Source organism: Mus caroli, unplaced genomic scaffold (genome assembly GCF_978045245.1).
Source record: "Mus caroli unplaced genomic scaffold, Mus_caroli_1 scaffold_6, whole genome shotgun sequence".
Classification (NCBI taxonomy): Eukaryota; Metazoa; Chordata; class Mammalia; order Rodentia; family Muridae; genus Mus; species Mus caroli.
The window spans coordinates 37,698,576-37,770,664 of NW_028227261.1; the positions used below are offsets into that span (position 1 = coordinate 37,698,576).

Consider the following 72,089-nt stretch of genomic DNA (forward strand, 5'->3'; position numbering starts at 1 on the left):
GACCTGGTGAAGAAACACATGTGAATGTAGGTATGATGTTCAGTGTGATGTCCCAAGGGACCATGTTAATGCTCTCAGTGTTGAGTAACAGCGCAGACTCCTGCTATTCTCTTTTGCTTTTTTCTCTAGACAGTAACCTAGAAAAGTTTTTGAAGTACTCATCTTCTGAAATGAGCCAATTCTCATAAGGTCCATTAACGAGGCATTGTCATTTGGGGGCTAATTAGAGAGTCCCTGTGTGCAAGAACTGTGGATCTGCTGGCTTCTCCTTTCTCAAAGCTTATCATTTTCCCCTTCAGGCCTGTGGGTCCCCCTGGTGCAGAACGAAACCTCTAGAGTTTGACTTCTCCTTCATGCTGACCTTAGGGTGTTTCCATGACCCTGGTGGGTTGGATCCAGCTTTGAGTCACAGGAGAATTTTGGTTAGAGCCCAGGTCTAGCCAGTAGCTTGAACCCACTCACACAATTAAGTATGTGATAGCCATGGCAGAGTCTGTCTCACTCAAGAGGCAAGTGGCCAGGTCCTGGCGTTGGTTCTACCACTCACTAGCTGGGTGACCTTTGCCAAATTGCACATTTTTTGGATCATTGTTCATTATCTGGGCAATGGGTATGTAGGGCCATGCTTGACACTCTCTTGGTGGTACAGTCATTTAAGAAAAACCAGGGTGTGCAGTCCCTGGGAGCAGCCATGAGGCTCTGTCATGTTGCCTATCTTTTCGAGTCCTCACTGGGAAAGGTGTGGCATCTCCTACTTCCCAGTTTTTTTTTTTTCTCTTTTTGCCAGATCACTTTTCTAAGTCCTATCTCCATTATGTGACTGCTTTCTTGCCATGTTTCTGATGTCCATGTCTTACTCAAATTCTGTCTTCTCTTCCTCTTGATCCTCTCCCTATGAATCTATAATAAAATCTTCATGACGAAAACCAACAGAGCCAGGGTGGCTGTTTCATTCTACATGTGACACTTAATCAGTTCTGTCTGCTTCTCTCTGAACCTCTGTCTCCTTATTGTTCCTGGGGAGAAGAGTCTGCCTGGACTTGACTGCCTCTCTAGAGCTAGTGGGGAGCTAATTGGAAGAGTTGGCATCAGAGCTGTGGGACAATGCTTAGCAACAGCATTGTAGGGGCCAAGGTGTGCCATGATGCTTCTGATTCGTGGTGATTGCTAAGTACTGAGGGGTAATACGCCCATCATGGTCAATGTCAGAGTTGCCTACATACCACTGAAGAGCAGTTGAGATCACTTATCATTACACAGTATTTAAACCAGCTAACGCACCACACCAGACAACTTCTAGAACACAGACCACAGGAAAATGTAGTTGATCATCATCAGGATGTGAAGAGTTTTGGAGCTCTTGTTGCCTTTTAAAAAAATTTTATAAATCAAAATCCAGACTCAAGCATTCTACTGACTCAGGTGCTATATAGATGAAGTGCATTCTCAGACATCCTGTCTCTGTTTCTGATACAATTTATTTGTCATTTTATAATTAATTTTTAATATCATCTGGTTTAAGGATCAGCTCACAGGAATTCTAAACTTTATCAATTACCCTAAGCAAGAATGACTTAGAATCCAATCTTCTCCTTCTGGATACTTAGGAACCTAAGACTCAGACAGGAGGCAGGGATGGAGATTCAAGGTCATGGACCATAGGCCAGTGGGCGCATCACATCATCACATTTTAGTCTAGCAAGCCTGGAAGGGAAGAGGTTAGTACTGGAATTCTATAGAAAAGGAAACTGGGGTACAATAGCAGTTCTGGAGCTTGATATCTTTGGTCCCCAATTCTTACTTGCATCCAAGAGAATGAACCCCTGGGAGAGTTTCCTCAGTCTACTGGCATCAAGATATCTCTGTTGATTTCTATTGTTGGTATGATATTATTGACTCTTCGTTTGTTTGATTATGGGTATGAACATTTTGCCTGCATGTATGCATGCATTCCTCATTCCTGAGGAGTCAGAAGTGGGTACATGATCCTCTAGAACTGAAGATAGATAGTTGTAAGCTGCCTTGTGTGTACTGGGATCCAAGCTAAGTCTTCTGCAGGAACAGCAAATCATTTTTTTTTTAACTCATGGCCACCTTTCCAGTTCCCATTAGCACCAGGGTAGCTGGGTAACTTGCTCAGATATTACACAGCAGGGAGTGAGGACTTTGGTTTGTCCCAAGGGAGCTGAGGAAGGAAGAGGAATGTGACTCAAACATGGTCTCATCACTGCTTGTCTGGGCTCAGGATTTGGACAGCAGAAGGAATCCAAATGAAAACTTGTGTTCTTGACCTGTGTATAGGTGACCAGGTTCCATCTCATGTTCTCTGAGCTGTTCTTATTCCCTAGTTAGTCTAGAATAGGGAACAGGTCACCACTCCTCACCCATGGGCTGTTTCCTCCACCTCTGCCCCCAAAGGTCTCACTTGTAGTGCTCTTGTTGACAGCATCCTGTAATCATCTTAGCACCCCTACTGGGAACAGAAATGAGCCTTTCCCAGCTCTCCTGGGGAAGCTAAGAGAGGAGGCAGGGCCATAAAACCTCAGCTTCTGTTCCCACTGGGAAGAGGTGAAGATGTCTGAGCTTGCCTTTGTTAATCAGGATTTTATAGACACCATCTTCAGGAGCCAGGGCTGCCCGCTCCTTGTAGAGGAATCAAAAGACTTAGCCCTCAAACTCCATGGCATTTGGCATTTTCCTGGACACTAGGCTGCCTAGAATCTTGACCCTTTTTTTTCTCCATGACTGTAGGGGACTTCCGCTTTAGTTTTTTTCCATAAGAGGAAGAAACAGCCACTCAGCAACACATTCCTTGGATCTACGAGTGGTGAGATGATAACTGGTGTTTGGTTTGTGGGTGGGTTTCAAGCATCTGTGGGACTGGAGATGAGAAGTAGTGAGGCCACCATCTTAAGGTCCATGGTACATATATCTCAAGATTCTCAGACCTCTTTCATCATTGCTTGTGCCGTGGAAAACACACCTCAATACCTCTATCATTGGATCTTTCTACTTTCACTACACCCTGAGTCCTCCCACATTAGACATGAGGAAAGTCTCATTAGGAGAGCTGGTCTGTGGGTAGCCATCCAACTCTGTCCTAGGAGCTCTGTTCTGTGCAGAATCTCCATAAGCTCAACTAGAGGACACATTCTTCACCTCCCACTTGAGAGCCTGTGGGTCAGAGCAGAGCAGGCAGTGACTGAGAGCCAGGCTCTGAGGCCAGATCATCCACTTCCACTTCTAGCTGTAATCTGGAACAAACCTCTCTCCAGTCCTTATGTTTTTACCTATAACACATAGGTAATAACATTTCCTTCAGTGAATTGCTGTGATGTTAAGCTAAAGTTGTAGGAACAATGACTGGAATATACAAATTACTCAATAAATATTAGTCACTATTATTATTGCAAAGGTTAGGAAATCACCCATACAGACATATTCTATTATTGATAATTTTTTTCTTAGCCATTTGGTGATTCAGTTAACAGGACAAGAGAAGGGGTTTGTCCAAGGTATTTGATGTCAAAATTGTTATCAAATCCCTCTAGAAGTTTTCAAATTGTAACTGGCTAATGATCGATAAATGCAGGATGTATCCTCTCTGGGTTAGGTCTAGGAGGTGGTAGCACAGCAGGGAATGTTTCCTGGTTTAGCTGTGTCCTGCTGTGACCACAGTGTGGGTAGCAGTACAGATGATGGTCCCCTCCTCAGGTTGAGAAGCTAGGCAAGTGCTCTAAGGTGGGAGAGAGGTAGAGGTGTACAGGACACACAGTGTGCTTGCATGGAGATTTGTGCCTGGAGACAGGGGAGGAAGAGGAGACAGCTGCATCCTGAGGCTTAGTCTTCACAGAGCAGGCAGGTTAGGAACAAGCAGTATGTCTGCATCAAATGATAGGGCTTCCGAGCTCTTAACAGGGGCCAGATAGGACAGTGTGAAAGTTTTGAGTAATCCTTGGAATAGTCACATGAAGAACCTGTTGACATAAACAAATGCCCAGCACTGAGAAGGGAAAGTGGACACAGAGTCCTGCCCCTAAACAGGAACCGATTTGTGACTGATATGTACTCAGAAAGGGGAGATCAGGTTTCTCCACTGGAGTGTCCCTGAGCACATGTGTTCACACTCCAGGGCAGGGCAGGCCACGTGCCTAGGAGGACTTACCCAAAAGAAAACAGACTTCATTGGGTTTTTGGTTTTGTAGTTTTTTTCATTTATATTTTATTTCTTTTAGTTTGTCTTTTCCATTTTTATTTTCATTTTGTATTAAAAGTGAGAGTGGGAGAAGAAAAAACTTGAAGCTAGGGGAGGAGAAAAGAAAAAGATCAAAGCAAAGCCGGGCGTGGTGGTGCACACCTTTAATCCCAGCACTCGGGAGGCAGAGGCAGGCGGATTTCTGAGTTCAAGGCCAGCCTGGTCTACAAAGTGAGTTCCAGGACAGCCAGGGCTACACAGAGAAACCCTGTCTCGAAAAACCAAAAAAAAAAAAAAAAAAAAAAAAAAAAAAGAAAAAGATCAAAGCATATTTGCAAACATAATGTTAAAAATTAAAAAAACAAAAGCTAGGAGGTAGTGGTGCACACTTTTAATCCTAGCATTCTGGAGGCAGAGGTAGGCAGATCTCTGAAGTCCAGGCCAGCCTAGTCAATAGAGTAAGTTCCAGGACATCCAGGGCTACACAGAAAAGCCCCATCTCAAAACAAACAAACAAACAAACAAACGAACAAACAAACAATTGAAGGAGGACTATTTAAAGGTAAGAGGTTCATGGAGACTATGATAAAGCAATGTCAGGAGAGACTGTGGTCTCCTGATATTGTTTGAAAGAAAGGAAAGCTGTGAGGGTGATGAGAAGGGACTGGTCAGGAGACAGGGGGCGGGGACAGGGAAGGTGAAGACTGGGGATGGCTTCAAGTCTCTTTCATGTTTCTACTTCCATCAAAAGCATCTCCTGCCCTAAGCACTGTCTTGCTCATCAGCATATGATAGTGGAGCCCTACTTCAGACTATTTAGAGTAGTGTTTGAAAATTTCCTTATCATGTCATTCCTTGGTCATACATTTGTATATGTCTATGTGCTTACATATTGTTTCAGAATTATACTTACTATTTGTATTGCTGTGCAGTGCACTGAATGTGTTCAACCTTAGGGAGCACAGCCAAGCACACACTAAAGGGATCATTTTCATTTTCTCCCAAATTGGATCTACTCACACTTGTTAATACTAGACATGTGTCACTGCAGCCATGCTGGTAGGTGTGTGGGGATGTGAGGCTGAGAAGCAGAGGTGGGCGTGGCTCTGTGGTGTCCTCTGCAATGTCCAGATGAGTGATGGTGCTGAGAACCTCTTACCCTCATCAGTGCCCAATAGACAGCTGCCTCCGGGAAATGCCTTCAGTAGTGTTCTCTGTTCTCCTGGAGTGTCTGATGTTATGTTTGTGCTTTTATAAGTCTTTGGATACATATTTTGAGTACTTTTCTTTTGGCTTTCTAGCTTACCATTATTTTTTCCTCCATGAAAATTATGTTTTTGCTTACCCAAGAAAGATATCTATCAGAATTGAGTCTAAAAATTTTGATTGCTTTAGATTTACCTCTTAAGTCCACAGTGTACCTGCAATTGATGTTTTGTGTGTGGAGGGAGGTGGGAATTTTCCTGACAGAGACACAGTGTCCCCAGTACATTGCACACATGGGCTTCACAGTGTCCCCACTGCACACATGTGTTTCTATCCTTATTCATTTGACCGTATGTGCATGGGCCTGGGTTTCATTTGTTCTGTCTTTTCATCGAGTTGCTTACTAGTTTTTTGCATGTCAATGGTGTTTATGCCTCTGTCTGTCTGTCTGTCTGTCTGCCTCTCTGTCTTTCTCTTAGTGTGTGTGTGTGTTTGTGTGTATGTGTATGATATGTGTGAGACCAGATACTGATATGTAAGCCTTCCTCAGTTGCTATGCTATTCGTATTATTCACTGAGGCAGGGTCTCTCAGTTGACTCTAGTTCTCATCATTTCAGCGAGGGTAGCTTATCCCTCCTGCTGAGGGGACTTCCTGTCTCTGCCTTCCCAGAGATGGATTGAAAGTGTGAGACAGCATATGCCATGTCATGTGTCATGTGATGTTTCCAGGAGTAATGTGAGAAGCTTTAGATATTCATCACAATCCCAAGCCATGACTATCAATAGTCTTTGAGCCATCTTCTTAGCCTGTATCTTCTCTTTCTGCCTCTATTGCTGGCATGTGTGAGATAACACATAGAATAATGGATTCTCTTACAGCCTCCACCATGTGGATGATTCTGGAGCAGAACCAAAGTTGGGTTTCAGAGTTCATCCTGATTGGCTTCTCCAGTGACCCCACGACCAACAGCATCCTCTTCATTGTCTTCCTTCTCATCTACCTGAGTTCAGTCCTGGGCAATGGGCTCATCATCATGCTGGTCTGCCTGGACACACAGCTACACACTCCCATGTACTTCTTCCTCTGTACCCTCTCCCTGTTGGATATGAGCTATGTCACCACTACCATGCCCCAGATGTTGGTGCATCTTCTTGCTCACTCTCAGACCATCTCCTTTGCTGGCTGCTGGCTGCAGATGTATGTGTTTGGTGCCCTGGGTATAACTGAGTGCACCTTCTTTGTTGTCATGGCTTATGACCGGTATGTGGCCATTTGCTATCCACTGCGCTATACTGTCATCCTCAACTGGGGCCTGTGCATACGGTTGGCAGCAGGGTCTTGGATCTGTGGTTTCTTTTCCTCTTTATTGCACACTTTCTTCACCATGAGCCTGCCATATTGTGGGCCCAACAGGGTCAACCACTACTTCTGTGAAGGTCCTTCAGTGCGTAGCCTGGCTTGCATGGATACCCACACCATTGAGATGGTGGACTTTGTGTTGAGTGTTTTTGTGGTTGTTATTCCAATTTCCCTCATTGTGGCCTCCTACATTCGTATTGCCATGGCAATTCTCAAAATCAAGTCCACCCAGGGGCGCTGCAAGGCTTTCTCTACCTGTGCCTCCCACCTGACTGTGGTCACATTCTTCTATGCTCCAGCCACTTACATCTACCTTAGGCCCAACTCCAGCTACTCCCCTGAGCGAGACAAGCAGGTCTCACTCTTTTACAATGCCTTCACAGCCTTGCTCAACCCTGTGGTCTACAGTCTGAGGAACAAGGACATCAAGAGGGCATTTCTCAAGGTGATGGGACATAGTAGGCTGGACCAGTGAGTCCAGATCCTGGGAAGCTGGAGTTAGTATATTCACTCTTTAAGAAAAGTTCAGTGTCTGTCTTTTTTGAACTTGATCTGTGCATTTGAACCAATGTAGTACTTAGTAATTGGGACAAAACACGTGAAACCAATGTTGCTGACTTGATTAACAGGTGTCACTAAGGTATAATTCCAAACACCTCAGTAGTGTTACTGGATCATAATGGCAATGGCTCACTTGTTGCTCATGTTTCTAGCTCTTGGGCATGGCCTTCTTTGCTCTCATATCCATCCTGAAGGAGGAACCTTATATCCAACATGTTATCTGTCTTAGGGTTTTACTACTGTGAACAGACACCATGACCAAGGTAATCTTATAAGAACAGCATATAATTGGGACAGGCTTACAGGTTCAAAGGGTCAGTCCATTATCACCAATTTGGGGGAGCATGGCAGTGTCCTGGCAGGCATGGTGCAGGAGGATCTGAGAGTTCAACATCTTCTTCTGAAGACTGCTAGGTGAAGACTGGCTTTCAGGAACTTAGCATGGGGGTCTTAAAGCCCAGGCCCACAGTAATACAGCTACTCCAACAAGGCCAGACCTTCAAATAGTGGTACTCTCTGGGCAAAGCATATTCAAACCACCACATCACTCTATAACAGAAGGTAAGAAAGAGTGGAATAACTCATAATGACCCAGCTTTTCAACAGTGGTCTGCTTCTATTTCTACTCATTCTTGTGGCCAAAGCAAGTAGCATTGTCCAGGCTGACAGCAGTTAGTGAGAAGCTTTTTGTCTGTTGAGAAGTAGTCCAAAAGAAGTTCTTTTTTTGTCTTTCTCCTCCCCTGACTGACATAACCTTCCTCCCTAGTCTGTCTTCTGTTCAGCAATTGTGTGATCAGCATTCATTGATAAGGCACAGAATAAGTGGTAAGAATTGCTTACACAAACATGAGCCAGGAGATTTTCTGGATTTAAACAAAGTAGGAGAACAGAAAAATCAGCATTTGAATTATATAATGGTAAATTTTCACAATGTACAAAACATTGCATAATACAAGACACAAATAGAGAAAACCTTTTGAAGTACGCATCTCCTGAAATTAGTCAATTCTCACAAGGTCCATTAACAAGGCATTGTCATCTGGGGGCCAATTAGGGAGTCCCTGGATGCAAGAGCTGTGGATCTGCTGGCTTCTTCTTTCTCAAAGCTGGACATTTTCTCCTTCAGGCCTGTGGGTCCCCTGGTGCAGAGAATGAAACCTCTCAAGTTTGACTGTTCCTTCAAGTTGACCTCAGGATAATCTCATGACTCCTGTGAGTGGAACCTAGCTCTGAGCTGCAAGAGAGATTTTTAATTAGAGCCCAGGTCCAGCCAGTAGTTTGAACTCACACAATCAAACATGTGATAGGCATGGCAGAATCTGTCTCACCCAAGAGGCAAGTGACCAGGCCCTGGAGTTTGTTCCACCATTCACTAACTGGGGGATCTTTGTCAAGTTGTTCATGTCTTCTGGGTCATTGTTAATTATCTGGGCATGGGCAGGTAGGGCCATGTTTGATACTCTCTTGTTGGTGCTGTCATTAAAATAATCAGGGTGTGCAGTTTCTGAAAGCAGCCACGAGGTTGTACCATGTCTGCCTACCTTTTTGAGTCCTCACTCTGTAGAGGAATTTTTATTTTCACATCCAAAGATCTTCAAGGACTGTGTGACCCACATTTAATCCCTCTGTCTGGAATACTTACAAGCCCTTAGTGCACACTTTCAATCCTTAACACTGAAGGTAATGCTAGTTTATAAAAGGATGTTCAAAAGTGATATCTAATTGAGTGGTGGACAAATGATGAATCAGAGACAGATTTGAAAGAATGAGTCAGAGATAGAATATGTCCAACTTACAACATAGGAAAGAAAGGGGACTTAATAGAACAGTTCAGAGAGAGAGATAGACAGAGAAATAAATAAAGATATTGATAGGTATATATATATATATATATATATATATATATATAGAGAGAGAGAGAGAGAGAGAGACTGATATATATAGAAAAGACAGAGAGAAAGAGGAGGCAGTTTTCCTGGGATAATTTTACAGATAGGTTATAGTTGAAGATAGAACTAGCCAGAGAATGAGAATGAGCCAGAAGATTAGAACAGATTGCCAGACTTAATTTGAGACCAAGCAGAGCAATTCAGCATGAAGTTGAGACAATCAAGTTTGAACCAATCACCTTGGTGAGGCATTTGGGGCAGAACAGCTGAATTGAACTAGCCAGCCAGAGTTCAAAAATGCCAGAAAAGTGAGTATATTTAGCAGCAAGCCCCTGACATGACAATTTCATCTGAGGAAATAAAACTGAAATGCACATTTTTATCACTCTGAAAGGTATAGCATCTCCCCTCTTCCAAATTTTTCTCCTTTGTCTCTTTCTTTTGCAGGATGCCAAATGCACTTTCTGTGAGAGTTGGGCTTTTTTTTTAATTTTTTTTTTTAACTTTTATCAAGTACCATTCCTATCATGCGACAGCTTTTCTGCCATGTTGTAGACATCAATGTCTAAATCAAATGTTCTATCTCTCTGTCTGTGTGTGTGTGTCTTTGTCTTTCTCTGTCTCTCTTTCCTTTCCTCATGAATCTATAATAAAATCTTCACGAATAAAACCAACAGAGCCAGGGTGGCTGTATCATCCTACTTATGACACTTAATCAGTTCTGTCTGCTTCTCTCTGAATTTCTGTCTCCTTATTGATCCTGGGAGAGAAGAGTCTGTCTGGACTCCACTGCCTGTGCAGAGCTAATGGAGATCACCAACACCAGTGAGAAGAGTTGGGGTCAGAGCTGTGGGACAATGCTTAGCAACAGCACTGCAGGGGCCAGGGCTGAGGCCAAGACAATTCTTAGTGGAAATTGCCAATTACTGAGATGGAAATGCACCCATCATGGTCAATGTCATGGTTGCCAGCATGCCACTGAACCGCAGTTGAGATCACATATCACTACACAGTATTTAAACCAGCAAATCCATCACACCAGACAACTTCTAGAACACAGATGACAGGAAAGTGTAGTTGATCATCAGGATGTGAAGTTTTGGAACCTTTGTTGCTTTTGTTTTAATGCTATCAATCAAAATGTAGCCTCAAGCTATCTATTTACACGGGTGTTACAGAGCTGAACACCATTCTCAGATATCTGACTTTATTGCAATACAACTTACTTAATTGTCCTTTATATAATTAACTTTTAATATTTAATATTAACTGTGTTTATTGAGCAGAAATTCTTTTTTGTTTGTTTTGCTTGGTTCTTTTTTCCAAACAGGTTTTCTCTTTGTATTCTTGGCTCTCCTGAAACTTGCTTGGTAGACCAGGCTGGCTTTGAACTTATAGAAACCCAAATGCCTCTGCCTCCCAAGACTTGGGATTAAATCCGTGCACTCACACTGTCCTTTGCTCACATGAATTTTAAAGCCTTATCAATGTAACCAGGAAGGACTATGTAATTCATAGTTCTCCTTCTGGATACTTAGGAATCCGAGACTCAGACAGGAGGCAGGGATGGAGATTCAAGTCATGGACCATAGGCCAGTACTTTCGGCGGGTGCAGCACATCATCACGTTTTAGTCTAGCAAGCCTGGAAAGGAAGCGGTTACTTCTGGAATTCTACAGAAGAGGAAACCAAGGCAGAATAACAGCAAGTTAAAGAAAGCATGCTCCAGAGTTCCATATATTTGGACCCCGATTTTTATTTACATCTAAGAGACATGAGCCCCTGGAAGAGTTTCTCTGTGCACTGTCATGGGATTCGTGTTTGAGTTCCATGATGATGGTTCATGGATGACTCTTTTTCTTCTTTCTCTCTTCTTATGTGTATGAGCATGTTGTCTCCAACTCCACACACATGCTTGATCCCTGGGGAAGTCAGAAGAGGCTACTACATCATTTAGAACTCGAGATATTTATGGTTGTGAGCTGCCATTTGGATGCTGGGAACCACACTAGGTCCTCTTCAAGAGCAGAAAATTGTCATTTTTATGATAGATAACCTCCAGCCCCCATTGTTTTTGTCTCTTCATTAGCACCAGAGTGGCTCATAACTTCCTCAGATATTACACAGCAGGGAAGGAAGGACTTTGGTTTACCCCAGGTAGTTGAGGAAGGAAGAGGAGTGTGGCCCAAACATGGTCTCATCTTTGCTTGTCTGGGCTTAGGGTTTTGACAACAAAAGGAATCACGATGAAAACTTAATTCCTTAACCTGTGTATCAGCTGACCAAGTTCCATATCCTGTTCTCTGAGGGCTTCTAATTCCCCAGTTAGTCTAGAATAGGGAACCTCTCACCCATGGGCTGTTTCCTCCTGCTCTGCCCCTAAGGGTCTCACTTGTAGTGCTCTTGCTGACATCATCCCAGGCATCATCTTAGCATCCCTACTGGGAACAGAAATGAGCCTTTCTGAGCTCTCAGGGGGAGGTTCAGAGAGGAGGTGGGGTCATAAAACCTCAGCTACTGGCCCCATTGGGAAGAGGTGAAGATGTCTGAGCGTGCCTCTGTTAATCAAGATTTTACAGGCACTGCCTTTAGGAGCCAGGCTTGCCTGATCCTTGCAGAGGAATTGGGAGATTCAGCCCCTCAAAGTCCATAGCACCTTGGCATTGTTCTGGAGACTGGGCTGCCTAGCATCCTATGCTTCTCAGCTCTGTACCTTTAGGAGGAATTTCCCTTTAGCCTTGTTCTTGTAAGAGCAAGAAACAGCCACTGAGTGACACATCCCTGGATTTACAAGTGGTAAGGTGGTCACTGGTGTTTGGCTTGTGGGTGCTGTCAGATATACGATTGACTGCAGGTGAGTGGCAGGCAAGTCATCCATCTCTTTGTCCTCTGTGCATACATGTCAAACTCCCAGACTTCTTCCCTTTGCCTGTTCTTCTTTCTTCTCTGTCTCAACCTTGATTCCTTCTGCCCTCCTTCCTCCTTTTATTAACTTAATGGATATTTACAGAGAATTTGTCTATTTCAAATAATGTTGATAAATAAAGAATGGGAGGCCTGAGCACAAAGATCTCAAGTGAAGCAGAAAGCCCTATGTATGAGGGAGCAGTGAAGGTCAGTAACTCTGAACATGTCTCCCACATCACAGAGACACAGCTTAAAGCTATTTGTGGCTGTGGCCATCATGATTTTCATTTTTGGGCGTGAGGCATGTAAGTCAGATGTAGCTTAGCCTGACCTCAAACTCATTATACAGTACCAGATTTCTTTAGACTACTGATCCTAATCCTCTCAGAAGCTGGCTTTGTAGGTTAGGGCTACCATATGTAGCATCATCTAGGCCGGAACTCAGTCCTGATATGTGCATTTATGTTACTGGGCTCATAGATTTGGCCCAGCAGGCCTGGAGGAACACTGCAAGCTAGATCAGAGGCCACTGAGCTGGAAAAACATAAGAGACTGTGAATGACTGAATGATTTTCCCATGCTGCAGAAAGCCCACCTCAGATACTCTTCCCTTGGATTCTTCTACATTCAGTACACTCCAGGGCCTCCCACAGTCAGACAAGAGGGAAATATGTCCAGAAGAGCTGGGCTGTGGGTAGATAATAAGCTCTGTCCTAGGAGCTCTGGTGGTACAGAATCTCAGTGAGCTCAACTAGAGGACACTGAAGACTGCATTCTTCACCTCCCATTTGATAGCCTGTGTGCCAGAGCAGAGGAGGCAGTGACTGGAGGCCAGGCTCTGAGGCCGGACCACCTCAACTCCCACTTATTTCTTTTCTTTCTTTTTTTTTTTTTTTTTTAAGATTTATTTATTATATGTGAGTACACTGTAGCTGTCTTCAGACACTCCAGAAGAGGGAGTCAGATCTCATTACGGATGGTTGTGAGCCACCATGTGGTTGCTGGGATTTGAACTCCAGACCTTTGGGAGAGCAGTCGGGTGCTCTTACCCACTGAGCCATCTCACCAGCCCCTCACTTATTTCTCTTATGTCCTTAGTCCAGTCTGTGGCTGTAGCATAGGAAGGTCTTCTGGTGGGAGGTTAGACGTGGCTCTTTAGGAGAAAGCCTATCCCATCGTTCAAGCATGGAGGGCCTTCATGATCAGAGACAGTCTATGGTTTTAGAGCTTTATTGTAGAAAGGCAGGGTAAAAGAGAGATGGTAGAAAGAGAGAGGGAGAGGCTGGCCATGGCTGCATGGAGAGATGGGGGAAGAGAGAGAGAGAAGAAAGGCTAGAGAATAAGAGAGGTAAAAGCTTAGAGAGAGAGAGAGAGAGAGGTGGGAAGGGAGAGAGAGAGAGAGAAGGAGGGCTAGAGAGTAAGAAAGCTTCAAGAGAGTGAGGAGGGGCCAAGCAGCCCCTCTTATAGTAGGCTGGGCTATCTTGCTGTTGCTAGGTAACTGTGGGGAGGAGTCTAGCCAGAATGCCAGAAGTTTGGGACATTGTCTACATGACTGATGGCCACATGCCTCTCCTGTGAGGACTATGGGGGCAGGAACTTTGACAGAAACCAGGGGTCTAGGAGACATGATTGAACACCTTTCATCCCACGTAGGTGGAAATTACCACCCACCGGGTCCCACCCAGGGTTCAAGGCCTAAGCTCGACTGGAGACCAGGCTGTCTGTGCATAGCCCATTGCCCCACAATTTTGACTACCTCTTTTTTGGTTTTCTGGTTTACCATGGATTTTCCCTTTGAAGAAAGTGTTTTGTTTTGTTTTGTTTTTTTGTTTTTTTGTTTTTTTTTTGGCTTTTCGAGACAGGGTTTCTCTGTGTAGCCTTGGCTGTCCTGGAACTCACTCGGAACTCACTCTGTAGACCAGGCTGGCCTCAAACTCAGAAATCCGCTTGCCTCTGCCTCTTGAGTGCTGGAATTAAAGGTGTGCGCCACCACGCCTGGCTGAAAGTGGTCTTTAAAAGCAATTTTACCTTGGCTTAATCTAAAGTGCTAAGTATATTTATCACATTTGATTCTAAAAATTTAATAGTTTTCAGATTTACCACTCAAGTATACAGTGCACACAGAATTGATTTTTGTTTTCAGTGGCAGAGGAACATGAATGTAAATGTGTAAAAACGATTTTTCTGCTTGAATACCAGCAGATCCATCAGCAGTCCCTGGGAAGGCTACATTTTCTCTAGTGTATTGCACAAAAGAACATCTGTCATTACTCACATGACTGTAACTGTGTGAGCCTGTGTCTGACTGACATTGGTTCTGTCTGCTTCATTTGTTTATTTACTTTCTCTGCAAGGTCTAGTGTTTGTCTTCCTGCCTGTGTGGGTATCTTTGTGTGTAGATGTGTGTGTGTCCATGCATGTGTGTTTGTTGTGTGGGAGTGCATGCCTGTCTGAGTGTGTGTGTGTGTGTGTGTGTGTGTTTGGAGTCTGACATAGGATTCTTCCTCAATTGCTCTCACCTTATTCATTGAGGCAGGGTTTCTCAGTTGAACCCATCATTTCAGTGTCCCTACCACTCTTGCTATGGAATCCTCTGTCTCTGCCTTCCCACAGATGGATCCAGAGTGTGAGAGAGCATGGGACCTGTCATGTATTGTGTGGTGTTTCCAGGAGTTATGAGAGATGCATTAGATATTCAGCATGATCCAGAGCTATGAAGGCCCTCAGCCCCATTTCATAGGTGAAGAGACTGAGGGACAGGGAAGTTCAGTAACTTGAGGATCCAAGTTACTGACCAACTGAGCTCTGAACCCACATCCAAGCCTTTATTTACATTAAAAGTGTTAACACACACACACACACACACACACACACACACACACACACACACACACACAGAGACACGTGGGTTTTGCCTACATACATGTTTGTGTACCATGTGTGTGTGTCTGGCCTGTGGAAGTGAGGAGGAGTCATATCCCCTGGACCTAGAGTTAGACATAGCTTTGAGCTGTCTGGTGGCCTGGAACAACATCAGTGCTTCACCTTTGAGCCTCTTCTCAGCCTGTATCTTCCCTTTCTGTCTCTATTGCTGGCAAGTGTCAGGTAACACATAGAATAATGGGTTCTCTTACAGCCTCCACCATGTGGATGATTCCAGGGCAGAACCAAAGTTGGGTTTCTGAGTTCATCCTGCTTGGCTTCTCCAGTGTCCCCTCGACCAACAGCATCCTCTTCATTGTCTTCCTTCTCATCTACCTGAGCTCAGTCCTGGGCAACGGGCTCATCATCATGCTGGTCTGCCTGGACACACAGCTGCACACTCCCATGTACTTCTTCCTCTCTACCCTCTCCCTGTTGGATATGAGCTTTGTCACTACCACTGTGCCCCAGATGTTGGTTCATCTTCTTGCTCACTCTCAGACCATCTCCTTTGCTGGCTGCTGGCTGCAGATGTTTGTGTTCGGTGCCCTGGGTATGACTGAATGCACCTTCTTTGTTGTCATGGCTTATGACCGGTATGTGGCCATTTGCTATCCACTGCGCTATACTGTCATCCTCAACTGGGGCCTGTGTATACGATTGGCAGGAGGGACTTGGATCTCTGGTTTCTTTTCCTCTTTATTGCATACTTTCTTTACCATGAGTTTGCCATATTGTGGGCCCAACAGGGTCAACCACTACTTCTGTGAAGGTCCTTCAGTGCGTAGCCTGGCTTGCATGGATACCCACACCATTGAGATGGTGGACTCTGTCTTGATTGTCATTTTGGTTATTGTTCCAATTTCCCTCATTGTGGCCTCCTACATTCGTATTGTCATGGCAATTCTCAAGATCAAGTCCACCCAGGGGCGTTGCAAGGCTTTCTCTACCTGTGCCTCCCACCTGACTGTGGTTACACTCTTCTACGTCCCAGCCAGCTACATCTACCTTAGGCCCAACTCCAGCTACTCCCCTGAGCGAGACAAGCAGGTCTCACTCTTTTACAATGTCTTCACAGCCTTGCTCAACCCTGTGGTCTACAGTCTGAGGAACAAGGACATCAAGAGGGCATTTCTCAAGGTGATGGGACATAGTAGGGTAGACTCATGAACCAGGATATTGTAGCCTCAGATGAACATTGCATAAAATGTTCTGTGTTTAAGACATAGACAGTGTCCTTGTTGAATGTGAGCAATGTTGTGTATTTGATCCAACATTCGTCTTGACCCGGGGATGTTCATGAGACTGAGAGTGCTACCTTGATGAACTACAGCTCTATAGAACACACCACAATAATCTTCGAGACTATAAGTGCAAAGACTTACTTGTTGCTCACATTTACTAGCAAGTTATTGCGAGTTTACTCATCTAGTCAGTCTCAGATCTATCCTGAAAGAAGTGTCCTGTATACAGTACATTTGATCATGGAAGGAAAGGAGTAGTGGAGCAATCCTATAACTACTTGGCTTCTCAAAAGTGATCAGCCTCTCTTTGCACGTATTCTTTTGTCAGTGAAAAAGCATCATGGTACAGCCTGACAGCAAGAGTTTGGGACATATTTTACTTCCACAGAGAAGCAATGTACGTCACGTGAAAGTGTTCTGGTGTGTACAGTTCCAGAGTAGAGAAATGAGTAGTAACTACGAGTTATGTATTCTGTTGTATTTTCCCAGAAGCCAACTGCATACATGTAAACCAACAGGAAACATGCTTTCAGTGATATTGTACTAGAAACAGTAGAGGCTGAGGTACTGTATGCGAAGTAGTACAGCACAGGTTCTCATTATTAAAATCATAGCAATAGAGTGTGGAACAGAAGGGATACAGGCCATAGACTAAACCTCTTGCCTAAATTCAAAGTAGTCTGTGGCTCAACATGACAAAGTCTGCCTTTTGTGTACAAATGGAAGTTAAGGGAGCTGGATTTTATTGCAGAAGTCTCAGCTTATGCTGCAAGTGACATGCAGCATCCAAGCACACGTCTCCCCTGTGACTGCTGAGGCTGATCCTTTTCTCCACGGAGGTGGTGGGTATCCTTTGCCTAATAGCTGCAGAGTAGCTCTTGTCTGGCCAACCAGCAAATTCCTTTTTGATTCAGGGCCTGAACTATTCTTTCCCTAATGACGTCTCCTGATTTTTTTCTTTAGCCATTTTTTTGGGGGGGGGCAGGGGCACTGAATTCAATCCATTTATAGTTAGGATTTATTATTTATTTGTGGGTTTATGTTAAGAGAAGGTCTTATATATCCCATGCTGACTTGGAATTTCAATGTACCTAAAAATAGTCTTGAATTTCAGATCTTCCTGTCTCTATCTCCCAGGTAATGTGATTATGTGCTTATGACACAAGATATTTCGGTTTCTGGATAATGTCTTTTGTATCATAAAGGTCTCATTTTTGTAACATCCAACTCAGCCACTTTGATCTCTTTGTCTTTCAATATATGCAAGATATTATTTCCTGATGCAAGGTCCTGAAAATTTTTCTTATATTTTAAAAGTTTTGAAAGTGATTCATTTTGTTGTAATTTTGTGTACAATGTGTGGCCAGGATCCAATTTCATCATTTTGTGTGTGGATATCCATTGTCTCATCATTGTCTGTTGAAAACAGTATTTGTCTCATTGCATGATATTTCCATCCTTGACTGTTATTGGTTGACAATACATTTAGAGCTTATGTTGACATAATGCTATCCTGCTGTGACTCCATTTTGTGTTTGTTTACCCAGTTATCTACCCTCTACCTCCTTTTCTACATCCATCACATCTGCCTTGTCCATGCATCTGAGATTTTCATGTCCTTGACTATAGTCCAGATGTATTGACCAAAATAATTGTCAAGATATATCTAAAATGCCTGCAATTTTCTTCAGGGACAAGCAATTCAAGGTTCCTCTGACCATCGTCTACCGTCTAACTCTGATCTACCTCAGTGTTTTTTGCTTTCAAAATCTGTATCCCTGAAATTAGGCACCAAGAGGTTCTTCAGAGGTTTAAGTCCACTCTTGGTCTGACCATCAATAAAAAGGCTTTACAACTCTTAATTGCTTAATCAACATGGTTGTCAACAACTCTCTTGTGTTTTCATTACAAAGTCTGGAGTGTCAGATACCATCTATTAAATTCCATGTGAACCTTTTGCTGATGTCATTCTTTTTTGGTTGCCATGGCTTTAAGATCCAAATCAGGAACACCCCAATCTTCTTTTGTCACGACTCCTTTGCCTCTTGTGAGGTGCTTGCAATTTCCATCAAATCCATTTGGAAATCTAAAAACAAGTGGGAGCTAGGACAATGGTAGAGGTACATAGAATTGTAGGGAAATTTACAATGTGTTGGCATCTTAACCATAGGAATTGTAGTATTGAAGGTACCAGAAGGCATTTCATGACCACATGTCATCATTGCCCATGATGAGCTAGGTGTTATTTATCATACAAGGTCCCAGAGCTGGCACACAGAGGTGTGCATCACAGAATGACAGTGTGTACACACAGTTAACTCTAATAGTCCATGTAAACACAGAAGATTGCTTGAGAAAGTGGCTCAAGTTGTTTACTGCTGCTACATCCCCTCCATAGTCTGAACCTACATTCTTTAAGGGGAGTTCACTATAGTGGATTGAAGGGAGGGACATCCTCTTGTTGTGGATGGGCATGGTGCTGTTTGTATTTTGATGCTAATTTAGCTCTCCTGGGAAGGGTTGCAGACAAGGAGTGAGCGACATTCAGATGACTTCTTGGGAACCAATCCTCTAATGAATAAAGGAGCCAATCAATGGGCAAGTAGGTGGGACTTGTGGGTTGGGCAGAGGAAGAGAGAAAGCAGGAGAAAGTTAGGTCTTTTTGGATGGGGATAGCATGAGGACAAGATGTAATTGTGAGTGTCTCCCAGTTTCAGTGGAGTATCTGTCATGATTTGCCAATGGAGGATTTAGATTTAATAAGGCTTATAAGTTAGGTCTTTAATTGTTGTGCCCAGCAATTGAGTTACCATTGTTTCTGAATTACATTTGTATTGCCATTTCTTCATGCAGTGGCTAGTCTAGGTTCAAGAGAGAAAGGTACAGCAGCAAAGTGTGGGTTTGCCAGATGTGCACCACAAAGGCCGGGGGTGGGGGTACCGAAACATAGGGCTGGCGTTGTAATGATCCACCAGTGGGAACTTAGCAAGCTGGGTGGAGATTTTCGGGAGCTCTGGGCCAGTGGATCTCTACAAGATAAAACAGGTAGACCGTTGCCCACTGGTGCATGGCCAGCCAGGTCGCCATGGCTGACAGTGGCAGGGTGAAGCACAGAAATGTACTGGTTTCTCTTTAATATTTCCCACAACATACTCATGCTGCTTACAGACCTTTCTGTATGAGGTATCTAATGCACCTGAAACTTGATAGCCTGAACACTGTGTTGTGTGCCTTGGATTTGCCTGAAGACAGTTTTGAAGAGAAAGCCTTTCAGGGGACAGAACACTGTGCAGGCCGTTCTGGTGTTCCTTTGTTTTGGAGGAATAAAGGGCTAACAGGTGAGGGTTAATATTGTCTAGTGCACTCTGGTCTGTGTGTTGGTTATATGGTCATGGATGTCTTCAGAATGCAGTTGGAAAAATGGAGCGAATAAGTATGGGAAGTGAGATATAGACAGTCTTCTTAGAAGTTGTTGGATGAGAGCTCATAGGCTCAGTGGTTAACCTACTATGGTTATTGTGCTAACCTAACATGTGTGAAACTGCCCTCTTAGCTCTCTATGCCTATAGCTAAGTGCAGCTCCCAGACCTCCTCAGAGGAGTTTCTTTGTGCAGTGGTTGCTGGTTAACACAGAAAATCTACTTGTCAGAGTGTAGAGAAATGTCTCTGGAGTGTTCAGTCACAAGTAATAGATTTTTGTCACCCTTCTGACAAAAGCTGAAGGACAATTTTAAAGGGGACAGAAAGGTTGTATTAGCCACAGGTTGGGGGGGGGGTCTAAGGCAAAGCAATGTATTTTGAACATTATAGGACTCTGCACTCATATCTCACAGCATCTGTGGTTGCCTGCTAGTTGGCCAACAATTCACTGTGGTCTCTTGATTTCCCCACCCTTAACAATTGATATGTTATATGGGAGAAAGAGTCAGAGTTCCTCAGTCGAGTGACCCCTGGCATGTTGTCAAACTCCAAAGTATGGCCTTACAACTATGCTAGATGACCAGGACAAATTAGATCACATGGAGTTTTAAAAAGGACACAAAGCAGGGAGGCAGATGGGGTGCATACTGATGGACTTAGGGAAGAGTTGGCATGAAAAAGATCCCACTACATTGTCACTTGTATGAGTTACTCATAAAGGATGGCAGGCAATACCAAAAGAAGTGTGTGTGGGGGGGAGATAATGTGAACATATTCTGTCATATATAGTGTTCTTCATCAGGTGTCCTCAACAAAACAGGGTTTGAACAGTCACTGGATGGGAGGACATTCTCTGTAGATACCTGTCAGCTCCCATTCCTGTCTCTCCTCTCACAGTTTGCCATGGTCATCTGTACTGTTACCCTTACAAGATTTAGAATCACTGTAGAAAAGATTCTCTGAGGTATTTTATGAGACTTCCTGAAATGTTTAACTGATGAGGGGTGACCCATCCTGATTGTGGGTGTCACCATTTGTTCCAGAGAGATAAAAGGTAACAACGGGTGTACACTAAGAATGGTGATGGACTTGAAAGCTTCAATGACTGCCCCTAGTGATACAATTCTTCCATCAAAGCAACACCTCCTAAAACTATCCAAACAGTGTTACTAACTGGGGGCAAAGTATTCCAGTTCTTGAGGCCATGGGAGCATCTCATTTAAACCACCACAGCATCCCAGGCCTAGGGTTCTAGACAGTCTGAAAAGGAGAATGTGGCCTGAGCATTGGGATTGGTCTGTCTGCTTCTAGGCTGGGGACACAATGTGACCAGGTGACTCACCCCCCTGTTGCATGACTCTTCTGTCATCCTAACTATGCCCCTGTCTTAGACACCTTTTGTGCTATAAAGACACACCATGACCAAGACAACTTACAGAAGAACACATTTAACTGGGGGCTTGCAAGTTCAGAGTGTGGGCCCATGACCATCATAGCAAGAGCCCTGAAAGCAGGCAGGCAAGCATGGTGCCTAAGCAGTAGCTGAGATCTTACATCTGATCCACAAGTATAAGTGTGAAAGAAAGCGAGAAAACTGGGGATGATTCAGGCTTTTGAAATGTCACCTGACTGCCCTGCCTTTCTAGGCACACACACTTCCTTCAACAACCCCACACCTAATCATTTCCAAAGAGTTTGCCCAATGGTGGACCAAATATTCAAATATGTTTCAGGGAGACATTCCTGTTCAAGCCCCTCAACCCTCAACTATGACTCTCAATAAATGTTTTATTTCCTTAAGTGGTTTATGTCAGCTATTCTATCACAGGAATGAGCAATGCAACTAGCAACCTTCTCAGTGACTTTATGCACACCAGGCTTAGCTCTAAGGGTTGGAGGCGATGCATGGGCTTAGCAGCATGATTGTTGAACAGGCTTGTAAGATAGACTTGCCTTTACTCTCTCTTGCTTCTATTCTTCTGGAGAGTTGGTTGTTAAATGTTCACTATCATCACATCATCCTGTTCTGTCTAGAATGTAAATTAGTGTCTGTAGACATGGTATATTACTAATTCCTCAAGTCAGCTTCCTCCATAGAAAAGGAGGAATACACTGCCCCACACAGACTGCTGCAGATCTGAATGAGTTACTTTCAGAGAGAAGAGTAAGAAGAACTTGGCAAGATGTTATAATTGGCAGTGCCACTGTTGGCCTTTTACAAGGTGTGGTCTCTCTCTTTTTTTTTCTTTCATGATTATCATCATGATTACATTCCTATTAGCCTGTTAATTCTGTGTACCCTCTCCTCTCATAAAAGACTCATGGTTTAGAGCACCCACACGTTAACTCTGACTGTTTATCCCCCAATTGGGTTACTCTTGGCAGACAGAGACTGATCTTCCAGTCCCAGATAATGTGGTGTAAGAGGGAGCCTGGGGCAATGCATAGGCCTACAGCTTTCAGGTAATACACAGAGGCACCAGTTTTCCACCCTACCCACCATGCTGAGAAGTCCTTTTCTTCTGAAGTGTTTCGTTTTCATGGTTGTAAAGAATAGGAAGCTGGAGGTGCTGACTTTGAAATCTTTTTTGTGACCTGTAGGGGACCTAAACGATCAAACCCAGCATCAGCAATTCTTCATCCTTGTCTCAGGACTAGTGTTCAGTGTTGTTGTCATTCTTCTCATAATGGCATGAAACAGAGGCCCTAAGGTCTGTGCTAGGCCTGCTATGGGACCTGGTGAGAAAACACTTGTGAGCATGCTTAAGAAACTGTGGATCGATGTGATGGTTCCAGGAGCCATTTCAGGGCTTGAGTTTAGCATCTCTATAACCTACTCCTATTCCCCCACCCTCCTCCTGTGACAGCTGCATGTCATCCAATTGCCCTGCTGTGGCACCTACCTTCAGCCTTCCCATCACCTGCTCTAAGATCACAGCCAAACTCCCAAGTCTTTCACCCCCAAGGAACACCTGACCCAGCATCAGTCCTTCCTTTAAGGAAAGTTTCTGGGGTAGATGGCGTTGCCAGAGTTCATGTCCCTTTCTCACTGAGTGAACTTTCTCAAATAGAAAGCAGACTGGTTTCCTATACCTCTAACACCCCTGATTTTATTAAAGACTTTCAGTACATTACTTAACCTTATAGCTTCACTTTCCAAGATGTACATATGATCTTCACTAATAATTCACTTCCTGATGAATGCAGGTGAGTTTGGGAGCAGGCAAGAACACACACAGATGAAATTCATCAAACAGGTAGAACATATCCAAAAGGATCTGAGGCAGTACCTGACAAAGATCCTCAATGGAATTATAATTCTCTACCCAGGGATAGTTTCATAACTGTTGTGTCCAGCCAGCAGATCACAGCCTGGGTTCTAGCCTGGAAAGGCATTTTGGAAACCTGGAAGAGAAGAGGGGCTAGGCGGCGAGAGAAAGAAATGCAGCTAAGACAGGCATTCTGATCAAAGCTCAATTTTACTGTTCTGCACGCAGTTATGAAGCAGGGGAAGGGGCCCAATTCCCACCAAATAATCCTGGGGACCAGTAGCAGGGTGACCACATGTATGGCTCCAAACAGCAAAGTGGCAGGTTCCAGCAGTGGGCGTGGCAGAACGATTGAGTGGGAAGCTCCACCCCTGAGCAAGCAGGTTTCAGGCTGGGGGAGGGGAGACTACATCTCCTCCCTGTTGTTAATAAAAATAAAAAAAAAGAAAAGGCTGGCCTGATGCAAAAAAATTATCTACGCTCAATAGTTCTGCCTGAATTATTAGGGCTAAAGAAAAAGCCTGTCTCTGTGGGATTCCCTAACTTTTCTTATGGTAAACCTTATCTGGATAAGACTGTCCTTTCTATCCTAGTAAACAACTAACAGAAAAGCCCTGAGCTGTAGGCTCTGACTTATAATGCTAATTAGTGCTGAGTAGGTAACTTCCTAGTTGAATTTTAAGTAGGGCGTTGGAACCCTGACTGAACAAATTTGAAATGCACTCTATTAAGAATAACACTGAGTTGATTTTCCTCTGCATTTTTGGATGACAGTCAGGAAACAGGGAGAGGGGGTGATGACTGGCTCCGTAGTACAAGGCCAATTGGCTTTTTTAGGGTGGGAGGATGAGAAAAATGACTTTACAATAATGTTTTTTCTGGCCAAAGAATTGTCTTGGGCACAACTAATTTTTAATTACCAATTAATAACAATTATAAAATCTTTATTTTTTGTAAAACCTTTTGTAGTAAACTAAAACTCTAAGTAATAAAAGGATATTGTCTCTGAATCTTTTGGGTGAGAGCAAGGATTTAAGGTAAACTTCCTTTGAGAAGCATTAGTTAATAAAATACTTTCCACTTAGGAAACAATATACACTGAAAGATTAAAACTCTTGGCTTCCTGTATAGAAGCAGAAACAATAAAAATTTTTCTTACATAATGTAAAGTTACATTAGCCATACCTAGAGGCAAAATTTTCTAGTGATTACAGTTCACTAGAAGCAAAACTCTTTGAATTTAAGCATTATTAAACATCTGAATAGATCTGTAACACTGTTAAAAAGAATTTTTCTTGAACACAGGGAAAAACTTGCTCAGGCACTGTTTGCAAAACAAAAGAAAGGCCACAAGCCGCTCTGGGGCTGCCCAGAGCCCTGCATTGACTCAAACGTAAAATATTTTTTAATCTGAGCATCTTGGCCATCCTGTAACAAGGAGCGATTCTAGAGGAACAATTTAACTGTCTACGCCTCTAATATTTGATACTCTATCTTAAGATGACTTACAGTTAAAACGTTCTTTACAACTTTAGTGTTGTGAAAAAATTGCCCATACTGCAGTTTCCTGCCAGGCAGCAACTATAGCCAAACTGTTTGAGGGTCTAATCTATTCACAAAGACAAACATAAATAGATAACTTTGACACAGTTTTGTATGAAGTGAGCTGTATTAGCGCTTTCAAAAGATGATTATTCTTATAATTATCTTAATTAACAATATATGGGGGAGTAGAAAAATCTTAAATTTGCAATCAAACTGCAAGCTGCAGTCAATGGAACACTGGCAGTTTTAACCATATTTTTAAAGTTTCTTGTGCAAGGTTAGGATAATACCTATAACCTTGGGAAAGCAAAACCCAAGTTTAAAACAATTTATCATCTTTAAAATCAATATTAGAAGCATTACTATCATATTACGAAGTTTGGCTGTCAATTAATACCTATGAATACCTATTAAAGCAAGCTTTAACGCTTTAATAAAGAGGCATTGCTTTAAATCTTATCTTAAATTTTACTATTTAGGATAGGAACCACATTAATTATTATCTCAACTAGAAATATCTTTAGAGACCCAGCCTCTTGGCCTGCCTTATGCCACGTGTCGGAAGGACTCTAAACTTGAGTTATCAAATTTAACACTAACCATCTGTAGCAATGTAACTATTAATCTTAACCAACAACTTATGAGCTGATTGTGAAAACACTCAGAGCACATTACCAATAAAAAAGAACCAAATGAAGCAGTTAATTTTAGACCAATCAGACAATATTAATTTTTATAGCTACAATCATAGAATAAAAAGCACTTTACCATTTGTCAAACACATTAGTCACGAGCCATTTATCAGCTTTTTTTTACTCCGAAACTAAGAGGCTGTGCACTCACCCTTTTTTCCTAAAACGAACAGTTTTTCCAGCAGGGGCCCTCCTGCCATGTGTCTGATTCCTGGCTGAAACATATGGCAGCTCTCGGCTTTGCAGATAAAGTTTTTTATACCATCTTTATTATCCAACATAAAACATAGAACATTCATTCATACAGACTGGACACGAACATACATGAATTGAACACGAGAACAGATTGGTGCACCAGACATTAGATAAGACACAAAAAGGGAACAGAGTACTCCTGCTATAAGGCCCAGAGAGAACAACGCATGGCACTCCTGAAATCTCTCTCTACTTTTTTGGGACAATTTCCTCCCTCATGATGCAGTTTTTTTAACTGCAGCAATCCACCTGGTTATTAATTTCCTTTTAATAAACCCTTTCTTTTCTCACGCCTAAAAATGTAGCTTCTGTGAGCCACGGCCTACCGCCTGTTACAGTACCCAGCTCCTCTTAAGCTTCACTGCTGAACATAAGTGAACCAGCGCTCGGGTTTAATGCTGTCTCAGCTTAGCCCATACCTTTTCCGGTATGAATTTCCTTTATCCTTTAATTATTCCATGGAGCTCCAAACCAGCAGTGCCTCTTCCAAAAATCCTTTGCCGTTTCTCAGCCCCAAGTTGGGCGCCCATTGTTGTGTCCGGCCAGCAGATCACAGCCTGGGTTCTAGCCTGGAAAGGCATTTTGGAAACCTGGAAGAGAAGAGGGGCTAGGCGGCGAGAGAAAGAAATGCAGCTAAGACAGGCATTCTGATCAAAGCTCAATTTTACTGTTCTGCACGCAGTTATGAAGCAGGGGAAGGGGGCCTGATTCTCGCCAAATAATCTTGGGGAACAGTAGCAGGATAACCACGTGTATGGCTCCAAACAGCAAAGTGGCAGGTTCCAGCAGTGGGCGTGGCAGAACGATTGAGTGGGAAGCTCCACCCCTGAACAAGCAGGTTTCAGGCTGGGGCCCGGGAGACTACACATAATCTGTCTCTTGGCTGGTCTCTGCAGGGCAGTCTTAAAACCAGTAATTTTTGAAACCTCATCTGGGACAAACAGGAAAACCCATCTCAATTTTTAGAACCCCCCACAAAACCTTTATTACAATACACTAATCTGGACCCTGAAAACTCAGAATGTAAGAAACTTCTGGTGACCTACTTCTTTTCCCAGAGCTACCCTGACATAAAAAGCCAAACTTAGAAAGCTGGAGAGGGGACCCCTAACTCCACAGGGAGAAGTTTTAGTGCTGGCCTTCAAGGTGTACCATGAGAGAGATGAAAAAGCTAACAGACAAAAATACTATATGCTGGCAAAGGCTGTCCAACCAGCCCCTGTATCTATTATCCCATCTAAATATTATGATCTCTTTGCTTTCTTTCTCTTTGACCAGACAAAAGATGATTGCAAAAAAAAAATGGCCAAACAAATATGGGAGCTGCCCATCTTTGTCTTGTCATATACATATGCTAGGATAACGAACCGATCACTTTTATCAACAATGCAATATACTCTTTTTCTACATACAAGACCCAGGGAATTCCAGTTCCTATTACAGGATTACCAGCCAATGTTTGCTGAGGAGCCTGATGCAAATGTTTACCAAGTGGACCCTGAGGGTGGAAGTTAACCACACCCCAAAATTGATAATGCCCCTAGACAACAGGAAGCAGTTTCAGAGACTTGACTCCCCATTCCCCTTTCACCACCAGTTTCACCCTCCCTGCCTTTTTCTTCTCTTTATGATAAGAAAAAGGGAGTTGTGTTGGTATCAGGAACTGGCTTTACTGTTACAGGTCAGCTCCGAATCCAGTGATAATGGTGACTTCACCTGTAGGCAACAGGGATCCACTCACCTGTTGCTATGGCAGTCGCCATATATTCCCAGCATGCACCTGGATTACCTCCCACCTTTACCTGCTAGTGGTTTTGTCATGGCCTAAGTAAAAGGCAGACCCTCTTGACCTTATCTCTCTTTTCTCTCGCTTTTCCCCCTTCATCTCTGTCGTCCCCTTTCCCCACAATAAAACTCTCTCATGTGGACCTGTACTGACCTGGTCAGACATGAGCCACATTTGTAATACAACATTGGTGCTGAAACCCAGGAACCACTAGACCCAGCTGTGCATGCTGTGTCTGTTATGGATACCTATTTAACTGGGAACAAATAATCATCAAGATTTTGGTGCCCAGAAAGGAACACAAGAATCAAGGCCCCTGTGATGGCTTACAATAGTTAATCGTTAATAGTTCTTCTATCTAGGAGAAAACTGCAAATGAGAATGGGGGCCAATCATTTATTTCAACTTAGGTCTCCCTTTTGTGATTTTTAAAATATGGCCATATTATAATCCTGAGTGTTTTGTATATAAACAATAATTATCTTTTAGAGGCATAAAACACCTTTTTATTCTGCATAGAGCAGGCCAACCCTGAGATTCCACCTCACACCAGTCAGAATGGCTAAGATCAAAAATTAGGTGACAGCAGATGCTGACGAGAATGTGGAGAAAGAGGAACACTCCTCCATTGCTGGTGGGATTGCAAGCTGATACAACCACTCTGGAAATCAGTTTTGTGGTTCCTCAGAAAATTGGACATAGTACTGTAGGACCCCCGAAGGGAGACCCTCACTCAAGTCTCAGGGATCGCGAGCCCAGTAAGCCAGAATAGTCAAACTTGCTGCAAACACACGAGGTTTTAATGGCACACAAACCAGCATGCTGAGGTCGAGACCCATACACCACGCAGGGGTAGAGGAGTCTGACCCCAACCCTATTTTCCAGCAGGCTTATAAAGGCAAAAACCAGAACCTAGGGGGAGGATCGGAGAGGAAATAAGGGAAGTCTAGGGACGGATATTTACTTCAAGGCACCTGGGACATTGAAACATTTTGTGGTTGTTTTTCCCAAAAGTTCCGGGGAATTAGGCCATCTGGCCTGGGGCCGGGGCCCATGTTCTCAGGGCAGTCATTATTTTATATTTTACTCTTCAGTACTACTGGAAGATCCAACAATATATCAGTTTCTTGTGTGATTCAGTTTGCCAAAATAGCTACAGCTTAGCAGTGTTAGCCAAAAGAAGGCTATTAGACATACATTCATAAGTCATTATCTGTTATCCTGACTTATAGGAGGAGAGACCCTTTGCCATACCTCTTAAATTGGTCATTGTCATAAGATAAGAATATCCCAATCTCTGATATTTAGCATTTGGTGCTCACAGCTGTGGCCCAAATTCTTTAGCCTTTTATCTGTCTATTTCTCAAGATTATATATCTATATAGAAATTATAAGAAAAATATATTGAAATATAAAATATTCCTTTGCCTTCTATATTTGAATATCTTAAGAGGTCTTACTTTTAAAATATTCAGTTTTTTATTTATTTTTTTTATATAATTCCACTGTCTCCTCTTTAAAAGTTTAAAGTATCTTATTTGTGTACTTGGCAATATCAAAATAAAGAATCTTTTTTATTTCAAGTGTGAACATACAAGGTATAACCATAATGCACATGAGATAACATCAAGCTCTAACAATGCCAACAATCTAATTCCCAATATTTGTGATTCATTCACTGTACTTTTGGGCTTGTCGAAGAGACCTGAGAAAAGAGATGTTGAAGAAGCCCAACTCACATCTCAGGATTTGGGCCTGGGCCTGCCAGCTCTCCTGGACCTATTCCACCAGGGCCAGATCTACTCTGCTTCCCAGGTGAGGTGTAGGGATCACTCTCCTGCTCTCATGATCTTGGGAACAGCTCTCCTTGTCCCACAGGCTGGGAAAGGAGAGAGGGGCAAGGGAGGGCATCTTTCCTGTGTTTATGGCACAGTAGGGCAGGATAAGGCTGGGTCCATATCTCCCCTGTTAGGGCCCTTTGTGGAGGCTCACCCACGTCCCTGTCACCATGGCAAGCTCTACTGTGCTGCCCATTAGGGGACAGGGCTGCATTCTCCCACTCCCATAATCAGGGCACCTCTCATGAACCCACCCACCCAGGCCCAGCTCTCCCAGGATGCCCAAGTCAAAGGGGCAGGAACAGCTCTCCCAAGTTTGATGACCAGCAATGGGCAGGGCTAGCTCAGAGCAGTGCTTGGACATCCCCATGGGCCTTTGTGGTAATATGGGTCTGTGATAATATCTACCTGTGATAAGACCATTGACCTGGATATGGTCCCCAGACATGTGAGTCTAGATGTCATCATAGCCTTGGCTGGTTGCACAGGCTTCATCTATCTCCTGTTCTTCACTGCTGTAGATCACTTTCTGTTTTGTTTCCACAATGTACAAACCCCTGGGCTTCACATTCTCTCCTGCCTCACCTCTACAGCTCCATATTCCCTATCTTTCCACCATTTTTACTCATATTACGGGTGCCTGCCACTGGTACCTGGTGGCTTTTTTCCAGCCACACCCAACAGATTTTTTTTTCCCAACAGATTTTTTTAAGCCTAGAAAGTTCATATAATACGTTTAGGCAGCTAAGTGAAACAAGCAATCCCTTTAGCTATTCTGCTTTGCTTTTTCTTCCTATCACAACACTTGACCCCAGATACAGAGACTTCAGCTGGTTACATTGCACCCTCAGCCAGGAAACAGACAGACATATTCCAATGCTCAGGCCACATTCTCCTTTTCAGATTGTCTAGGACCCTATACCTGGGTTGCTATGGTGGTTTAGATGTCCACATGGTCTAAAGAATGGGAATACTTTGCCCCCAGTTATTAACACTGTTTGGATAATTTCAGGAGTTGTTGCTTTGATGGAAGAACAGTACCACTAGGGACAGAAGTTTACAAGTCCATCATCATTCTTAGTGTACACTCATTGTTGGGATACAAGATGTCAGCCCTTAGCATCCTGGTCTAGTTGCCATGGGTCCACTCTGCCATCAGAGCCTTTTATCTCTCTGGAACAGATGATGACACCCACAATAAGGATGGGTCACTCCTCATCAGTTAACCATTTCAGGAATAGTCTCATAAACTGCTCCAGAGGCATTTTTCTACAGTGATTCTGAATGCAGTCATGTCAAGAGTGAAGATGGCCATGGCCAGCCATGAAAGGATGACCGGGGAAGGAGGATGGCAGGTGTCTACAGAAAATGTCATCCCATCCCCTGGAATGTTCAAACCCTGTCCTGTTGAAGAACATTTCTGCGTGAGAGAATATGTTCACATTATTTTCTTTTTTTGGTACTGACTGTCAGCTTTCATGAGTATTTCATGCATATTACAAGGTAACTGGATCTATTTAATGACAATTCTTCCCTAAGTTCACCAGTACCCACTCACAACTACCTCCTGCCTTGTGGACTTTTTAAAACTCCACTTGGTCTAATTTGTGCTGGCCAACTAGCATGATTGTAGGGCCATACATTGGAACTTGATAATATGACAGGGGACATTTCTCTGAAAAAATCTGACTCTTAATCCCCTAAAACTTATCAATTGTCTAGAGCAGATCAGTTAAGACTAGTGAATCAAGGGACCACAGTGAATTGTTGAGTAAGTCTTGTGCAAGCAACCACAGCTGCTGTGAGATATGAGTATAGAGTCCTGTAGTGTCCAAAATACATTGCTTTGCCTTAGTCTTCTACAACCTCCGGCTCTTACAGTCTTTCTTTACAATAGTCTGTTAGCTTTTGGTGGAAGGTGAAAAAAATCTATCACTGTGACAGAACACTCCACAGCACTTCTCTACACTTTGACTACTAGATTTTCTGTGTTAACCAGCAACTATTGCACACACACACAAAAAAAAAAAAACAAAAAAACAAAAAAACAAAAAAAAAACAAAAAACAACTTCCTCTGAGGAGGTCTGGGAGCTGCACTTAGCTATGGGCATAGAGATTCAGGAAGGCAGTTTTACACATTTCAAGATAGCAGAATAACCATAGTAAATCACTACTGAGCCTATGCTCCCCCATCCATCGACTTCTAAGAAGACTGTCTATATCTCACTCCCCATACTCATTTACACCATTTTCCAGTTGTGCTCTGTAGACATCCATGACCATATATCCAACCCATAGACCAGAGTGAACTAGTCAATATTAACCCTCACCTGTTAGCCCTTTATCCCTCCAAAATAAAGAACACCAAAATGTCCTGCACAGTGTTCTGTCCCCTGAAAGGCTTTCTCTTCAAGAATGTCCTCAGGCAAATCCAAGACACATAACTCAAAGCTCAAGATATCCACTTTCAGGAGGAGTGGGCACATCATACAGAATGTTCTGTAACCAGCATGAGTTCGTGCCTCTCCTCAATCCACTGTAGGGAACTGACCATAGAGAGCATCAGTTCAGACTGTGGAAGAGATGTAGCATCAGTAAGCCACTTGGGCATCTTTCTGTAGCAGCCTCCCTGGGTTTACATTGACTGTTAGAGTTAACTGTGTTTGCACACTGGCATTCTGTGGTACACACCTCTATGTACCAGCTTTGGGACCTTATATGGTAAATTACACCTAACTCATCATGGGCAATGATAACATGTGATCATGTAATGCCTTCTGGTTTCTTCAATACTAGAATTCCTATCATTAGGATGCAAACACATCCTGAAGTTCCCTAAAAATTCTATGTAACTCTATCGTACTCCTAGTTCCCACTTTTTTGAAATTGCCAAATCCAAATGTCAATGGAAATTGCAAGCACCTCAAAAGAGGCAAACAATCTTGAGAGAAGAAGATTGAAGTGCTCCTTCCTGATTTCCAGTTTCAAAGGCATGGCAACCACGCAGGAACAGCATCAGCAAAATGTTCACATGGCATTTAGTAAACTGAATATAACACTACAGATCTTGTAATGACACACACCAGAGTATTATTGACAACAACGTTGGTTAAGCAATTAAAAGTTGTAAGGCCTTTTTATTGATGGTCAGACCAAGAGTGGGCTTGAGCCTCTGAAGAACCTCTTGATGCTCAAATTCAGAGGTACAGTTTTTACAAGCAAAACCCATTGACATAGATCATGGTTAGACAATGGTCAGAGGAACCTTGAATTGGTTTTTCCTGAAGAGACTTGCAGGCATTTTAGACATATCTTGACAATATTTTGGTCAATACATCTGTCCTATAGTCAAGGACATGAAAATCTTATATATGTGGGCAAGGCAGATGTGATGGATATAGGGGGGGGATAGAAGATGGATAACTGTAAGAAAACATGAAATATAGTTACAACAGGATAGCATTATGTTAGTCATATCAACATAGGCTCTGAAGTGTATTGTCAACCAGTAAGAATCAAGGGTATAAATATCACTCAATGAGACAAGTATTGTTGTCAAGAGGCAATGATAAGAAAATGTACATCCCTACACAAAATGATGAAATTGAACCCTGGCCACATACTGTACACAAAATGAATCAAAATGTGAGTGAAACATCTAAAATATAGTAGAATATTTTATGAGCATGCATCAGGTAATGACATGTGGACTATATTCCAAGAGACAGAGGTAAAAGTGGTCAAGATGGATTTTTACCAAACTGAGACCTCCGTGATACAAAGGACATTGTTCAGAAGCTGAAATATCAGCAGGTCTTGTGTCATAAGCACATAATCATAGTAACTTGGAGGTGGAGACTGGAAGATCTGAAATTCAAGGCTACTTTTAGGTACATTGAAAATTCCAAGCCAGCATGGGATGTGTAAAACCTTCTCTTGATATAAACATATGAATAAATATTAAATATTATCTATGAATGGTTTTTATTCAGTGCCCCCCCCCCCCACCAAAGAAAACATGGCTAAAGAAGACAATCAGAAGGGACACATCATTATGGAAAGAAGAGCTCAAGCCCTTGAAGAATTTGCTAATTAGCCAGTCAAGAGCTACTCTGGAGCTGATACTCACCACCTCAGTGTAGAAAAGCCCCAGCATCAGCCATTACAGAGGATACTTGTCCTCAGATGCAGCATGTCACTTGCAGCAAAAGCTGGGACATCCTTGATGAAATGCAGACCCCTTAAATTCCATTTAACCACACAATGAAGACTTCAGCATAGACTAAATTGAATATAGGCATAAAGTTTGGTGTCTGGCTTGCACCCCTTCTGTTCCACACACCATTGCTTTAATTTTAATAATGACATCCTGTGCTGCATTACTTAGGCTACAGCACCTCGGCCTCCACTGTGTCTATTACAACATCACTAAAGACATGTTTCCTGCTGGCTTACATGTATGAGGTTGGCTTCTGGGAAAGTGCAGCAGGCTGCAAAACTCTTACTCTCCCACTTCTCTTTACCAGGAGTGTACACACCACACCACTGCCACATGACATTCATTGCTTCTCTGGGGAAGTAAACCAAATCCCAACATCTTGGTGTCAGGCTGGACCACGATGTTTTCATTGGAAAAGTATGTGTGCAAAGAGAGGCTGATCACTATCGAGAAGATTACGTGTGGTAGGTTTTATCCACTATTCCTTCCCTTCAGTTATAGATGGATGGATCTGAGCCTGACTACACAAGGTGACCTGCAATCTACCACTGATAAAAGTGAGCCCCAAGGATGCCTTTGGATGTAGAACCACTAATACAACAGCTTCTGTTGAACTGTGGTAGTCATTTTATCAATGTTACATGCTCTCTTTTAAGTATGGTGTCTCTAGTTATTAAGTTGTATGTTGGATCAAATGCACAATGTTGCTCACATAAAACAAAGGCACTGATCTGTTTCAGTTGGGGCCAGCCCTGCCATCTTTCAACTGAACCCAGTGGAGGCTGCCAAGAACCCCAGAGGACTTTCCATGCCGCAGGACCTCAGGATCAACTCGGGATCACAGGTGAGTGGAATGCAACATCAGCTCCAAAGAATTTCGGAGGGTCTTGTGCCAGCAGGAACAGGGACAAAGGAACCCCACCCAACCAGAGGCTGGGATCCTTTCTGGTAGGGGCCAGCCCCGCCATCTTCTGTGTGATCCCAGCCAAGGGCATCGAGGGCACCAGAGGATTCTCCACTACACAGGACCCCTAGCACACCCAGGACCTTGTGATCACTGGAGTGTGGGTGAAAGAAGGAACAGAGCTTCATCAAAAGAGTCCCTTCGGGCCTTCATCATAAGTCAGAAGGCAGAGCTGAGATTCGGACCCCTGTGCACCTTCCTTTTCAGAGGAGAGTCTGCCTACAAGGAGGGGTCTGACTCCAGGACTCAAGAGGTGGATCAGAGCTCCAGACTTCCAGACACCTGCCCTGCAAGAGGAGAACTTGCCTGCAGAGAGTGCTCTGACCACCGCAGCTCAAGTGAGAGTTGGACTACCAGGAGTGCTGACAGAGCCTAAAAGAATCACAGGAGCATTAAGCTCCAGCCAGAGACAGCAGAACATTAACATCAGAGATCACCAGATGGTGAAAGGCAAATGTAGGAGTCTTACTAACAGAAACCAAGAACACTGGGCATCATCAAAACCCAGTACAACTACCACAGCGAGTCCTGGATACACCAACACACCCGAAAAGCAAGACTAAGATTTAAAATCATATATCATGATGGTGGAAGAAGATTTTAAGAGGGGCATTAATAACTCACTTAAAGAAATACAGGAGACCACTGCTAAACAGGTAGAAAACCTTAAAGACGAAACACAAAAATCCCTCAAAGAACTATAGAAAAACACAACTAAACATGTGATGTAATTGAACAAAACCATCCAAGATCTAAAAATGGAAGTAGAAACAATGAAGAAAACCCAAAGGGAGACAACTCTAGAGATAGAAAGCCTAGGAAAGAAATCGGGAACCATAGATGTAAGCATCAGAAACAGAATACAAGAGATGGAAGAGAGAATCTCGGGTGCAGAAAATTCGATAGAGAACATGGACACAGAAATCAAAGAAGATAAAAAATGCAAAAAGGTCCTAACTCAAAACATCCAGGAAATCCACGATACAATGAGAAAAGCAAACCTACGGATAATAGGAGTAGATGAGAATGAAGATTGTCAACTTAAAGGGCGAGCAAATATTTTCAACAAAATTATAAAGGAAAACTTCCCAAACTTAAAGAAAGAGATGCTCAGGAACATACAAGAAGCCTAGAGAACTCCAAATACACTGGACCAGAAAAGAAATTCCTCCCGACACATAATAATCAGAACAACAAATGCACTAAATAATGACAGAATATTTAAAGCAGTAAGGGAAATGATCAAAATTAGGGCGGAAATCAACCAAGTGGAAACAAAAAGAACTATTTTCAAAGAATCAACCAAACCAGGAGCTGGTTCTTTGAGAAAATCAACAAATTAGATAAGCCATTAGCCAGACTAACTAGAGGGCACAGGGACAGTATCCTAATTAACAAAATCAGAAATTAAAAAGGAGACATAAAAACAGAATCTGAGGAAATCCCAAAACATCATTAGATCCTACTACAAAAGGCTATACTCAACAAAACTGCAAAACTTGGATGAATTGGAAAACTTCCTAGACAGATAGCAGGTACCAAAGTTAAATCAGGATCAGATTAATGATCTTAACAGTCCCTTTTCCCCTAAAGAAATAGAAGCAGTCATTAATAGTCTCCCAACCAAAAAAAAAAAAAAAAAAAAAAAAGCCAAGGACCAGATGGGTTTAGTGTAGAGTTCTATCAGACCTTCAAAGAAGATCTAATTCCAACTCTCCTCAAACTATTCCACAAAGTAGAAACAGAAGGTACTCTACCCAATTCATTCTATGAAGCCACAATTACTCTGATACCTAAACCACACAAAGATCCAACAAAGAAAGAGAAATTCAGACCAATTTCCCTTATGAATATTGATGCAAAAATACTCAATAAAATCCTTGCAAACTGAATCCAAGAAGACATCAAAATGATCATCCATCATGACCAAGTAGGCTTCATCCCAGGGATGCAGGGATGGTTTAATATATGGAAATCCATCAACGTAATCCACCATACAAACAAACTCAAAGACAAAAATCACATGATCATCTCATTAGATGCTGAGAAAGCATTTGACAATATCCAATACCCATTCATGATAAATGTCTTCGAAAGATTAGGAATTCAAGGCCCATACATAAACATAATAAAATCAATATATAGCAAACCAGTAGCCAACAAAATATTAAATGAAGAGAAACTCTAAGCAATCCCACTAAAATCAGGGATTAGACAAGGCTGCCCACTCTCTCCCTACCTATTCAATATAGTACTTGAATTCCTAGCCAGAGCAATTCAACAACAAAAGGAGATCAAGGGGATACAAATAGGAAAGGGAGAAGTCAAAATATCATTATTTGGCAGATGATATGATAGTATATATAAGTGACCCAAAAATTCCACCAGAGAACTCCTAAACCTGATAAACAGCTTCAGTGCAGTAGCTGGATATAAAATTAACTCAAACAAATCAGTGGCCTTTCTCTACACAGAGGATAAACAGGATGAGAAAGAAATTAGGGAAACACCCTTCACAATAGTCACAAAAAATATAAAATACCTTAGTGTGACTCTAACTAAAGAAGTGAATGAGCTGTATGACAAGAACTTCAAGTCTCTGAAGAAAGAAATTGAAGAAGATCTCATAAGATGAAAGATCTCCCATGCTCATGGATTGGCAGGAATAATATAGTGAAAAATGGCTATCCTGCCCAAAGCAATCTACAGATTCAATGCAATCCCCATCAAAATTCCAACTCAATCTTCACTGAGTTAGAAAGGGCTATTTGCAAATTTATCTGGAAGAACAACAAAACCTAGGAGAGCAAAAACTATTCTCAACAATAAAAGAACCTCTGGTAGAATCACCATGCCTGACCTCAAGCAATTGTGATAAAAACTGCATGGTACTGGTACATCTTGCTGGTACTAGCACACCATGCCCGACTACAGAACAATTGTGATAAAACTGCATGTTCTGGTACAGCGACAGACAGGTAGATCAATGGAATAGAATTGAAGACCCAGAAATGAACCCACACAGCTATGGTCACTTGATCTGTGAACAAGGGAGCTAAAACCATCCAGTGGAAAAAAAGACAGCATTTTCAACAAATGGTGCTGGCATAACTGGCAGTTATTATGTAGAAGAATGCGAATTGATCACTTCCTATCTCCTAGTACAAAGCTCAAGTCTAAGTGGATCAAAGACCTCCACATAAAACCAGAAATTTCTATAGGAGAAATTGGGGAAAAGCCTTGAAGATATGGGCACAGGGGGAAAATTCCTGAAAAAAAGAACAATGGCTTGTGCTGTAAGATCGAAAATCGACAAATGAGATCTCATAAAATTGCAAAGCTTCTGTAAGGCAAAAGACACTGTCAATAAGACACTAAGGCCAACAGCAGATTGGGAAAGGATCTTTACCAATGCTAAATCTAATAGTGGACTAATATCCAATATATACAAAGAAACCAAGAAGCTGGACTTCAGAAATTCAAATAACCCCATTAAAATGGGGTCCAGAGCTAAATGAAGAATACTCAACTGAGGAATACCGAAGGGCTGAGAAGCACCTGAAAAATGTTCAACATCTTTAATCATCAGGGAAATGCCAATCAAAACGAACCTGAGATTCTACCTCACACCAGTCAGAATGGCTAAGATCAAAAACTCAGGTTACAGCAGATGTTGGCGAGAATGAGGAGAAAGAGGAACAATCCTCCATTGCTTGTGGGATTGCAAGCTTGTGCAACCACTCTGGAAATCAGTCTGGTGGTTCCTCAGAAAATTGGACATAGTACTACCAGAAGATCCAGCAATACCTCTACTGGGCATATACCCAGAAGATGCTCCAACTTGTAATAAGGACACATGTTCCACTATGTTCATAGCTGCCTTATTTATAATAGCCAGGAGCTGGAAAGAACCCAGATGTCCCTCAACAGAGGAATGGATACAGAAAATGTGGTACATTTACACAATGGAGTACTACTCAGTTATTAAAAACAATGAATTTATGAAATTCTTGGGCAAATGGATGTTTCTGGAGGATATCATCCTGAGTGAGGTAACCCAATCACAAAAGAAGTCACTTGATATGCACTCAGGTTTAAGTGGATATTGGCCAAGAAACTTAGAATACACAAGACACAATTTTCCAAACACAAGAAAATCAGGAAAAAGGAAGACCACCGTGTGGTTACTTCATTCCTCCTTAGAATAGGGAACAAAATACCCATGTAAGGAATTACAGAAACAACGTTTTGAGCTAAGATGAAAGGATGGACCATCCAGAGACTTCCCCACCTGGGGATCCATCCCATAATCAGTCACCAAATGCAAACACTATTGCATACACCAGCAAGATTTTGCTGAAAGGACCCTGATATAGCTGTCTCCTGTGAGGCTATGCCAGTGCCTGGAAAATACAAAAGTAGATGCTCACAGTCATCTATTGGATGGAACACAGGGCCCTCAAGGTAGGAGCTAGAGAAAGTACCCAAGGAGCTGAAGGGGTCTGCAACCCTATAGGTGGAAGAACAATATAAACTAACCAGTATCCCCAGAGCTCATGTCTCTAGCAACATATCTAGCAGAAGATGGCCTAATCGGCCATCTTTGGGAAGAGAGACCCCTTGGTCTTGCAAACTTTATATGCCTCAGTACTGGGGAATGAATGCCAGGGCTAAGAATTGGGAGTGGATGGGTAGGGGAGCAGGGCTGGGGGAGGTTATAGGGGACTTTCAGGATAGAATGAAACATAAATGAAGAAAATATCTAATAAGAAAGTTGAAGGAAAACAAAAAAAGCAAAGGCACTGTTTCTTTTTAAACAAAGACCATTTTATCCAAAGTTTATCTAAGAATTCACCATTGTGGTCCACCGCTGCACCTGCCATAAAACACCTTGAGAAATGCCCTCTTGATGTCCTTGTTTCTCAGACTGTAGACCACAGGGTTGAGCAATGGTGTAAAAGCAGTATAAAAGAGTGAGATCTGCTTGTCTCTTTCAGAAGAGCTGTTGGAGTTGGGTCTCATGTAGATGTAAGTAGCAGGAAGATAGAAGAGTGTAACCACAGTCATGTGGGAGGCACAGGTAGAGAAAGCCTTGCAGCGCCCCTGGGTGGACTTAATCTTGAAAATGGCCTTGGCAATATGAATGTAGGAAGCCACAATGAGGGAAATTGGAGTAACAACCACAAAAATACTCAAGACTAAGTCCACCATCTCTACAAAGTGAGTATCCATGCAAGCCAAACTACGCACTGAAGGACCTTCACACAGTAGTGGTTGACCCTGTTGGGCCCACAATATGGCAGGCTCATGGTGAAGAAAGTATGCAATAAAGAGGAAAAGAAACCAGAGATCCAAGTCCCTCCTGCCAACTGAATGTACAGGCCCCAGTTGAGGATGACAGTATAGCGCAGTGGATAACAAATGGCCACATACCGGTCATAAGCCATCACAACAAAAGTCATGCTCTCAGTTATACTCAGGGCACCAAACACAAACATCTGCAGCCAGCAGCCAGCAAAGGAGATGGTCTGAGAGTGAGCAAGAAGATGCACCAACATCTGGGCCATGGTGGTGGTGACATAGCCCATATCCAACAGGGAGAGGGTACAGAGGAAAAAGTACATGGGAATGTGCAGCTGTGTGTCCAGGCCGACCAGCATGATGATGATCCCGTTGCCCAGGACTGAGCTCAGGTAGATGAGAAAGAAGACAATGAAGAGGATGCTGTTGGTTGTGGGATCATTGGAGAAGCCAAGCAGGATGAACTCAGAGACCCAACTTTGGTTTTGTCCTAACATCCTCCACATGGTAGAGACTGTAAGAGAATCCATTATTCTATCTGTTGTCTGACACATGCCAGCAGTAGAGGCAGAAAGGGGAGATACAGGCTGAGGAGATGGTTCAAACATGAAGCACTGATGCTGCTCCAACGTACCAGACATCTCAAAGCTATCTAGGCCCACTTCTCAGGAGCCTGATGCCCAGCTCTTACCTCCGCATTCCAGACACACACTTGGTGCATAAGCATGCATATAAGCAAAATCCATATACATAAAATGAAACACAATAGTTTTTATTAAAAAATAAATAAAGATTGGAATGTGGCTTTTAAGCTCTGTGGTCAGTTCCAGTACACTCTTCTCACATTACTGAAGCTCCCAGTGGCTCAGTCTCTTCAGCTCTCTAATGAAGCTGATTACAGTCATGGCTTGGGATTATGGTGAATATCTGAAGCATCTCACGTAACTCCTGGAAACACCACACAACACATGACAGGTCACATGTTGTCTCTCACACTCGATCTGTCTCTGGGAAGGCAAAGAAAGGGGATCCTTGAGTGAGTGGCCTAGTGACACTGAAATGATGTGCACTGGGTTCATCTGAGAGACCCTACCTCAATGAATAAGGTGAGAGCAATTGAGGAAGAATCCCTCGTCAGACTCCAAACACACTTACACAGACACACAAATGCACACTTTTACATACACTTATACACACACACAGCCAACCACACACACATACACACCAAACATATGCAAAAAAGAGCAAACAAACAGATGAAGCAAAAAGTACCTGTGTGAATTAGACACAGGCCCTCACACATACAGACATAATAGTAAGGATAGATATGTTTGCATGTAATATGCTGCAGACATTGTAGTCTTCTCAGGGAATGCTGGTGGATCCTGACAGTATTCACGCAGGAGAATTCTTTTTCTTTTTTCTTTTTTTTTTTTTTGGTTTTTCGAGACAGGGTTTCTCTGTGTAGCCTTGGCTGTCCTGGAACTCACTTTGTAGACCAGGCTGGCCTCGAACTCAGAAATCCGCCTGCCTCTGCCTCCCGAGTGCTGGGATTAAAGGCGTGCGCCACCACTCCCGGCTGGAGAATTCTTTCTTCCTTTTTTACTTCCATATTCCTCTACCCACAAAAAAGTCAATTCTGGACATACTGTAGATTTGAGTGGTAATTCTACAAAAATTAAATGTTTAGAATCAAACCTGATAAATATACATATCATTTTAGGGTATGACAAGGTAAAATGTCTTTAAGAGAACTTTCCATGGAGGAAAAAAATAATGGTAAGCAGTAAAACCAAAAACAACGTACTCAAAATATTCGTAAAAAGACTTAAAGAAACAGAACATCAGACCCTCCAGGAGAACACTACTGAAGGCATTCCACGGAGGCAGCTCTCTATTGGGCACTGATGAGGGTAAGAGGTTCTCAGCACCATCACTCATCTGGACATTGTAGAGGACACCACAGAGCCACGCTCACCTCTGCTTCTCAGCCTCACACCCCCACACACCTACCAGCATGGCTGCAGTAACCCATGTCTAGTAATAACAGGGGTAACTAGATCCAATGGGGGAGAAAATGAAAGTGATCCCTTTAGTGGTGCTTGGCTGTGCTCCCTAATGTTAAACACATTCAATGCATTGTCCAACAATACAAATAGTAAGTATAATTCTGAAACAATATGTAAGCACATAGACATATACAAATGTATGACCAAGGAATGACATGATAAGGAAATTTTCAAACACTACTCTAAATAGTCTGAAGTAGGGCTCTGCTAATCTGCTGATGAGAAAGACAGTGATTAAGGCAGGAGTTGCTTTTGATGGGTATAGAAACATGAAAGAGTCATGAAACCATTCCCAGGCTTCACTTTCTGTGTCCTGGTCCTTTCTCCTGATCAGTCAGTGCTCATCACCATCACAGCTGTCCTTTTTTGCACCCATGTCAGGAGACTATCTTCTCTAGTATTTTTGTATCTGTTTCCATGTGACCCTTACCTCTAAATTTTCCTTCTTTGATATAGTTTTTCTTTTTTTTTAATTTTTAATATTTTTTATTACGTATTTTCCTCAATTACATTTCCAATGCTATCCCAAAAGTCAGTGGAAACCTAAGGACTGGAAAGGAGAGTTTGCTCCAGATTACAACATTGGCCTGAGAGAAGTGGGAGGTTAAGTGGTCCGGCCTTAGATCCTGGCTCTCAGTCACTACCTTCTCTGCTCTGGCACACAAGCTCCAATTGAGACGTGAAAATTGCAGCCCTCAGTGTCCTCTAGTTGTGCTCATTTGATTCAACACAGATCAGAGCTCCTAGGACAGAGATTGTTGGCTACCTACAGACCAGCTCTACTGGAGAGATTTCCCTCTTGTTTGAGTGTGGGAGACCCTGGAGTGTACTGAAAGGAGAAGAATCCAAGGGTAGAGTATCTGAGGTAGGGTCGCTGCAACATGGGAAAATCATTTAGTCATCAACAATACTTTATATATTATACTTTATATTTTCCCAGCTGAGTAGCCTCAGATTTAGCTAACAGTGTTCCACCAGGGCTGCTGGGACAAATCTATTAGCACAATACTGCTACACATGGTACTGGTACACATACTGGTACACATGGTACCCCAGCCTACAAAGCCAGCATCTGGTAGGCTTAGAATCAGTAGTCTAAAGAAATTCTATACTGTGTCATGAGTTTGAGGTCAGGTTATGCTACAGCAGACTTACATTGCCTCACCCCCAAAATGAAATAATCATGGCCATAGTTGTGGCCACAAAGAGCATCAGGTCGTGTCTCTGTGCTTTGGGGAAATATCTTCAGAGTCACTGACCTTCACTGCTCTCTTGTGTATAGGGGTTTTGCTTGGCTTGAGATCTTTGAGCTCAGACCTGAGCATTTTTTATTTATCAGAATGATTTGAAACAGACAAACTCTCTGTAAATATTCATTAAGATAGTAATGGGAGGAAGGAGGAGAGAAGGGTGAGAAACAGAAGAAAGAAGAAAATGGGGGAAGACACCTGAGAGTTAGAGAATTACACATAGAGGAAAAGGATATGTATGGCTTGCCTGCTACTCACCTGCAGTCCATCGTATGTCTGAACTCCACCCACAAAACAAACACCAATGACCATCTTACCACTTGTAAATCCAGGGATGTGTCACTCAGTGGCTGTTTCTTGCTCTTAAAAGAATAAGGCTAAGTGTGAATTTCCCCCAAAGGAACAGAGCTGAGAAGGGCAGCATGATAGGCAGCCCAGACTCCAGAACAATGCCAAGTTGCTATGGAGTTTGAGGGACTGAGTTTCTCAAATCCTTTACAAAGACCAGGCAACCCAGGCATCTGAAGATGGTGTCTATAAAGTCCTGATTAACAAAGGCAAGCTCAGACATCTTCACTTCCTCACAGTGGGACCAGCAGCTGAAGTTTTATGATCCAACCTCTCCCTTAGCTTCCCCAGGAGAGCACAGGAAGGCTCATTTCTGTTCCCAACAGGGATTCTAAGATGATTCTCGGGATGCTGGCAATGAGAGTGCTAAGGGTGGGACCCTTGGGAGGCAGAACAGAAGAAAACAACCCATGGGTGAGGGGGTGGTGACCTGTTCACTTTTCTAGGCTAACTAGGGAATACACAGCGCTCAGAGCACAGGAGATGGAACATGATCCCTTGATACACAGGTCAAGAACACAAGGCTTGATTGTGCTTCCTTTTGCTGTCCAAACTTGGAGCCCAAACTCTGATGAGACCATGTTTGAATCACACTCCTCTACCTTCCTTAACAACTTTGGGCAAAAAAAACTCCTTCCTCCCTGCTGTATATGTGAGCAAGTTACCCAGCCACTCTGGTGCCTATGAAGAGGTCACAATTACTAGAGAGTAGCTTTCAGAAAAAGACAATTTCTTTCTCAGGCAGAGGTCCCAGTGTGGTTTCCAGCATGCAAATGGAAACTCACAACCATCTATGTCATGAGTCATAGAGGATCTGGTAGCTTCTTGTGACTTCCCCTGGGCTCAGGCATGTGTGTGAAGTTGGAGACAACATGCTCATACACATAAGCAGAAGAAAAAGAGTCAACCATGAACCATCAACATGGAAGTCGATATGACATTCTCATGACACTGTACAGAGAAAACTCTCCAAAGAGCTCATGTCTCTTGGATGCAAATAATAATTGGAGACCAAAAAAAAAAAAAAAAAATCAAACTCTGTACAAACTGTGGAGCATGCTCTCTTTAACTTGCTGTTATTCTGAAGCCTTAATTTCCTCTTCTGTTGAATTCCAGAAGTAGCCTCTTCCCTTCAAGGCTTGCTAGACTAAAACGTGATGATGTGCTGCACCTGCCCAAAGTACTGGCCTATGTACTATGACCTTGAATCTCTGTCCCTGCCTCCTGTCTGAGTCTTGGATTCCCAAGTATCCAGAAGGAGAACACAGGACTATAAAGTTCTTCCTGGTTATATTGATAAAGTTCTAGAATTCCCTTGAGCACAGGACAGTTTTGGTGAATGAAATTAATTCCGAGACTTGGAAGGCAGAGGCAGTTGAGTTTCTATGAGTTCAAGGCCAGCCTGGTCTACGGAACAAGTTCCAACTCAGCCAAGGATACACAGAAATTCCATGTTTAGAAAACAAACAAAGAAAAAAAAAAGAGTTTTTGTGAGGTGCTCCGTAAACACAGAGAATATTAAAAGTTTATTCTATAAATGATAATTAAGTAAATTGTATTGGAATGAAGACAGAACATCAGAGAATGTGTTCTGCTCTATAACACCCCAGTGAATAAAATGATTGAAGCTACATTTTGACTTATAGCATTAAAAAAAACCTCCAAAAACTCTTCACATCCTGATGGTCAACTACATTTTCCTGGCTTAAATACTGTGTAATGATATGTGATCTCAACTGCTGCTCAGTGGCATGCTGGAAACCATGACATTCATTATGATCTGTGTATTTACACCTCAGTAACGGCAATCAGCATGAATCAGAAGCATCATGGTACAGCACTGGCCCATGTAGGGCTGTTGCTAAGATTTGTCCCACAGCTCTGACCCCAACTCTTCTCAGTGGGTTGGTGATACCCATTAGCTCTGAACAGACAGTTGAGTCCAGGCAGACTCTTCTTGCCCAGGATCAATTAAGAGACAGAAGTTCAGAGAGAAGCAGACAGAACTAAATGAGTGTCATTTGTAGCATGATACAGCCACCCTGTCTCTGTTGATTTTATTCATAAAGATTTCATTATAGCTACATAAGAAGAGGAGAGGATAAATGCAGAGACACAGGGAAAGAGAGAGAGAGAGAGAGAGAGAGAGAGAGAGAGAGAGAGAGAGAGAGAGAGAGAGAGAGAGAGAGAGAGAGATTTCACTTAGACATGGACAGTTAGCCTTCTGGGCTGGGCTGGAGCCCTGAGCAGACCTTGGGCCTCGAACTCTGCAACCAGTCCCACAACACTCAGAGGAAACTCCACTCCCAAGCTCTCTAACATGCTCAGAATCATAGTATTAGAAGTGAAGAGGCCATAACATCTGTTCCAAAACCACGGGAGTATCAGGGACCAGTGGGATCCAGGGACACAGGAACCCAGCCCAACCAGTAGCATGTTTTCCCTCTAGTCTGGGTCCCTGCCCCAAGCAGACCTTGGGCACAACCTCTGCAGTCAATCCAATAACACCCAGAGAAAGCTCAACACCCAGGTGCTCTAACACTCCCGGGATCCCAGGGGCTGGTCACAGCAGAATCTCAGGGCCCAGAGGCAGCTTTACTTCCAGGAACTCTGAATCACCCAGGACATCAGGATCACAGAATCACAGAATCACAGGATCAGAGACACAGCTGGACTCTGAGAAGCTCTGACACAGCCAGGATTACAGGAAGGACAGGCTTTAGTCAGATATAGCAAAGACAGGTAGCACTAGTGAGAACCAGATGGCTGGAGGCAAGCATAAGAACATAAGCAACAGAAACCAAGGTTACTTGGCATCATCAGAACCCAATTCTCCCAACATAGCAAGTCCTGGACACCCCAATACACCAGAAAAGCAAGATTCAGATGTAAAATCACTTCTCACAATGATGCTAGAGGACTTTAAGAAGGACATAAATAACTCCCTTACAGGAGAACACAGATAAACAGCTAGAAGCCCTCAAAGAAGAAACACAAAAATCTATTAAAGAATTACAAGAAAATACAATCAAACAGGCAAAGGAAATGAATAAAACCATCCAAGATCTAAAAATGTAAATAGAAACAATAAAGAAATCACAAAGGGAGACAGCCTTGGAGTTAGAAAACCTAGGAAAGATATCAGAAGTCATAGATGCAAGCATCACCAACAGAATACAAGAGTTAGAAGAGAGACTCTCAGGTGCAGAAGATACCATAGAAAACATTGACACAAAAGTCAAAGAAATGCAAAATGCAAAAGATCCTAACACAAAACATCCAGGAAATCCAGGACACAATGAGAAGACCAAACCTAAGGATAATAATTATAGAAGAGAGCAGATTCCCAACTTAAAGGGCCAGTAAATATCTTCAACAAAATTATAGAAGAAAACTTCCCCAACCTAAAGAAAGAGATGCCCATGAACATATAAGAAGCCTGCAGAACTCCAAATACACTGGACCAGAAAAGAAATTCTTCCCGATATATAATATTCAGAACAACAAATGCACTAAAGAAAGAATATTAAAAGCAGTAAGGGAAAAAGGTCAAGTAATATATAAAGATAGACCTATCAGAATTACACAAGACTTCTCACAAGAGACTATGAAAGCTAGAAGATCCTGGGCAGATGTCATACAGACCCTTAGAGAACACAAATGCCAACCTAGGCTACTATACCCAGCAAAACTCTCAATTACCATAGATAGAGACCAAGATATTCCATGACAAAACCAAATTTACACAAATCCAGCCCTACAAAAAAATAATAGATGGAAAACACCAACACAAGGAGGGAAACTACAACCTAGAAAAAGGAAGAAAGTAATCTTTCAACAAACCCAAAAGAAGATAGCCACACAAAAATAATTCCACCTCTAAGAACAAAAATAACATGAAGTAGCAATCTCTTTTACTTAATAATCTTGTTGGTTTTTTTTTTTTTTTTTTTTTTGTTGTTGTTGTTTTGTTTGTTTGTTTTTTTGAGACAGGGTTTCTCTGTGTAGCCCTGGCTGTCCTGGAACTCACTTTGTAGATCAGGCTGGCCTCGAACTCAGAAATCTTCCTGCCTTTGCCTCCCAAGTGCTGGGATTAAAGGTGTGTGCCACCACCGCCCAGCTTTACTTAATAATCTTAAAATCAATGGACTCTACTCCCCAATAAAAAGACACAAACAGACTAGATACGGAGTTAGGACCCAGCATTTTTCTGCAAGCAGGAAACGCACCTCACTGACAAAGACAGCCACTACCTCAGAGTCAAAGGTTGGAAAACAATTTTCCAAGAAAATGGTCCCAAGAAATAAGCTGAAGCAGTCATTCTAATATTGAACAAAATCAACTCAATAGCAACAGATGTATGAAAGTTGGAGTCATAGACAGATGCACTTAGCACTTAAAATGAGCAGAATGCATAGAAACAAACACTTATCCAGGACTAATAGGCTCATCTGGGTCTTTTGTTGTTCCATATCAAATTGAAGATTTTCTATTTATGTGAAGAATGAGATGAGGATGTTGACTGTGATTTCATTGAATCAGTAAATTGTTTTGGTAGGAAGGTCTTTTTTCACAATGTTAATTCTACCAAGCTATATGCTTGGGAGGCCTTCAAATTCTTGTATGTTTCATAATCTCTTTCTTTACACATTTGAAGTTTTCATTATGGAAAATTTTTACCTCTTTTGTTATGTATATTCTAAATATTTTATTTGATTTGAAAACTGGGAAGAGGAGCGTGTCCATGATGTCTTTCTCAGCGTGCTTGTTACTCACATGTATTAAGACTGGTAAATTTTGTAAGTCAATTATGTATCATAACACTTTGCTAAAATTATTGATAATTTCTACAATTTTTCTAGTCAAATTTTGGGAATATTGGGTATAAGATAATATAATCTTCCATTGAAAATAAAAAATTAAAAGCAGGGGAAAAGAAAACAAATGATTGATAGAAGGCAGAAATAATTCTATTGTGCTTTTTGGCTCATTTTAAAACGCAAATGATGGCTAAACATGTTACTGAGGCATGAGTTATTTTAGTTTGTTACCTAGTTTCAACCTGCTGGACTAATGCTCAAGTATGCAAACCAGCCTACTAATATGCTGAATCAGTTGTTGGCTCTCAGCTCACTGGCAGCTTCTTGCCCACTCAGCAACCTGGCAGTTATATATCCTTTCTTCACCATCTTGCCAGAGCTTGTCTTGAAACAGCTTTTGCTATTCTTCAACAGTTAAAACAGAAACCACAGCTTGTCAGAGTGCACAGAACCAGGAAGTCCATCACTTACTTCAGGATCCATGCTGGGGAAGTCCAGTTTGTATTCAGAGCTTTGATCCCTGTGTCCTTTTACTGGTATATATTTTAGGGAAGCAATGAAGTATGAGCGTACCATTCTCAGCATGTTAGAGCTCACTGAGCCCCTACAGATGGGGGAGGCAGCTGTGGATGAAACTCCCATCTTGAAAAGAATCCAGCCAGGAGCTAATAGCTATTACATAGTTTGGTCGATGTTTTTTTTTTTAATTTTTAATATTTTTATTACATATTTTCCTCAATTACATTTCCAATGCTATCCCAAAAGTCCCCCATAGCGCCCCCTACTTCCCTACCCACCCATTCCCATTCTTTTGGCCCTGGTGTTCCCCTATATTGGGGCATATAAAGTTTGCAAGTCCAATGGGCCTCTCTTTCCATTGATGGCCGACTAGGTCATCTTTCGATACATATGCAGCTAGAGACAGGAGCTCCGGGGTTCTGGTTAGTACATCATGTTGTTCCAACAATAGGGTTGCAGATCCCTTTAGCTCCTTGGGTACTTTCTCTAGCTTCTCCATTGGGAGCCCTGTGATACATCCAATAGCTGACTGTGAACATCCACTCCTGTGTTTGCTAGGCCCCGGCATCATCTCACAAGAGACAGCTATATTTGGGTCCTTTCAGCAAAATCTTGCTAGTGTATGCAATGGTGTCAGCGTTTAGAAGCTGATTATGGGATGGATCTCTGGATACGGCAGTCTCTAAATGGTCCATCCTTTCATCACAGCTACGAACTTTGTCTCTGTAACTCCTTCCCTGGGTGTTTTGTTCCCAATTCTAAGAAGGTGCACAGTGTCCACACTTTGGTCTTCATTCTTCTTGAGTTTCATGCGTTTAGCAAATTGTATCTTATATCTTGGGTATCCTAAGTTTTGGGCTAATATCCACTTATCAGGGAATACATATTGTGTGAGTTCTTTTGTGATTGTGTTACTTCACTCAAGATGATGCCCTCCAGGTCCATCCATTTGGATAGGGATTTCATAAATTCATTCTTTTTAATAGCTAAGTAGTACTCCATTGTGTATATGTACCATAATTTCTGTATCCATTCCTCTGTTGAGGGACATCTGGGTTCTTTCCAGCTTCTGGCTATTATAAATAAGGCTGCTATGAACATAGTGGAGCATGTGTCCTTCTTACCGGTTGTGACATCTTCTGGATATATGCCCAGGAGAGGTATTGCTGGATCCTCTGGTAGTACTATGTCCAATTTTCTGAGGAACCGCCAGACTGATTTCCGAGTGGTTGTACAAGCTTGCAATCCCACCAACAATGGAGGAGTGTTCCTCTTTCTCCACATCCTCGCCAGCATCTGCTATAACCTGAATTTTTGATCTTAGCCATTCTGACTGGTGTGAGGTGGAATCTCAGTGTTGTTTTGATTTGCATTTCCCTGATGATTAAGGATGTTGAACATTTTTTCAGGTGCTTCTCTGCCATTCGGTATTCCTCAGGTGAGAATTCTTTGTTCAGTTCTGAGCCCCATTTTTTAATGGGGTTATTTGACTTTCTGGAGTCCACCTTCTTGAGTTCTTTATATATATTGGATATTAGTCCCTTATCTGATTTAGGATAGGTGAAGATCCTTTCCCAATCTGTTGGTGGTTTTTTTTGTCTTATTGATGGTGTCTTTAGCCTTGCAGAAGCTTTGTAGTTTCATGATGTCCCACTTGTCAATTCTCGATCTTACAGCACAAGCCATTACTGTTCTATTCAGGAATTTTTCCCCTGTGCCCCTATCTTCAAGGCTTTTCCCCACTTTCTCCTCTATAAGTTTCAGTGTCTCTGGTTTTATGTGAAGTTCCTTGATCCACTTAGACTTGACCTTAGTACAAGGAGATAGGAATGGATCGATTCGCATTCTTCTACATGTTAACAACCAGTTGTGCCAGCACCATTTGTTGAAAATGCTGTCTTTCTTCCACTGGATGTTTTTAGCTCCCTTGTCGAAGATCAAGTGACCGTAGGTGTGTGGGTTCATTTCTGGGTCTTCAATTCTATTCCATTGGTCTATTTGTCTGTCACTATACCAGTACCATGCAGTTTTTATCACAATTGCTCTGTAGTAGAGCTTTAGGTCCGGCATGGTGATTCCACCAGAGGTTCTTTTATCCTTGAGAAGAGTTTTTTGCTATCCTAGGTTTTTTGTTATTCCAGATGAATTTGCAGATTGCACTTTCTAATTCGTTGAAGAATTGATTTGGAATTTGATGGGGATTGCATTGAATCTGTAGATTGCTTTTGGCAAGATAGCCATTTTTACAATGTTGATCCTGCCAATCCATGAGCATGGGAGATCTTTCCATCTTCTGAGATCTTCTATAATTTCTTTCTTCAGAGACTTGAAGTTTTTATTATACAGATCTTTCACTTCCTTAGTTAGAGTCACGCCAAGATATTTAATATTATTTGTGACTATTGAGAAGGGTGTTGTTTCCCTAATTTCTTTCTCAGCCTGTTTATTCTTTGTGTAGAGAAAGGCCATTGATTTGTTTGAGTTAATTTTATATCCAGCTACTTCACCGAAGCTGTTTATCAGGCTTAGGAGTTCTTTGGTGGAATTTTTAGGGTAACTTATATATACTATTATATCATCTGCAAAGAGTGATATTTTGACTTCATCTTTTCCAATTTGTATCCCTTTGATCTCCTTTTGTTGTCGAATTGCTCTGGCTAGGACTTCAAGTACAATGTTGAATAGGTATGGAGAAAGTGGACAGCCTTGTCTAGTCCCTGATTTTAGAGGGATTGCTTCAAGCTTCTCACCATTTACTTTGATGTTGGCTACTGGTTTGCTGTAGATTGCTTTTATCATGTTTAGGTATGGGCCTTGAATTCCTGATCTTTCCAAGACTTTTATCATGAATGGGTGTTGGATCTTGTCAAATGCTTTTTCCGCATCTAATGAGATGACCATGTGGTTTTTGTCTTTGAGTTTGTTTATATACTGGATTACGTTGATGGATTTCCGTATATTGAACCATCCCTGCATCCCTGGGATGAAACCTACTTGGTCAGGATGGATGATTGTTTTGATGTGTTCTTGGATTCGGTTAGCAAGAACTTTATTGAGGATTTTTGCATCAATATTCATAAGGGATATTGGTCTGAAGTTTTCTATCTGTGTTGGGTCTTTTTGTGGTTTAGGTATCAGAGTAATTGTGGCTTCATAGAATGAGTTGGGTAGAGTACCTTCTGTTTCTATTTTGTGGAATAGTTTGTGAAGAACTGGGATTAGATCTTCTTTGAAGGTCTGATAGAACTCTGCACTAAACCCATCTGGTCCTGGGCTTTTTTTAGTTGGGAGACTATTAATGACTGCTTCTATTTCTTTGGGGGATATAGGGCTGTTTAGATCATTAACCTGATATTTATTCAACTTTGGTACCTGGTATCTGTCTAGGAACTTCTCCATTTCATCCAGGTTCTCCAGTTTTGTTGAGTATAGCCTTTGGTAGAAGGATTTGACGGTGTTTTGGATGTCTTCAGGATCTGTTGTTATGTCTCCTTTTTCATTTCTGATTTTGTTAATTAGGATGCTTTCCCTGTGCCCTCTAGTGAGTCTGGTTAAGGGTTTATCTATCTTGTTGATTTTCTCAAAGAACCAGCTCCTTGATTGGTTGATTCTTTGAATAGTTTTTCTTGTTTCCACTTGGTTGATTTCGCCCCTGAGTTTGATTATTTCCTGCCGTCTACTCCTCTTGGGTGAATTTGCTTCCTTTTGTTCTAGTGCTTTTAGGTATGTTGTCAAGCTGCTAATGTGTGCTCTCTCTAGTTTCCTTTTGGAGGCACTCAGAGCTATGAGTTTTCCTCTTAGAAATGCTTTCATTGCGTCCCATAAGTTTGGGTATGTTGTGACTTCATTTTCATTGAACTCTAAAAAGTCCTTAATTTCTTTCTTTATTCCTTCCTTGACCAAGGTATCATTGAGAAGAGTGTTGTTCAGTTTCCACGTGAAGGTTGGCTTTCTATTATTTATTTTGTTATTGAAGATCAGCCTTAGTCCATGGTGATCTGATAGGATGCATGGGACAATTTCAATATTTTTGTATCTGTTGAGGCCTGTTTTGTGACCAATTATGTGGTCAATTTTGGAGAAGGTACCATGAGGTGCTGAGAAGAAGGTATATCCTTTTGTTTTAGGATAGAATGTTCTGTAGATATCTGCCAGATCCATTTGATTCATAATTTCTCTTAGTTTCTCTGTGTCCCTGTTTAGTTTCTGTTTCCATGATCTGTCCATTGGTGAAAGTGGTGTGTTGAAGTCTCCCACTATTATTGTATGAGGTGCAATGTGTGCTTTGAGATTTACTAAAGTTTCTTTAATGAATGTGGCTGCCTTTGTATTTGGAGCATAGATATTCAGGATTGATAGTTCCTCTTGGAGGATTTTACCTTTGATGAGTATGAAGTGTCCCTCCCTGTCTTTTTTAATGACTTTGGGTTGGAAGTCAATCTTATCAGATATTAGAATGGCTACTCCAGCTTGTTTCTTCATACTATTTGCTTGGAAAATTGTTTTCCAGCCTTTCATTCTGAGGTAGTGTCTATCTTTTTCTCTGAGATGAGTTTCCTGTAAGCAGCAAAATGTTGGGTCTTGTTTGTGTAGCCAGTTTGTTAGTCTATGTCTTTTTATCGGGGAGTTGAGTCCATTGATATTAAGAGATATTAAGGAAAAGTAATTGTTGTTTCCTGTTATTTTTGTTGTTAAAGTTGGCATTCTGTTCTTGTGGCTGTCTTCTTTTAGGTTTGTTGAGGGATTACCTTCTTGTTGCTTCTAGGGCGTGGTTCCTGTCCTTGTACCGGTTTTTTTCTGTTATTATCCTTTGAAGGGCTGGATTCGTGGAGAGATAATGTGTGAATTTGGTTTTGTCATGGAATACTTTGGTTTCTCCATCTATGTTAATTGAGAGTTTGGCTGGGTATAGTAGCCTGGGCTGGAATTTGTGTTCTTTTAGTGTCTGTATAACATCCGTCCAGGATCTTCTGGCTTTCATAGTCTCTGGTGAAAAATCTGGTGTAATTCTGATAGGCTTGCCTTTATATGTTACTTGGCCTTTTTCTCTTACTGCTTTTAGTATTCTATCTTTATTTAGAGCATTTGTTGTTCTGATTATTATGTGTCGGGAGGTATTTCTTTTCTGGTCCAGTCTATTTGGAGTTCTGTAGTCTTCTTGTATGTTCATGGGCATCTCTTTCTTTAGATTTGGAAGTTTTCTTCTATAATTTTGTTGAAGATGTTTGCTGGTCCTTTGAGTTGAAAATCTTCATTCTCATCCACTCCTATTATCCGTAGGTTTGGTCTTCTGATTGTGTCCTGTATTTCTTGGATGTTTTGAGTTAGGATCTTTTTGCATTTTACATTTTCCTTGATTGTTGTGCCGATGTTCTCTATGGAGTCTTCTGCACCTGAGATTCTCTCTTCCATCTCTTGTATTCTGTTGCTGATGCTCGTATCTATGGTTCCAGATTTCTTTCCTAGGGTTTCTATCTCCAGTGTTGCCTCATTTTGGGTTTTCATTATTGTGTCTACTTCCCTTTTTAGGTCTAGTATGGTTTTGTTCATTTCCATCATCTGTTTGGATGTGTTTTCCTGTTTTTCATTAAGGACTTCTACCTGTTTGATTAGGTTATCCTGTTTTTCTTTAATGATTTGTAACTCTTTAGCAGTGTTCTCCTGCAATTCTTTCAGGGATTTTTGTGCTTCCTCTTTACTGTCTTCTACCTGTTTACCAGTGTTCCTTAGTATTTCTTTAAGTGTGTTATTAAAGTCCTTCTTGAAGTCCTCTACCATCATCAGGAGATATGCTTTTAGATCCGTGTCTAGCTTTTCCGGTGTGTTGGGGTGCCCTGGACTGGGCGAAGTGGGAGTGCTGGGTTCTGATGATGGTGAGTGGTCTTGGTTTCTGTTAGTAAGATTATTACGTTTACCTTTCGCCATCTGGTAATCTCTGGGGTTAGTTGTTGTCGTTGTCACTGTTTAAAGATTGGAGCAGAAGCTGTGTTCCACTCACCAGCAGTCTCAAAATCCTGTGGCGGGGGTCGTGGGTAGCTGGCGGTACCCCGGTGCTGGTCCAGCCGGAAGAGGCCTGTGGTCCTACTCAGGCTGGTTTTCTGCTTCCCTAACTAATGCAGTCTCAGGTCCCGCGCGCAATTGGATTGGAGCAGAAGCTGTGTTCCACTCACCAGAAGTCTTAAGATCCTGTGGCGGGTGTTGTGGGTAGCTGGCGAGTGTCAGCCGACCCTGCGCCCTAGCTACCCCGGTGCTTTTCTGACCAGAAGAGGCTTGTGGCCCTACGTAGGCCGGATTTCTCCCTCCCCAACCAGAGCAGTCTCAGGTCCCGCGTGATTGGACTGGAGCAGAAGCTGTGTTCCACTCACCAGCAGTCTCAAAATCCTGTGGCGGGGGTCGTGGGTAGCTGGCGGGTGTCAGCCGACCCTGCGCTCTAGCTACCCCGGTGCTGATCTGGCCGGATGAGGCCTGTGGCCCTACTCAGGCTGGTTTCTGCTTCCCTAACTAATGCAGTCTCAGGTACTGCGCGCAATTGGATTGGAGCAGAAGCTGTGTTCCACTCACCAGAAGTCTTAAGATCCTGTGGCGGGTGTTGTGGGTAGCTGGCGAGTGTCAGCCGACCCTGCGCCCTAGCTACCCCGGTGCTTTTCTGACTGGAAGAGCGGTCGATGTTTTTCTTAACATTCATTTAAGCCATGTCCTGAATTTTAATGCTAAAAACCCTATTTGTGACCTAGGTAAGGGGAGATTTGCCATAGCAGCTAGAAAACAAGTTTCAGCCCTGGAATTTCCATGAAGAAACATGTTACTTAACTGATGTGTCCAAGGTGGGGTGGGGTGGGGTGGAGGTGGGGTGGGGTATGGGAAAGAAGAGCAAGATTTGGGATGAAAAGAAAACAGTAGATACATAAGAAGTCCATAATCAAACTCAGGACAGAAAGAATGGCTTCTGGTATATGCAAATATTTATTAAACAAACAAAAAAATCAGAAGCTTAAAAAAAAAGACATGGAGATATACAACATGGCAGCAGTCACATGATAGAAATGCTACTTTAATTCCAGCACTTGGGAGGCAAAGGCAGGAGGATCTCTGAGTTCCAGGCCAGCCTGATCTACAGAGTGAGTTCTAGGACAGCCAGGGTTGCACAGAGAATTCCTGCCCCCAAAAAACAAACAAACAAACAAACAAACAAACAAAAATAAAAAAGGAATGGCACTTGATAGAGTGCAAAAGGTCCAACTCTCACAGAAAGTATTTTTGGGATCCTGAAAAAGAAAGAGACAAAAGAGAAAAATTTAGAAGAAGGGACATGTTATATCATTCTGAGTGATAAAACTGTACATATCATTTTTATTTCCTCAGATGAAATTGTCATGTCAGGGGTTTGCTGCCGAACACACTGACTTTTCAATCTCTTTCTGAACTCTGGCTGACTAATAATTCAGTTGTTCTGGCCCAAATGATTGAAACTTGATTGTCTCAGCTTCATGCTGAATTGCTCTGCTTGGTCTCAAACTAAGTCTGGCAGCCTGTTCTAATCTTCAGCTCCTTCTCATTCTCTGGCTCATTCTGACTTTACCTCTAAGCTGTCTCTGTAAAATGTCCTAGGAAAACTGTCTCCCTTTAACTCTGCCTCTCTCTCTCTCTCTCTCTCTCTCTCTCTCTCTCTCTCTCTCTCTCTCCCCCCCCCCAACACCCCTCCCCACTGGTCTAGCAAGTCTCTTTCCTGTGCTGTGAATTGGGCATATCCTATCTCTGACACATTCTGTCAAATCTTTCCCGGATTCATCATTTGTCTGCCACTCAGCTAGACATCAATTTCAAACATGGTTGCATCCATCTACAAACTAACTTTACCTTCAGTGTTAGGAATTAAAGATGTGCACTAAGGGCTTGTCTTTATTGTAGGCAAAGAGATTAAACAAGTTTCATTCCAGGTGGGTCACACAGTCCTTGACGATATTTGGATGCTAAAATTAAAATTCCTCTACAGAGTGAGAACTCAAAAAGGAAGGCATACATGGTACAGCCTCATGGCTGCTCCTAGGGACTTCACACCCTAGTATTTTTAATGACAGCACCAACAAGAGAGAGTCTAACATTTCTGTACCTGCTCATGCCCAGATAATGGACAAGAACCCAGAAGACATGAGCAATTTGACAAAAGGTCACCCAGCTAGTGAATGGTGGAACCAACTCCAGGGCCTGGTCAATTGCCTCTTGGGTGAGACAGACTTTGTCGTGTCTATTGACACAATTAAACACATCTTTAATTGTATGAGTTCAAGAAAATGACTGGACTTGGGCTGTAACCAAAAATCTCTCCTGCAGCTTGAGCTGGACCTGATCCACAGTAGTCCTGAGATTATCCAGAGGTCAGCATGAAGGAGAAGTCAAACTTGAGAAGTTTCATTCTGCACCAGGGGACCCACAGGCCTGAAGGAGAAAATGGTGAGCTTTGAGAAATGTGAAGCCAGCAGATCCTTACCTCTTACAACCAGGGACTCCCTAATTGACCCCCAGATGACAATGCCTCATTAATGGACCACAAAAGAATTGGCTTATTTCAGAAGATGAGTACTTCAAAAGGTTTTCCCAATTTGTGTTTTATATGTATAATGTTTTTGTACCTTGTGAAAGTTTACCATTGTATTATTCAAATGCTGATTTCTCTGCCCTCCTACCTTGTATAAATCCAGAGAATCTCCTGTCTCAAGTTTGTGTAAGCAATTCTTACCACTTATTGTGTGCCTTGTCAATGAATCTTGGTCACACAATGGCTCACAGAAGACAGAATAGGGAGGAATGTTATATCAGGCAGTGGAGGAGATAGAAAAGAATTTGAGATCAAGATGAGGAAGACAGGGTCTGAGAAGACACCATGAAAAGAAACAACTAAAGCCAAAGAGTCAGATCAATAATAATGTTGATTCAGGTATCATGAAAGAATGACTGGGAGGCTTAGAGGATAAGGTAGATCCTCTAACTTCTCAGCTATTGAGGTCCAGCCTGAAATAAATCTTGTGTTCACTGTGTGTTGGAGGGGACTAGCAAAGACAAAGAAATACAGCTGCCTGATTAATTCTATTATTTACACTTATATTAAAATAATTCATTTTACAGTGTCTGAAGAAGGAAGTGACAACAACCATGACAAGCAGTGAGGGATGGCCAGAAAAGGCTGACAGGTGTCTGCAGGCAGTGCCATTCCATCCTTTTATTTCTTCACATCCTTTCCTGTTGAAGACACCTTTGATGCAGATGCACATGGACAGAGACATCTTAACATGCTTTCCCATTTCTAAGAAGGACACTCACAGATCTCTCCACACTCATTCTCTCCAATCTTACAACTATAGTCCATGGGTGTTCATGACCATGTAACCCACCCATGACTCACAATGACAGCATCGATATAGACTCTTATCTGGAAGACATTTCTTCTTCTTTTGTTTTTTAGTGAATGAATGAATGAATTAATTAACTAATTAATTAATTAAACTCCATATTTTCTTCCCCCCTCCATCCACCCTTCGACTGTTCCACATTCTCTACATCCTCCCCACCCCCTGTCTCCACGTGGATGTCTCCACCCCCCACCCCATCTGTCCTGTAAACTCCCTGGGGCCTCAGTCTCTAGAGGGTTAGGTACATCATCTCTGAATGAACACAGACCCAGCATTCCTCTACTGTATGTGTGTTGGGGGCCTCATATCAGCTGCTGTATACTGCCTGTTTGGTGGTCTGTGGGGAGCTGCCCTCACATTCGCCATTACAAGATGGCGCTTACACCCGTGTTCTAAGTAGTAAACAAGCAAGCTGCACATGTGCCGGGGTAGTTTTCCACTCCATGTGCTCTGCCTTCCCCGTGATGACAACTCTGGTCGATGGGCTGCATCCAATCAGGGAGTGACACGTCCAAGGTGGAGAACAATCCTCCATAAAAGGGACAGGGCTTTGCCATTTTCTCTCTCTTCTCCCCTGGCTCCTGAAGAAGTAAGCAATAAAGCTTTTGCCTCAGAAGATTCCGGTTGTCCTGAGCGTGTTCTTGCCGGTGGGGACAAAAGCTTGGGGTAAGTGGTGCCGAAATTTGGGAACTACCATCACACTGGTGCAAGGAAGATCCCTCGTTCGCGGGGCAGAACCAGAACTGCGGGATGCGTTACAGCTTTACGAGGTATGTCTGGTCTTGAACTTTCTCTAGTGTTAAAAGCCCTTTTGTTCCTTTTCACATGTCAACAAGTGGTTAAGGCAGGGTGGAAAATTCTGGACGAAATTCAAGACAGTCTATTTGAAGTAAAGCGGAGAGAGAGAGCAGGAGCAAAGAGGAAACATGGTGCACCAAATAAGTATACAGGCCTTTCCACGGGTCTTGAACCCAAGGAAAAGTTAATTTCAGGGAAGAATACCTGGTGAGAGATTGGAAGGAAAGAGGAAGAAAAAGATGAGTTTAAGGAGCCAGCTCTTAGTAGCTCTGAATCAGATGAAGAAATTAGCACCTCTGAGGAAACAGACTTGGAGGAGGAAGCAGCTCGTTATGAGAGAGAAAAGTACCAGCCAGATAAAATGCAAGTTTATAGGTCAAGAAAAAAGCCAAAAGCGGCTGGAAAAGGCCAGCTTGCTGCTCGGCCTCTGAGCAGTCGGCTTCAAGGTCATAGTGCACCTCCGCCCTATGCGGAGCCCCCGCCCTGCGTAGTGCGTCAGCCCTGCACAGAGAGGCAGTGCGCAGAGAGGCAGTGTGCAGACTCGTTCATTCCAAGAGAGGAACAAAGGAAGATGCAACAGGCATTTCTGGTCTTTGAAGGAGCCAAGGGTGGGCGTGTCCATGCTCCGGTAGAGTATATACAGATTAAAGAGCTTGCCGAGTTGGTCCATAAATATGGAGCCAATGCTAATTTTACCTTGGTGCAGTTAGACAGGCTTGCCGGCATGGCACTAACTCCTGCCGACTGGCAAATGATTGCAAAAGCCGCTCTCCCCAGTATGGGCAAATATATGGAATGGAGAGCTCTATGGCAAGAGGCTGCACAAACACAGGCCTGAGCAAACACTGCTGCTTTGACCCCAGTGCAGAGAGATTGGACTTTTGACCTGTTAACCGGTCAGGGAGCTTATACCGCTGATCAAACAAACTATCACTGGGGAGCTTATGCCCAAATTTCCTCTACGGCTATTAAGGCCTGGAAGGCGCTCTCCCGAACAGGCGAAGCCACTGGACAATTAACAAAGATCATCCAGGGACCCCAGGAGTCCTTCTCAGATTTTGTGGCCAGAATGACAGAGGCAGCAGAGCATATTTTTGGACATTCGGAGCAAGCCGCACCTCTGGTAGAACAGCTCATTTATGAGCAAGCCACACAGGAGTGTTGAGTGGCCATAGCCCCAAGAAAGAATAAAGGCTTACAGGATTGGCTCAGGGTTTGTTGAGAGCTTGGGGGACCTCTCACCAATACAGGCTTAGCGGCCGCCATTCTCCAATCCCAAAAATGCTCCATAGGCAGAAATGATTGGAGGACATGTTTTAACTGCGGGAAGCCTGGGCATCTTAAGAAAGATTGCAGAGCTCCAGACAAAAGGGGGGGCCCCTCACTCATTGCTCTAAGTGTGGCAAGGGCTATCATAGAGCTGACCAGTGTCGTTCTGTGAGGGATATAAAGGGCAGACTCCTTCCCCCACCTGATAACCAATCAGCTGATGTGTCACAAAATGGGCTATTGGACCAAGGGCCCTCAAAGATATGGGAACCGGTTTGTCAGGACCCAGGAAGCAGTCAGAGAGGCGACCCAAGAAGACCCACAAGGGTGGACCTGCGTGCCGCCTCCGACTTCCTACTAATGCCTCAAATGAGTATTCAGCCAGTGCTGGTGGAGCCTATACGATCCTTGCCCCCTGGAACCATGGGCCTTATTCTCGGCCGGGGTTCACTCACCTTGCAGGGCTTAGTAGTCCACCCTGGAGTTATGGATTGTCAACATTCCCCTAAAATACAGGTCCTGTGCTCAAGCCCTAAGGGCGTTTTTTCTATAAGCAAAGGAGATAGGATAGCTCAGCTGCTGCTCCTCCCTGATAATACCAGGGAGAAATCTGCAGGACCTGAGATAAAGAAAATGGGCTCCTCCGGAAATGATTCTGCCTATTTGGTTGTATCTTTGAATGATAGACCTAAGCTCCGCCTTAAGATCAACGGAAAAGAGTTTGAAGGCATCCTTGATACCAGAGCAGATAAAAGTATAATCTCTACACATTGGTGGCCCAAAGCATGGCCCACCACAGAGTCATCTCATTCATTACAGGGCCTAGGATATCAATCATGTCCCACTATAAGCTCCGTTGCCTTGACATGGGAATCCTCCGAGGGGCAGCGAGGGAAATTCATACCTTATGTGCTCCCACTCCCGGTTAACCTCTGGGGAAGGGATATTATGCAGCATTTGAACCTTGTTTTGTCCAATGAGAATGCCCCGTCAGGAGGGTGTTCGGTTAAAGTAAGAAATATCATGGCAAAGATGGGTTATAAAGAAGGAAAAGGGTTAAGACGTCAAGAGCAAGGAAGGACAGAGCCCATCTTACCTACTGGAAACCAAGATAGACAGGGTCTGGGTTTTTTCTAGGGACCATTGGGGCAGCACAACCCATACCATGGAAAACAGGGGATCCGGTGTGGGTTCCTCAGTGGCCCCTATCCTCTGAAAACCTGGAAGCTGTGATTCAACTGGTAAAGGAACAATTAAAACTGGGCCATATTGAACCATCTACCTCACCTTGGAATACTCCAATTTTTGTAATTAAGAAAAAGTCAGGAAAGTGGAGACTGCTCCATGACCTCAGATGTGGCCTCCCTTCCCCCAGCCTGGAACCTGCTTGCTCAAGGGTGGAGCTTCCTGCTCATTCGTCCTGCCACGCCTACTGCTGGACCCTGCCTTTGCTGCCTGGAGGCACACACGTGTTCGTCCTGCTACTGGACCCTGAGTTACTTGGCGGGAAATTGGGTTCCCTCCCCTTTCCTTTATAACTGAGTGTCTGAAAATAGTAAAATTGAGCTTTGATCAGAATGTTGTCTTAGCTCCATTTCTTCTTCCACCCCGTCTAGATTCCTCTCTTTTCAGCTTGAACTGCCATTCTCAGTTGAACCGTTCGTGTTGTGGACTGCGGCGGGCAGGCTGCAACAGTTGGCGCCAGAACTGTGACCTGAAGAATGGCAGAGGGATGCTAAGAGAAATGACTGCTGTGTGGAGCTCCACAAGAAAGGAAAGGATCTTCGTATCGGAGCATCGGAGCAACGGACAGGTACACATGCTAGCGCTAGCCTAAAATTTCAGTTTTGTAAAGTGTTGCTGAGGATGCAGTAGGATACGAATCAAGTTTGAATCAGTGCTAACCCAACACTGTTTCTGCTTGGGTCAGCAGCTCGTTAATCGGAACTAGATACGGAGACAGGCGGCGTGCCGCAGCTTTTTAGAAAGCTGCTTAGGTGGAAGAAGGAAGGGTTTAAAGTCATGGATCAGGCGGTTGTTTTTAGTTTTCAGGAGTTGTTTCAGGCCAGAGGAGTAAGGCTTGAAGTACAACTAGTAAGAAATTTTTTAGATAAATTTGTCCATGTTGTTGTCCATGGTTCAAGAAAGAAGAAATGATAGATTGTGGAACCTGGGAGAAAGTTGGTGAGGCCCTGAATATCGCTCAGACAGATAATTTTACCCTAGTTCTCTGGGCGCTTGTAAATGATGCTATAAAAGATGCAACTTCTCCAGGGCTAAATTGCCCTTAGGCGGAGCTTGCGGTATCTCAGGAGGAGTGCCTATCAGAGAAGGCCTCCTCAGAAAAAGATCTTCTTAACTCAAAAATTGATAAATGTGGAAACTCTGATGATGGACTGAATTTTAACAAAAATCACTCAGATAGAGGAATTGCCCATTACCTTAATGAGAATTGGTCCTCTTGCGAATCTCCTGCTTCACCTATAGTCACCACTTCGGGAGGTGCTACTCATAGGGACACACGGCTAAGCGAGTTAGAGTTTGAGATTAAGCTTCAGAGGCTGACTAATGAGCTTCGGAAACTAAAAAAGATTTCAGAAGCGGAGAAGAGTAACTCTTCTGTAGTTCACCAGGTGCCGCTAGAAAGAGTTGTGAGTCAGGCTCATGGGAAAGGACAGAATTCGTCTAATACGCTGGCCTTTCCTGTGGTCGAGGTTGTTGATCAGCAAGATGCTAGGACCAGACATTACCAGACCTTGGATTTCAAGTTGATAAAAGAGTTAAAGGCGGCTGTTGTGCAATATGGTCCTTCAGCCCCATTCACTCAAGCATTACTGGACACAGTTGCGGAGTCAAACTTAACCCCCTCAGATTGGAAGACTCTGTCCAAGGCTACCCTGTCAGGAGGAGATTTTTTGCTTTGGGATTCTGAATGGCGAGACGCCAGTAAGAAAACTGCTGCTTCTAATGCTCAGGCTGGTAACTCAGACTGGGATAGCAACATGCTTTTAGGAGAAGCTTTAGTTTCGAATCCTGTTGCTCTGGCCCAACGTGATCATGAAAGGTTTCACCTCTCTAGCCAAATCCCCTACAGGAGGCCAAAAATTAGCTTTAGCTTTACAATTTGCATCTAAATAAAGTACCTTGACTTCTCCAAACAGAAAATTTACAGTGCTACTCTCTCATTGTTTAGATTTCTTTCTTTTCTCAAACAGGTCAATCTACATTCTCCGGTTCTCCGCCCCTAAGAGCAAACAGGTGGTACTGCTAATCTCCCTTCCAAGGACATCCCAGCATGTGGCTTTCACTCTAAGATAAGATTTAGATTTACCAGGAGAGCTAGGGAAGTAGAAATTTCATATATTTACAGAGATTAGTTCTTATTTTGATAGAGATGGGCTTAGTCCCTTAGCTGGCCTCTGGCTTTTCACCCTTGCTGTTACTGCAAGGTGTCCTTAGTTCCTCAGGCTAGGGAATAACAGGGATGAAGAGAAAAGACCTCCAGCTCCTATTTTAACCACAATCCGTGGTGTTAATACTGACATAATTCTTGTCTAGGCCTTGCTAAATCTGAGGTTGACAAGTCTCATATAGAGACCGCGCATAGCTCAGAATTGTGCTACTGATTCATAATCATATGAATACAGTATAGGTACCGCTTGGCGCAGGAGATTACTGCGGAGGGAAGGTCCAGCTTGACCGTTTCTGAGTTCCCTGTGCGACACACCTGATTTGAAGGAGGTTGGTATCTGACTCCAGCTAAAAACCAAAAATACCTAAGGCTCTGCCTCCCCTCCCCAAAAGATACCAAGAGCCACAGATGTGAGTTGTTATAAAGCTCACAGGAGGAATCAGGTCAATGTCCACCCAAGTCAAGGTTAAAGGCCCACTCATCCACGGATGAGAAAATCATTTGATCACCTCTGTTAAGCATTGCCTATTTAAACTTAATTAATAGGGGGGAGAGAGGTTGGAGACCTTACTGTCGAAAGGGCAAGCCCTTCACTGCCTCCCACCCAAATAAAAAAGCCAACTGGCCTTGTACTAAAGAGCTGGTCTTACCCCTTCTCCCTGTTTCCCCGCCTGTCATCCAAAATTGCGGAGGAATATCAGCTCAGTGTTATTCTAAATTTGTTTAGTTAAACTCAGCCAGGGTTCCAACGCCCTACTTAAATTGCAAACAGGTAGTTACCTATTCAGCACTAATTAGCATTATAAAGTCAGAGCCTATTCTGTTTGTGGTTTACTAGGATAATAAAGACAGTCTTAGCCAAATACAGTTTACCATTAGAAAAGTTAGGGAATCCCACGGAAACAGGTTTTTTCTTTAGCCCTAAGAACTCAGGCAGAACTATTGAACATAAATAATTTTCCTGTCTCAGGCCAGCCTCTTTTTTTTTTTTTGTTTTTTTTTTGTTTGTTTGTTTTGTTAACTAATGGGAGGAGATGTGGCCTCCCTTCCCCCAGCCTGGAACCTGCTTGCTCAAGGGTGGAGCTTCCTGCTCATTCGTCCTGCCACGCCTACTGCTGGACCCTGCCTTTGCTGCCTGGAGGCACACACGTGTTCGTCCTGCTACTGGACCCTGAGTTACTTGGCGGGAAATTGGGTTCCCTCCCCTTTCCTTTATAACTGAGTGTCTGAAAATAGTAAAATTGAGCTTTGATCAGAATGTTGTCTTAGCTCCATTCTTTCTTCCGCCCCGTCTAGATTCCTCTCTTTTCAGCTTGAACTGCCATTCTCAGTTGAACCGTTCGTGTTGTGGACTGCGGGCAGGCCGCAACACTCAGAGCCATTAATGAGTAAATGAACTTATTTGGCCCGGTATAGAGGGGTCTCCCTGTGCTTTCCGCCTTACCACGTGGCTGGAATTTAATTATTATAGATATTAAAGATTGTTTCTTTTCTATACCTTTGTGTCCAAGGGATAGGCCCAGATTTGCCTTTACCATCCCCTCTATTAATCACATGGAACCTGATAAGAGGTATCAATGGAAGGTCTTACCACAGGGAATGTCCAATAGTCCTACAATGTGCCAACTTTATGTGCAAGAAGCTCTTTTGCCAGTGAGGGAACAATTCCCCTCTTTAATTTTGCTCCTTTACATGGATGACATCCTCCTGTGCCATAAAAACCTTACCATGCTACAAAAGTCATATCCTTTTCTACTTAAAACTTTAAGTCAGTGGGGTTTACAGATAGCCACAGAAAAGGTCCAAATTTCTGATACAGGACAATTTTTGGGCTCTGTGGTGTCCCTAAATAAGATTGTGCCCCAAAAGGTAGAGATAAGAAGAGATCACCTCCATACCTTAAATGATTTTCAAAAGCTGTTGGGGGATATTAATTGGCTCAGACCTTTTTTGAAGATTCCTTCCGCTGAGTTAAGGCCTTTGTTTGATATTTTAGAAGGAGATTCTCATATCTCCTCCTCTAGGGCTCTTACTCTAGCTGCTAACCAGGCCTTACAAAAGGTGGAAAATGCCTTACAGAATGCACAATTACAACGTATTGAGGATTCACAGCATTTTAGTTTGTGTGTCTTTAAGACAGCACAATTGCCAACCGCAGTTTTGTGGCAGAATGGGTCATTGTTGTGGATCCATCCAAACATATCCCCAGCTAAAATAATAGATTGGTATCCTGATGCAGTTGCACAGCTTGCCCTTAAAGGCCTAAAAGCAGCAATCACCCATTTTGGATGAAATCCTTATCTTTTAATTGTACCTTATACCACTACACAGGTTCAAACCTTGGCAGCCACATCTAATGATTGGGCAGTTTTAGTTACCTCCTTTTCAGGACAAATAGATAACCATTATCCAAAACATCTAATTTTACAGTTTGCCCAAAATCAATCTGTTGTGTTTCCACAAATAACAGTAAGAAACCCACTTAAAAATGGGGTTGTGGTATATACTGATGGATCAAAAACTGGCATAGGTGCCTATGTGGCTAATGGTAAAGTGATATCCAAACAATATAATGAAAATTCACCTCAAGTGGTAGAATGTTTAGTGGTTTTGGAAGTTTTAAAAACCTTTTTAGAACCCCTTAATATTGTGTCAGACTCCTGTTATGTGGTCAATGCAGTAAATCTTTTAGAAGTGGCTGGAGTGATTAAGCCTTCCAGTAAAATTGCCAATAGTTTTCAGCAGATACAATTAGTTTTGTCAGCTAGAAGATTTCCTGTTTATATTACTCATGTTAGAGCCCATTCAGGCCTACCTGGCCCCATGGCTCTGGGAAATGATTTGGCAGATAAGGCCACTAAAGTGGTGACTGCTGCCCTATCATCCCCAGTAGAGGCTGCAAGAAATTTTCATAACAATTTTCATGTGACGGCTAAAACATTACGCCGTCGTTTCTCCTTGATGAGAAAAGAAGCCCGTGACATTGTTACTCAATGTCAAAGCTGCTGTGAGTTCTTGCCAGTTTCTCATGTGGGAATTAACCCACGCAGTATTCGACCTCTACAGGTCTGGCAAATGGATGTTACACATGTTTCTTCCTTTGGAAAACTTCAATATCTCCATGTGTCCATTGACACATGCTCTGGCATCATGTTTGCCTCTCCTTTAACCAGAGAAAAGTCCTCACATGTGATTCAACATTGCCTTGAGGCATAGTGTGCTTGGGGGAAACCCAAACTCCTTAAGACTGATAATGGACCAGCTTATACATCTCAAAAATTCCAGCAGTTCTGCCGTCAGATGGACATGACCCACGTGACTGGACTTCCATACAACCCTCAAGGACAGGGTATTGTTGAGCATGCGCACCGCACCCTCCAATCCTATCTAATAAAACAGAAAGGGGGAGTCGAGGAGACTCTACCCTGAGTACCAAGAGTGTCTGTGTCTATGGCACTCTTTACACTCAATTTTTTAAATCTTGATCCTCATGGCCATACTGCGGCTGAACTCCATTGTTCAGAGCCAGATAGGCCCAAAGAGATGGTTAAATGGAAAGATGTTTTAAGTAACAAATGGAAAGGACCAGATCCTATTTTAATAAGATCCAGGGGAGCTGTTTGTGGTTTTCCACAGAATGAAGACAACCCATTTTGGATACCAGAAAGACTCACCCGAAAAATCCAGATTAACCAAGGAAATACTGATGTCCCTCGTCTTGGTGATGTCCAGGACGACAACAACAAAGGCAGAGCAGCGTTGGGAGATACAGAATTGGACGGCTAAATTTGAACAAACCCTTCAAAAATTGAGACTTCCCCCATCACTTGGACCTGTCCCTGACTAAAGGATTATCTCCTCAACATTTTCCTTCTTTAAAGAATGGGTGGGGGTGGGATTATTTGGAGCTACACTTTGCTGTGGATTAGTGTTGCTTCTCTGGTTGGTCTGTAAGCTTAAGGCCCAAACTAGGAGAGACAAGGTGGTTATTGCCCAGGCGCTTGCAGCACTAGAACATGGTGCTTCCCTTGATATATGATTATCTATGCTTAAGCAATAGGTCGCTGGCTACTCAGCTCTTGCACCCCACTAGGCTAGTCTCATGGCACGGGATAGAGTGAGTGTGCTTCAGCAGCCCGAGAGAGTTGCACGGCTAAGCACAGCAGTAGAAGGGCTCTGCGGCATATATGAGCCTATTTTAGGGAGACATGTCATCTTTCAAGAAGGTTGAGTGTCCAAGTGTCCTTCCCCCAGGAAAAATGACACGGGACCAGACCAGGACCCCTCCAGGTGATGAGCCTGGGAGGAGGTTTTGTGTACGGCTCCTTTACCTGCACACTGGGGATTTGACCTCTATCTCCACTCTCATTAGAATGGGTGGCCTATTGCTTCTATATAAAAGAAAAGGGGGAGATGTGGGGAGCCGCCCTCACATTTGCCATTACAAGATGGCGCTCACACCCGTGTTCTAAGTAGTAAACAAGCAAGCTGCACATGTGCTGGGGTAGTTTTCCACTCCATGTGCTCTGCCTTCCCCGTGACGACAACTCCAGTCGATGGGCTGCAGCCAATCAGGGAGTGACACGTCCGAGGCGGAGGACAATCCTCCATAAAAGGGACGGGGCTTCACCATTTTCTCTCTCTTCTCCTCTGGCTCCTGAAGAAGTAAGCAATATAGCTTTTGCCGCAGAAGATTCCGGTTGTCCTGAGCGTGTTCTTGCCGGTGGGGACAATAGCTCGGGATAGTGGTCCAGTGTTTGACTGATCTCAGGGGTCCAGATTAATTGAGACTACAGGATAGCCCTTCTCCTCAGCTTCTTTCAGCCTTCCCTAATTCAACAACAGGGGCCAGCTGCTTCTGTCAATTGGTTGAATGCAACTATCTCCCTCTGATTCTTTCAGCTGCTTGTTGAGTTTTTCAGTCAGCAGTCACGATAGCTCCATTTTTGTGAGTGCTCCATAGCCTCAGTAATAGTGTCAGGCCTTGAGGCCTCCCCTTGAGCTGGATCCCACTTTGGGCCTGTTGCTGGACCTTCTTTTCTTCAGGCTCCTCTCCATTGCCATCCCTGTAATTCGTGCACATTAGAGTTTTAGTCTGTTACCATCATGGAAAAAGGCATGGAGCATATATGCAGACATGGTGCTAAAAGAGGAAAGAGTTCTGCTACTTGATCAATAGCCAGCAGAAAGAGACTACATATTATACTCATGGACTGTGAACATATATGACTTCAGAGTCATGTGTCTACAGTGACATTCTTCCTCTGACAAAGCCATACCTCTTACAATTAGCCCATGCCTCCTAATAGTACTACTGTCTGTAGGCAACCATTCAAACACATGAATCTATTTGGGGTGATATCTATGTAAACCACCACATCCCACTCCCTGGCACCCATAGTCTTCTAGCCATATCATAAATGTCTTCTGTCCAACTTTTAAAGTCCTCAGAGTCTAGATCAGTCTCAAATTTGTTTAAAAGTCTAAAGTTCAAAGTCTCTTCTGAGATTCATGCAATCTCTTAACTGTAATCCCTTTCAAAATAAAAAAAAAAAAACAGACTTCATACTCCAAGGAAACAATGGCACAGTGCCACACCCACTCCAGTGGAGTCTATGTGACAAGTCCAAAAACGTGGCCACAGTCCTGAGGCAAAAAGTTTTACAGAAACTGGTCTTCTGGAGGCCCTTGGCATCCCATAACATGGATGTGGTCCAGATTTGCCCTTGCGATAGTCGGTGCAGGGTTTTGCATGCTTTCGTTCAATATTGTTTTATTATAGGTGCCCCAAGGAATGATTTGACAAATCAACAAGTTAGATTGAACATTGTTTCCTGGCCTCCACTGGTGTCCCAACATCCTAGTCAATCGTTGATCCAAACTTGGGCTTTGAATTTCATAAGAATGTAACTTATTCAGACAAAACGCCTCCAGTGTTGATAGAGAGATAGTGAAAGAAATTAGGCATTGCAGTTTACTGGATAAGAGTTAGAAATTTCAGGGCAAGTTCAAGAAAGTAAACTTAGAATGCTCATTACCGGCATGTATGGCAGACTACACTACATAATAGAAGAAAGAAGGTGGGTTGTGGTTTAAGAAGGAACTAGAGTACATACTTAGAATAACAGCTGAGTCACTTGCATATACAGGAATTTACAATGGCCTAGAAAGAGGGTGGGTTATACAATAGACTAGAACTGTAACTATGGCTAGGGCTTCAAGCCCTTGCACCTGGCTTCTAAGAATAAGCTGACTTTAGATAGGGCTGATTTTTTTTTATCTCAGTTGTAAAGATTGCCTGGTTCTTGTCAGTTTTCATGTACACATTTTTCTGCTTTGTATAATGAGTCATTATGAATCAAATGACCGTAAAGTATCTTTGCTGATGTATTACATAACTTCCTTGTTTTCTTCTGTAATGACTATATAAGTCTGATGCTCACTCTGAAAGATTATACTCAGATTAGCACTCTCTTGTGTTCATGTCTGTTTGTCACTTGCTGACTCCTTGTCTACCTGAGTACCAGAACTGGGTCTCCCCGGGTTGAGGGACACTGACCAGGGACACTGCCCATGGCAGCACAGGATATACATTACTGTTCCAAAATGAAGAAAGAACAGGATTGTGAAGAAAATACTGGACTAAATCAAGAGGAAAAAACCAGCTGGGCAAAGTCTAAACTCTGCATCTCCATGTCTGAGGTCAAAATGCTCTTCAGATCTCCAACTCCTTTCAGCTTGGTTGACTGCAACACACTTCTCTCTCTTGAGCAGACTCCACACAGTTAATCACTTCCTTGACAGGTATCCCATGACTCTGGCATTTCCAACATCTTGGGGTCTCCAAGGCAATCCAAGTGTCAACTTCACAGCTTCACACAATGACCTTTAAGCTTTGCACAGTGGCCTCTCTGGGCCTCCATGCAGGTATACTCCTGCTATATGCCTGGCCTCGGTGACTTTCTTTAGTCATAAAGTGAGATAGCATAAGCCCTTTCTTTTATTCTTGACCCTAAAGCCAGAAAGAGGTGGCCGAAGCTGCCAAGTTCTGTGCTTCCCTTGTTCTTTGCATCTCTGCTTTCTTAATCCAAAGTCCCAAATTCTCGCTCTCTGTATTTAATAATTTCCTTCACTACCTAAGCTTAGATATCCTGGAAATTACTCTTTAGACTGACGTTGACATCAGGGATCTGCCTGCCTCTGTCTTCTGAGTGCTCAGATTAAATCTCTATGCCACCATACATAGGCCTATGCTTTTCTTCAATTACTTTTCACAAGACAGAAGCTTAGCTGGGTGGGATCTTGCTGTCACTGAGGCCTACAGGCCCTTAATTCACTCTATATCTTTAATCTGTTTGACTCCTTCAGCACAGGATTTAACTCCATTCTACTTCCTGGTGCCCCTTTAACCCTTGTATATTTTCCTTGCCAAGCTTGCTCTCTTTCTTCAAAACTCTCTTCATAAGAGTGAACCACAAAATAGAGTCTAAGCTAGACTGTTTTTTAATTTCCTTTCACAATACAATTAATATAAATCTCTTTTACTTAGCCTTAAATTTTTCAGGCAAGGTCAAAATCAGCCACATTCTTCACCAAAATATCACAAGAAAAATCTCTTGATAACATTATAATTTATCTCCTCTAAAACCTCTTGAGCCAGTCCTGAATAATTTGAGTCAACTTCAGCACCACTGTCTCTGTGCATCTACTAGTATGGCCCATTAAGCCCCACTTAAAACAGTTCACTGCTTTCTTAATCCAAAGTCCCAAATTCCACTTTCCTCCAAACAAAAGCATGGTCATGCTTATCACTGCAAAACCACGGTGTGTTTTACCAACTCTCTTCTTAGAGTTTTATTGCTATGAAGAGACAACATGACCAGACCAACTCTTATAAAACAAAACATTATTTTTTCAATTTTTTATTAGGTATTTTCCTCATTTACATTTAAATGCTATCCCAAAAGTCCCCAATACCCTCCTCCCACCCTGATCTCCTACCCAACCACTCCCACTTCTTGGCCCTGGAGTACCCTTGTCTGGGGCATATAAAGTATGCCAGCAAGATTTTGCTGAAAGGACCCTGATATAGCTGTCTCGGGTGAGGCTATGTCCATGCCTGGCAAATACAGAAATGGATGCTCATAGTCAAAACATTATTTTATATTCAGTTTGTTTGTTTGTTTGTTTGATTGTGTGTTTTGCCCTCTTGTACATGTATGTGTACCCTCTGTATAACTAGTGCATTTGGAGATATGAGAGGGTGTTAGGTACATTTCCCTGGAATTACAGTTGGTTTTTACCCAACATCTGAAGGCTAGGAACTGAACCTAGGTCCTCTTCAAGAGCAACAAGGGCTTTCAACCTCTGAATAACCTGTCAAGCACCCAAAAAAAAAAAAAAAAACATTTAATTTAGGCTTACTCATAATCTCAGAGGTTTAGTCCATTATTGTCATGGCCAGAAGTGTCATGAAGTCAGACATGGCACTAGAGTGGACAAAAGTTCAAAATTTTTTGATACATAGTTATCAGAAGGAGATGTGTACCATACTGGTGTACCATGAGCATGTATGAGCTTAAACCTCACTGTAACTTTAATTTTTACAAAATCCATTTTTAAA

The 72,089-nt window shown here is 42.8% G+C and overlaps 2 protein-coding genes and 1 pseudogene across 2 annotated transcripts; 2 read left to right on the plus strand and 1 right to left on the minus strand.

Moving 5' to 3' along the window:
* The first annotated feature begins 6,241 nt into the window (after positions 1–6,241).
* LOC110293399 (olfactory receptor 2A12-like) lies at positions 6,242–7,237 on the plus strand. The gene has a single exon (XM_085838405.1). The coding sequence runs from the start codon at positions 6,242–6,244 to the stop codon at positions 7,235–7,237; it is 996 nt and encodes a 331-aa protein (XP_085694531.1).
* An 8,001-nt stretch (positions 7,238–15,238) lies between these two features.
* On the plus strand, positions 15,239–16,210 carry LOC110293251 (olfactory receptor 2D2-like). The gene has a single exon (XM_021161120.2). It carries the CDS (start codon positions 15,239–15,241, stop codon positions 16,208–16,210), a length of 972 nt encoding a protein of 323 aa, XP_021016779.1.
* Positions 16,211–39,124: 22,914 nt separating this feature from the next.
* On the minus strand, positions 39,125–40,128 carry LOC110288610 (olfactory receptor 2A12-like; annotated as a pseudogene).
* Between the last annotated feature and the right edge of the window lie 31,961 nt (positions 40,129–72,089).

Bases quoted from the DNA above. Each gene is read 5' to 3' on its own strand.
- LOC110293399 (XM_085838405.1), top strand. From the start codon at position 6,242: ATGTGTGAGATAACACATAGAATAATGGATTCTCTTACAGCCTCCACC.
- LOC110293251 (XM_021161120.2), top strand. From the start codon at position 15,239: ATGGGTTCTCTTACAGCCTCCACCATGTGGATGATTCCAGGGCAGAAC.